Genomic DNA, 72089 nt, shown 5'->3' with positions numbered 1-72089 from the left:
ATTACCGGGTAGCCGTGAGGTAGAATCGCTCATGTCGGTCATATGCATTTCTTAACAAGTCTAATTTCTCCGTTTACTATTTCTAACAAGACGTGGGGAATTTTGTGAAAGAAGACATCATAATCATCACCAGCGGACAGGGCATATAAAAAAACAAGAAAAGTTTTGAAAACCTTTCATGTAAAAAAAGGAATGGCACAAGAAGGGATCATTGAGGGACACCACAAAGTGGTTGATTAAAATGTATTAATACCCTTGACATGCTTGATAGAAACGAATAGTGTTCTGCTATTCAGACAACTTCTGAAGCATTCCAAGGCACATCCACCTATACAGAGAGAGTTTATGCAGCAATATTTGATGATCGAAAATGGGTCATGGAGAGGTAAAAATGTCAAAATATCAATCGCAAGTCCAAAATGCGCGCAGTTGATTGGTTGAAAACACTTTCAACGGGCCCATGGTTCATCTGGTTCGTAGAACCCACCATTAAATCAGAGCCAGCCACTCCTGTATATACATGTACATTGAATCCTGATATCCATCCCATCAGCCAATCACATACAGCCACCTTATAATCCATTCTTTTAATCAATTAGTCATCGAATCACACGATCTAGCACATTTACGTCATCAAACATGATTACATCTAAAAATCATTCATCCGAGTGAACATTAAAGATAAGTACTTCGCCGAAAAAATACTAATATTCATTAATCGGCTGATGATTGATTGATTTATTTCTAAGACTAAATCATAAGTCAACCAACCCGTCGTCAACAATTCACACTGATAATAAATCATGCAGAAAAAGGACAAGGTATTTGATTTCAACAAACATCTCATTTAATAAATTACTTAACAGCACAGTGAATGGAACATTTGATTTTAGAATTATTTAACCAGAATGCCAGTTAACCGTTCAAATACGCACCCAATAGAATAACTAAATGCAGAAAATAAAATATTAATAACATGAAAAATAACATAAGCGCTATTTCTTTTCATTAGTTTGATATTTAGGCTTTGCGTTTGTTTTTACATTATCTGCTCTATAAACATCTTATTAAACACCATGGTACACATAAGTTAGACTTGGCCATTCATAGTATTCAAACCTTGTTGCAGTTTTGCAATACAGGTTGTTCAAATAATAGTAGATCGTCTAATTTTCAGATTTGACTAAAACCGTTAATACTCACATGGTCTACTTTAAATTTGGTCCAGTCATAAATTCGTCCAACCGTCACTGACTAATACTCGCCTAATATGCAAGTGGCTTTAACCTCACGGCCTAATAATTCCCACTTCGCGTATATGTTATTTTGCACTTTATTTGGTGTGTGCGTGGGATTGCCCTTGCTATTCTTTACGCGTGGTTCTGAGATATTCTGAGATATTGAGGTTTTTCGATTCAAAATGCCAACGACCAATGAAGATCATTGTTCCATCACAGGCCCACTTTTTTTTCAAAATACTGGACTATGTCAAATTAGGCTGGATCTTACATACTTCCAATTCATCACATTTATGGTGCAAAACAAACATGATAAAGTACAAAATGCTATGCATGGTGAACTTAAGAAGGGCTTTACCTAACGGCGACATATCAAACATGTGATCGTTCAGTAGACTGTAACGAGACTAACGTAACTCATCAGAAGTAAAGCATGTTATATATGTTTAACTAGGCAAAATGAGAATGGAAAGGAATATGAGTTTAGTCGAATTTACGGAAAGACTCTAGCTTTATAATGACATTAAAAACACCATCACTCAGACACAGATGAACAAATCTAAAAAGGCAATGAACTAAAACACAGACAATTATTTATAACAAATGTCAGGCCATACGGCGAATAAAATTAAAAATTAGTTCTGATTCGCTAACATTGACTATACAGATTAATTTCCACGACCCTTGCACTGTTTCAGACTTAAAGAAAAATACCTACAGATTCTCCATTAGTAAAGAAAAAAGGGGTGGGTGATAAAGTGGTGTCTTCTTTGTGGTATGACTTATAACCATGGTTCTTCAATTGACAATGGAGTATACCGCACTATTTATTTTGAATTGCCCCTTACGCGCAGCACCTTTCCAGGGGAATGGTTCTATTTGATTAAGAATATTTTGGGACCAACTAGATGGCTCCTGCTTTAAGACTAACACAAAGCAAAGGTGCTTAATTTTCTAAAATAATGAGGGCAGAAAAAAATGGTGAGATGTACTCTTAAAGGATATATATAAGAAAGTGGTAACAAGAACAAAATAAGTACAGGTTAAAACTAGTAATTCCTTCCACATAGTACTTAAATCATAATCCCACTAGTAGTAAGTAGTTGACAAAAGTTCGATTTGGGCGGAATTCAATTATTGCACGTCCTAAAGGCTAAAGTGTTAGCTTTTTAGTTATCACTTCTGATTACTTAGGGATGTTTCACATATATGGTTGTTTTTTACTTCTAAATTGATTTTGTCATCTTTCATCCTTGATTTCGTTTTCGCCTTCATGCCTTCGATGTACATGATGAAGGTATACAGGAAGGGATTGATTGATGAATTGATAGGGACGATGAGAATCACTGTCCAAGCATAGAGCGAAGGATCAAGGGTGACTGCTCCTGTCTGCGAAAGGATTCCCATGAAGACGACTGGCATCCAACATACGAGGTCAGTAGCAACGATCATCGCCATACGAACAGCTAATTTAGTTTCTTGGTTCATGGATTTGCTGTTGCGAATATTCTTTGAAGCTCTTGTAGATTTGACGAATATCATAATATAACAGATCAATATAAAAGTGAAGGAAACAAGGTTGAACCCAATTAATATAATGATGGAAAACAACCACGGAGGCCTGGACCTGCTTTCGTCTATCCTGTAATCCACGCGATATTCGAAGAAAAATTCTCCTATGATTTCTAATACGCCAGTATCCTTTGCCTCCACATGCAGTGGTAGACCAAGACAGACGTCAGAAAGTCCGTACACGTCAGGTCTGTATGATGTAACAATAACCAGTCCAAAACTTAACAATACAGTGAACGCCCAGACAGCAGCAACTAGAATCATCGACCCCTTGTGTCGAATCTTAAGCTCTGGCCTAAATGGAAACATAATGCTTATGAACCTATCAACTGTTATCAACGTCAGCGTTAGGACCGATGCCTCACTGGATAGAAACCCTAGAAAACCAGCAACCCGACACACGTGTGAATCCCGCCACTGAGGGGCCCTCAGGTAAAATTCATTTCCAAACTTCAGATCGGCAGACGTGATAAATATCATGTAAAGCCCCATTAGGATATCAGCCACGGCTAAGCTAATTATCATAGTGTTCTGGACTTTATTTGGCACTTTGTTTATATCCCGAAGCCGAATAAAGAGAACACCGCCGTTGCCAGCTATAGCCAATAAACCCATGACCCATCCTGCGATCCTCAAGGCCAAGTTTGGGTATAACCTGCTACAGGTGTCCAAGGGACTGGTCGGGGATGTCCTCGCACAAGTGGTGTTTTCCGGTAGAAGGCAACACAGGCGATTGTCAGAGGTAGACCTAGATAGAAATATAACATAATTTAATAAACCTAAGTTATTAATATCATAGATATGATCTCAAGCCATCCCCTTGTGCTGCAGGGATACTGTGGAGTGTTCATATCCAATACTGGAGAATGAAGATCAACGAAAGTTTGAGGAAAATCAGACAATGAGAATGATATGAGCATTTGAATATTGCAATCACTAATGCTATGGAGATCCTCACATTGACAATGCGACAAAGAATGTGTGGTGTCACTTGTGAACAACTCTCCCCATTGGTTTATTATATGTTTCACCAAAATTGCCTCTTTTATCACATCTATCACTAGAACATGTATTTTTCCTATAGGAGGGCATGCAATACAGATTTTAAAGAATGAATCATGGATAAAGTTTTGGTATCACCATAAGAAAAAGAAAAACGAGACATTTTGGGGGTATTTTACAGTCCATCGGAGGTAAAGTTGTTCACATGTGACATCACACATCCTTGTCGCATTGCCAATGTGAGGATCTCCATAGCATTAGTGATTGCAGTATTCAAATGATCATAACTTTCTCATGGTTTGTCAGATTTATCTCAAACTTTTGTTGATCTGTTTCTTTGATTTTCTGTTTCGACACAAGCCTACTTATTTCAAAAGGTTTCATTCCCTTTTAAACATGAGTGAATAAGCGTTTGAAAACAACAAAAGTTTACTTACATTTTCTCCAATGATGTCAGTCCAGTTAGTGCATTAGGATCTACAGCTCCCAATTCAGTACCGAGGAAAAACCTAATAACAAAGTGAATACATAGTGGTAATATCATCCTTTGTTACTGTTGATGTATTACTGTACCTTTACAATTACTACGTCTATGAACACCAACTGTTAATTCCTACTGCTACCACAGCCACCATCACAATCAAGGTTAGCAGTTCTAATACTACTACTACATCTACCACCGCTACTACTACTACTTATAACACTACATGTATTTAACTACTGTCACTACTGCTGCTACATATACATTTAACAGGCCCCTACTTGTTTTTGTTATTCCGAGGGTAAATCAACTAAGGTCTGAATTTTATACATACATCATGTTAGGGATCCCAGGTTCTGTTCTATTTCAATGCATGATGCCATGAAATATGCTGTCAATCGAAATTTTATCAGTGCTATCAAAGGTGATTACATTTTTTCTACTTAATAAAATATCAATTCAGGGCTAAAGCCAGAGCAGCGTCCTCACACTGGGAACCCGCATCCACTCTTTTTTCATGGGCTAGCATTTCACTTCTCCAGACAAAACGGTATAAAATGCGAGAAAATACTATGAAAATATGCTTGGTGCCAGAATAAATTCTGCCAGCAGACAGAACAAGGCGTAATAGGGTCGTCATGAACTGATTCAATGATGATTATAATGATATTGATGATGATGATAATAATTATATAGTAATAATAGTAATGTCAATAATACTTGTGTATAGTTGCTTACATATACTGGAGTTCCGACAGGGATTCAAAGGCGTGTCCTTCGATAACATAGATGTTGTTGTTAGTTAAGAATCTGAGGGGAGAAAAAAAATGTACTCAAGAATTAATATCAAATGGACATGCACACATAATAGGTAAGTACCAATTGCTACAATGCTACATGACTAAAGAAAGTAAAGAAGTGATCTTAGGGAAACGTGATGCTATTCACAGACTTCCACCGTGAGCGGTGATTTCTGAGATTTGTTAGTTCTTCATAGGGAGGGGGACCCTCCCACATACTAGGCTGATGTAAAATATTATGTATTCGAGGGGAAGGGTGGGGGTCACCCAGGCACCCCTCCCCCTCGGATAGCCGCCTTTAGCAAGTACAATCATGACAATGAAACAAAAATTGAATAAAATGAAAAAAAGATAATTTAAGTCACTGGTTAATCGATGCTCATGTTGTATGGGCATATCACAGAATGTTCTTGTTGGAGGAGGGTATCCCAGAACTTTTCCATAAAAGGATAAATAGGGATGAAGAGTCGTATTAATCTCCGATTTAATTTTTATTTTTCTTTTCCAAACCTTCATAACATCGTTCAATGTATTACATGTATTATAATGACAGTTCAACAACATATTCATTTTAAGTTCTTAAAATTGGCAACAATATTCAACTTACAGATACTGGAGAGATCGCAGTCCTGTGAATACTCCCCTTTTCAGATGGCTAATGGAATTCGATGCCAAATTCCTAGGTGCAAGGGAAAATATGTTCAATTAATAAGAGAACAAATTCTGTGATATCTTTCAAGCACTGCATGCTATCATGGCTATTAAAAGTTATTCTTAAAATATACATTTTTAGAAAACATTGCAAAAACACCAGTGTTTAATTCAACACCAGCTAGGTATCTATTTGGAAAACACAAGGAAACGGCTGAACCAAAATCAATTAAAATGAAATCGATATTGGTAATAACATGAAAAATATAAGTGGGTATTTATTAAGCGCATAATTCTCTATGCGCTTTACAGATATTACCAATAAACGTAATATGCATGTAAATATACAAAATACAAGTAAAATAGTGATTCAGAAATTTGATTTCAATTGTATTATAAACAATAATACCTTAACGAGCTTTCTTCCTCGAATAGAAAAAAAAACCTGAAACGAGAGGACCAAAGGTTCATAAAGTAACTTACAAGATTCTTAGGTTTCCTAGATCAGAAAATGCTCCGACTTGGATGTCGCTAATGTTATTTGACTGGAGATACCTAGATTTGATGAAAAGCAAAACTTTATAATTTCACTCACATTTTCTTCCCTTAGGTATAAATGCCTATACTGCGTTTTTTGGAAGCCTGGTAAAATTAAAAATATTTGCTTATACTTATCAGAAGTGTCCACAAAATGTTACTGAAATATTTAAAATATTTCTACTGGGCTGTTTTCAAAATTCAGTTGCGTATATGTGCCAACAAAGTTAAGGGGCCAAACATGACAAGAGGGACCAAATGTTAAAAAGAAAATGCATATTCAGAAAAAAAAAATATTTGTACTTTTCTTTTCCGACTTTTCGCTGTTAAAATCTCAGGGTGGTCCATGCCCCAAATTGAACAAATCCCAACCCGTGTTTGAACGCCACCCGGCTGTTACTTGCCGAGCCACCATAGAGGCGATCGCCCGGATATTTGCGTATTCATTTTGCATGAATTGGAAGTCTAATACCTATGCATATCCATTTACAAATGAAATTGTAAACTGACATGTCCCCCATCCCCTCCATCTCTTCACCCATACATACATTCAAACACACATTTCCATTTTAAGAACTACTTCTTTCCCTTTTTCCTATCCAGTGGTAATGCTGTCAACTTGCACGACAATAATTTTGTGTTAACAAAAACATACGAATGTATATACATATATATAAATGGGCAATTATTATTATTATGATATGGTAAAGCATTTTTGATCTTTTTATGGTAATCCGTCAAAGGATAGATTAGTAATGTGTTTTTAAAACCTTGATATTTTGATATCAAGCAGCACACATATCACATACAAGTAGCTCGTCTATATAAATCCCCCATCGCGTGAATGCCATGTTCACAAAACTTGAAAGTGATTATGTGTGCTGTAGAGATATCATCAGACACATATTTCATAACCTATTATAATGAAAAACAAAGTATTTGTATTCCACATATGCCATGAATAAAATGGTATAAACGGTATTTATTTGATAATTTAAAACACGTAAAAAGAAGTATCAACTCATTAACATGTATAATCTTTAAAGGATCCTACTTACAAGAATTGCAATTCCTCCAGGTCGTCGAAAACTCCTTTATCAATCCTTCGAATTTCATTGTTGAAGAGAGCCCTGGACATTGGCAAGAGTATCAGTAAGTGACTTTGAATTATATCATACATACGAAGAGTTTGTTTGGACCATTCCGAAAAAAACATATTTTTTCTATTCCCACTTATTGCAACATTCTTATGACAAAATAAATTGTCATGATGTATTTACCCTATCATTTGAACATAAAATTTGGTATAAAAGAAATTTTCCTGTCTTCATTTTTTTCTATATATTAAAAAAATATATCATTGTTGACCTAACCCCTTTGGCAAGCAAACTAAAATGAATATAATCTTTCGATAACAAAAGTTATTTTTCTTTGCCACTTTTATTTACGTTTTCATTTCAATTTCAAATTTTATTTGGCATCCTCAGTGCGACTAAAAATCTAGAAGGTTTTGAGACAGAAAACAACATAATTTATGATAAATGGACATGACCCCTTTTGACAAATGAGCTCTTCAGAAAAGTTTGGTTGCCAAACGGGGTTAGGTCCACTCCAAAAAATCATTTCTAAATTCTACCATATTGCAATATTCTTATGCGAAACTAAATTGTCATGATACCCTACCATCATGACCATGAGAACATAATATTTGGTATAAAAGAAATATACCTGTCTTCATATTTTTTTGATATTCTTTTTAAAAAAAATGTGTGGACCTATCCCCTTTTGCAACCAAACTGAAATTGACCTGACCACTTTTGGAAAAAAAAAGATTTTTTTCGTTGCCATTTTAGTTCTTTTCTTGGTTATTATCTTATAGAGCTACTAAAATTTATACATTGAGAAACAAATTGATGAAAAATGGACTTAACCCCTTTTGCGAGTAAGCCCTTTATATGTTTTTTTTCATTTTGACAGTAGACTTTGTGCAATGGCCTTGTAAAAGTGTAATCACTTTTACAGTAATCAGTTTCTTTTGGAAATCAGTATACAAAGGCTTTGGGCATACTGGTAAAATGCATGTGTATGAAGGTAGGATGTGTATTGGAACTTCATTCTGTGCAGAGTGCTAGATCTTTAAAGGAAACCAAACCCCGAGAAGCAATCTTATTGGAAAGAGTCAAATTAGAGGAACAATTTAAAAAAAAAGTTTCATCAAAATCGGTTACGAAATAAGCAAGTTATGGGATTTTGAAAACTATTGTTGTACTTTCTATGGGCATCCTCAAATTGGCAAACCTGCTTCAAAATGGCTGATTTTGTAGACAACTCTCCATTTGTTTTGTACACATATTTTCAGATTTCCCCCTTTATTTTACATATTTCACATTATCTCCTCCTGACCTTGACATATATGGTGTGGATTATATTTTCCCATGACATATGATGTGCTCAGGAGGCAAGATGAAATTTGAAAGATGAGGAAAATATGAAAATTTGTGTACAAAACAAATGGAGAGTTGTCCACAAAATTAGCCATTTTGAAGCACGCCGGTTTGCCAATTTGAGGATGCCCATAGAAAGTACAACAAGAGTTTTCGAATTCCCATAACTTGCTTATTTCAAAACAGATTTTGATAAAACTTATTTTTTAATTGTTCCTCTCATTTTACTCATTCCAATCAGATTGCTTTTCTTCTTGAATATTGGTTTCCTTTAATACTCACAGAGCTCGAAGGTTTACCAATCCAGAAAATACACCCGGCTGCAGGTAGGAGAGAGAGTTATCATTCAGTTCCCTAAAAAACATAGATAAGAGGCATTCCTTTTATAAAATTTATAAATTTTTTATTACGACAATGCTGGAAATGCCCAACTGCCATTTAAAAAGGAAAGGGATTGATAAATCTGAATAAATTTCTCCAAGTAAAACGCTGGAAAATTAAAAAGAATGTGAGAACAAAAACGAAGCTGTGGAATTTTCAAAATTTAGCAATATTTTAGGAAAACAGTCGTATACACGCAGCTATTAATATTTTCATACTGGAAAAAAATTCACATTGACAAAACTAGTAACTTTCCCAGATTGAAACGAGAGGTTAATTATGATATTTCATTATTAATTATAATGTTAATTATAATGATAATAGTTAATCATAATGATAGTTAATTATAATGATATTATGATAGCGGAGCGTTGTGGCCCAGTGGATTAGTCTCCGGACTTCGAAACAGAGGGTCGTGGGTTCGAATCCCAGCCATGGCGTAATTTCCTTCAGCAAGAAATTTATCCACATTGTGCTGCACTCGACCCAGGTGAGGTGAATGGGTACCCGGTAGGATTCAATCCTTGAACGCTTTAGCGCCTATTAATATGGCGGCTCAGCTACATCCGGGGTAATAATATGATACCAAGTATCAAAGCGCAGTTGAGTATATGCACATAGTAACTGCGCTATATAAATGGACATATTATTATTATATTTCGAAACAAAAAGGCCTGTTTATTGTGCAGCATCAAAATAATATTTCTCACGTGCACATAGCTGTTCTCTAAATAAAAAATATGATACATCCCCCAAAACAAGAAAATTTACCATTACTTTATTATTGGACACCCGATTCTGATCCCCCTTTTTTAACTGCGTGATGCACTTTTGATCTATATGATGTAATAATTTGATCTAATTAGCCTTAAACCTGAAAATGTATACTTACAAGAAGAAAAGATTACTGAGATGTGCGAACGTACCACTTTCAATCGAAGATATCTCGTTAAATCGAAGATTCCTAAGCAGAAAACGTTAAAGGGAATGCTATGGCAAAAATTTTGAATATTGAGTATCGCTCTACACTTTCATAAACAAATAATCAAGAAAATGGCTTGAATGTCAATGGAAATTCGATATCCGTGATTACAATTTCTATGCTACTCGTCAGTCTCAATGTCTGTAGTTAGTAGCACACATCACTTGTGTATTTCAATCACCTGAGTATAACTAAGAACATCATGCTGGCAATACGACGGATTATTCTGTGTATTTTCTACTGCTACTACTACTGCTACTACTACTACTACTACTACTACTACTACTACTACTACTACTACTACTACTACTATTACTACTACTACCACTACTATTACTACTACTACTACTATTACTACTACTACTACTACTATTACTACTACTACTACTACTACTACTACTACTACTACTACTATTACTACTACTACTACTACTACTACTACTATTATTACTACTACTACTACTACTACTACTACTACTTTTGCTAACAATAATGCTAAGAAGAATAATAGCAGTGGTAATAACAAAACTGAATAAATTTGATTGTTTGATTATTTTAATAATTACGGTTTGAATTCATATACACCATCAACACATGTTTTATAAAAAGGAAAGTGCTTTCTTTAATGGGTTAATTGTTACACTTCTCTAAGATAGGACCCTACCTTTCCCATCTCCAACTAAAATTCATAACTTACAGATACTGTATACACATTATGATAATAATGAAAAAAAAACAAGCATACGTTAATCATATCCGGCGGTATATGTAGCTACTACTAGTAGTAGTAGTAGTAGTAGCAGTAGCAGTAGTAGTAGTAGTAGTAGTAGTAGTAGTAGTAGTAGCAGCAGCAGTAGTAGTAGTAGTAGTAGTACCACTACTACTTCTACTATTGCAACTAACAATAATGCTATCAAGAGTAATAACAGCACTGAGTAATAACAAAATTGAATAATTTTGATGATTTGATTATTACGATTTCACATACTGTACACCCCCCCCCCTCACTCACACACCTTATAAAACAACGTGCTTTGTTAATGGGTTAATCGTATGTTCTTACACCTGTCTAACATAGGACCCTACCTTTCCCGTCTCCAACTAAAATTCATAACTTACAGATACTGTAGCTGCTGCAGACCTGTGAAGGCAGTATTTCTGATCTCCCGAATCTTGTTGACCCCCAAGATTCTAAACAAAATAAAAATTATCGTCATAAAATTGTTATTGCTTCTTCTTCTCTTCTAGTATATTTTACTTTGAATGCCTTAGTAATTAAATGATATATTCACTAACATATACCTGGATTGTTATTAATGTTCAATCGAGCTGAAAGATATGAAAAAGACATAAATGGGAAGTCAACCTTAATCAAAACTCGCTGATAATAAAAGAGCAAATATTGAAAAAAATATAGGTTTAAGATTTCATGAAAATTCACAAAAAATAGTGAAGTCATTATTTTGTTTTTATTCAATGACGTCATACACGAGTAGGTCCTCCGTTTGTCTTTCAATATAAATTCCAATAAAATTCGATTTTCTAATAAGAAATGATGATCCCATTCCGCGACGGTGAACAGTTGTAAGCGGCCATTACATTTACTTCATTGCATGACGATTCGCGTTTATGAATATTCATGATGTCAAATCTTTGACGATTCTGACGCCTCGAAGAAAATTTATGAGTAAAAAAATCCCCTCCAAGACATCCTTTTCACTTTTGGGAGAGCACTTGGTTCCGATTAATTTATGTAAGGCTTCTTTTATTTTTTATTTATCAGATGGCCGGCACCATGATGCGAATAATTTACTAACACTTAATAAGTTTTGAGGCCAATAGCCCCCCCCCCAAAAAAAAAAAATAGCTAATCTCGTCTTTAATCACACTCCTCTCAGTATTTATTACTTTTGAGAGTGAATCTTAGCTGATTCTGGATTGAACAGTGTATATTTTTAGACATTTTTACTCCAGAAAGAGATGTAATGCACCCTCAAATGTTTAAATTCCACTCCAAAACGACTGGTCTTCCGTCTCAAGCCGAGAGGAGTGCGATCAGGGAACAGCTTGGCTCTTTTGCATTTATATTGTAGAAATGTGCATACTTTAAAGATTTTAACACGTAAATCAAACGAACGATTTACTGAGGCATACATGATTGACAACAACTCACAGTGTTATAATGCTTGGAAATCCACTGAAGGCGTTGTCGTCAATCGAGACTAAATTCATCTCATACAGGAATCTATATAAAAAAGAAATTATTAAAATTTCATTGAAAGTCCCCTGGGTTGATTTAAACATGGACATAGCATGGAATTTTCCCAACCTCGAGGATGGTTCATTTGCGGTTCACAATGCTAACAGCGGAAATTCGATATTGAAATGAAAATTGATTTTTTTATATATTGGAAGCTCACATAAGAAATCAAATTTTTGATGCTTTTGGATGTTAAAATGGCTTATGCCTGAATCTTGAAAGCACTGTACGCCGCTGAGCTAAAACTCGCTATTACACAGACTTGAACTTAACCCCAATGTATATATATATGTTGGTTGATTTCATTCGTCAATGCAACGTATGGGGAGGGGGTACTACATAATAACGAATGCAAACCGAAAGGCTCATTTCCAGTAGGGTCCTATACATGACCCTGGGAAGCGGGGTGCTCTGAAGCACCCCCCCCCCCCGAGCACCCCCAAATTTAGTTGTGAAAGGGGGTGCTGCTCGTATTAATCTCCATAGGCAGCACCCCTGGAAATCTGAACGATATTTTAGATCGCAGAAGTTTAATCTAAATCATCCCAATTGTGTTCCCACCTCCCATCTTTTTGTTTGACTTGTCATTTTTTTTCTGGAACAAAACGACCTAGATTTTTGTAGTCAAAATCCTTTTTCACCCTGCTTGTCAAATTTAAGCCCACCAATCGTTACCAGGGCCATGGTCCTAAAAATCGGCCAATGGTTTTATTAACCAACCCTCGGTTGTAATATCGTAAATGTATGTAAATGCTTTGAAGAGGGGTAAACTTACAAAAGTGTAACCTGTCTTTTCCGGCTCAATATGTGCTCGGGGTGAAGTTCTAAGTTGTTAAGTTGAGCGTATAGGAACAGGCCGGCGAGATTCTTAAGACCCATTTCGAAATCTTCGTCTATTTCCGGTGTGGTATGGGCGAGTTCATCCAACCTACTACCCAATGCACCTACTACTTCGAAAGGAGACAGAGTAGTCCTGGTTCGTTCAGTAGACACATTCCTTCACCAGGCAACAGGATGAAAGAAAAAAAATGAAAATTTAATAAAATATTGATGATATTTCAGGTAAAATGATGCAAATCGTAAATAACTTGTTAATACATCAGAAGGACACGTCTATAATGAAAACAAAAATATTCAAAGCAAACATGCTTGGATTATCCCCACCACATGGTGTGTTTTTTTGTCCCAGTAGTCAACGGGTTAACCCGGAGACTCCCGGAAGTTTGGTTGCTGTACAAAACGTATGGGAATTTGTAGTGTTGAAGGTATTGTTTAACTTTGTGAACAGCCAATTTAAAAAAATCTCAAACCAAGATGAAACATGTGTACAAGTGCATGTATTAGAACTAATAAACCCTGAAAACAACCATTATTTGGAATGAAAAGCTAAAACTACAAGGCAAACCCCAATTTTGTAAATGGGCGTCTTATAGACACCTAAATAGTACACATAAGTGTATGGGATGAAATCAAGATGGTTTTTCCGGTCACTTTATATTTAAATTTTTGAAGCACTTAATATTTTCGAAAGGAATTTTTTCTGGGCATCATTTTTATAACATATCACAGATACAGGTGACAAGTGTGACCTTCTAGCTCAGATTTTTTAAAAGTCAAAGCAATGTTAACCAATCACTTTAATTTGGACATGAGTTAAGACAACCAAAGCGTATTCTTTCAGCAATGATAAGAAGAACAAAATGTATAACTCAGTGGTTGCGCTTACTTACATACACCGTACAGATGATGGGGTTGGTGCAATCGGTGTTGGTACACACACGATTCCTGTAATCGGGTAATATTTTTTTAAGGACAAATGAAAAATATTAGAAGGTGATGATACTCTTTAAGAACTGAAAAACTAACAATCTAATGCATAGACCTTCTCTTTTAGAAACGAAACAAATTGTATCACCACCAGGCAGTTGATTTTGGTCCATGAAATTTCATCATTTACCGACTTGTATATGATTATGCACTATAGTATTCCGTTATCATTACATATTTGTTTCTTTCCAACTTGTCTTCCCGACGTCATAATAAGGTTTATTTATTCAGACTATACACCATCTGATGTTAATCTGCATATGGTCACCCCCACAAATTGTATCACCACCAGGCAGTTGATTTTGGTCCATGAAATTTCATCATTTACCGACTTGTATATGATTATGCACTATAGTATTCCGTTATCATTACATATTTGTTTCTTTCCAACTTGTCTTCCCGACGTCATAATAAGGTTTATTTATTCAGACTATACACCATCTGATGTTAATCTGCATATGGTCACCCCCTAAATACTACTACTACTACTACTACCACCACCATTACTACTACTACTACTACTACTGCTGCTACTGCTACTACTACTACTACTACTACTACTACTACTACTTCTACTACTACCACCACCATCATTACTACTACTACTAATAATAATGATAATAAAAAAAAATTTCTGCGGCCTAGCTTTCATCGGATTTTGTTCGGACTCTCTTAAGTGCCAGTTGGGCTTTTTCACCACAGATGGACACAGAGGCAAAAAAAAGTTATGTTGATATTCATGTCAAATGCTTTATATTTTGTAATAATACAAGACCTGAAGTTTCTGAGACAAAATAAATCAGCTCTGGCAGTCAATTTTATTTCAAAATGGCTGCCAAAATATGGATACAAATTAGTGCTGAAAATAGTATATTGAAACATATTTTGATTTGACAGATTTTTAAAGAACAGGTTTAATCATGATGTTTTCGCCTGTAATTTAGCTTGCTATTCTAACCCTTTTTAAAATCCCACAGAAAGAAACACCAGTAGTTCATTCATCTGATAAAAAAACATTAATGATGTATGTGATATGGTATGTAATGTCAGTTACCGAATTTTTTTTTCTCATTTCCTGGAAAAGAAGATATATTATATGAAACTTGGTAGATTTCCTCTCTAGGTAACACCCCTCCCTTCTACACCAAAAATAAAGATTACCAATTAAAAAGGAAGCCATAGGGTACAAATAAATATATGTAATGTCAGTTACCTACATGTAATGTCAGTTACCATGATAAAACGTTGGTTACCAATATTGAAATGCAAATATGTGGTCAATTTTATGGTGCAGGAATATTGCATAATTGTTATTTAAGTCTTTCACTTTAAAAGTCATACCAGAATGAGCTTGCTATTGACTTTTAAAAGGTATAGTTCACAAGGAATACTATATGAAATTGTGAAAGAAGTTGTATTCCCATCGTAAAAAAAATATGAAATTGTTTTTTACATGCACTTACCAAGTACCTAATTGTTTGTATCTGACAATTTGTTTGGTCTTCGGGGGGGGGGGGGTAGGGGGTACCTTTCCCAACCTATTGCCTAAATCTGCATCATTTTCTAAGCTTAACATTGTGATGAAAGGGATTTCCAGGGTCCCTTTTTTAGTTTCTAGGATTCTTTTGAGCATTGCCTCGCTAAAAGTAAATTCCTGGTTTTATGCCTGTTAGTAGTGCGGATGTGTGATGAATTTTTGTTTTTGGTTTACAAGTATAGATGAAAAGTGAAATTTGACAGTTCTAATCAATGTTGCATGGATTCACTAAAACCGTGGGAACTTTTTTTTAGTTTAAAAATAGTTCAGTTTTAGTTTAGAAGCTGGAGTTTATTTTGTGTTGACAGCTTAAAAAAATTAGCAAAGAAAAATATTAAACAAATTATGAAGAGAATACATATCCGACAGATATGAACAAGGACTGCTTGCACTGACCAGAATAGAAATCAATAAAACTACATGGCTGCATGAGATTCGGGGGAGGGGTACGTGTAGCCTAGGGGAGGAGACCCTTATTTTGCCTTTCTTGAGGAGAGGGGGAAGTTGGAGAAGAGGGTTAAGAGGTCAATATAAAACTAATAAATATATCATGGGTGAGAGTCAGAAAAATCCATGTGTAAAGTCAATGCAATATTGAATTACTATGGGAAAACATGTAGCTGCTATGACCCCCCCCCCCCTCCTTTTGATAATTAAAAATGTAAAGCATTATGGCACTTTTATGATTTAAAAAAACCTTACATATAAGTACCAAAAAATTATGCCTTTGAAAATCACATAGCACTGGTTAATGTGTATTGTCAGTTACCGACAAGTTATGATAAAAATGTTCAAATTAAAGAAAGGAATTAAGAAAAAGAAAAAAAGTTTCTTTTCATTGAAATGTTCCGAGAAACTCGGGTATACTTCCACATTAAGCTCACTTTCATGTTAAGCCCTGCACCGAAGATGCAATGCAATGATTTCACACATTTGACTTCCATGTGTTATCTCTATGGCAAATTAAGTGTAATGTCAGTTACCATCATGGTTGTGGAAAAATTATCATAACCCCCAAAGACAAAAACGAATTGTTAAATATTTTGACACATCTTAACCCAGTAACGGAGGTATATTTAAATATTCAAATTATTACTCTAACTACTAAGGGACACGAGATATTTCGATTTTAATGAACACCCTGAAATTGCATATGTGCTTTTGCGTAATGTCAGTTACCGACACATTTTTTGCTTGCTGATGCGTAAAATTGTGGTTACATAGGTAAACTTAGTATCAGAGTATACAGAAAGGTTCACTTTAATAATTCTATCAAAAGCAAACTCCCATCATTTGGTATTTTAGAGATACACACAATGAAAGGTGTGAAAACATTGTGCCGTGTAATGTCAGTTACCGTGAAAATGCCCAGTTGTGGTATACGATCTCAAAATGAGTCCGAACATAATCCCACGAAATTAGTGTTTCTATGTATAGAATAATGTATTTATATATATAGAAGAAAATGTGTAATTGCTGAGAAATGAGCAAAATAAGCACGAAATTCCATCAAAGGTCAGGTATTTTTCGAAGCAATAGTAGTACTCTGTCCCAAATATGCATCTTTTCTGTGTTAGTGATCATCAGAATTATCAATTTTGAGCTAAGATTTCATGATGTTTACAATGATAAGTTTACATTAATGTACCAGATCTAGATGTATGATTACCTTGATTTAAAAGACTTTCTTAAAAAAGAAATGTTGCCACTACTGTATTTCACCTTTAAGATCGTCGCTATAATTTGCAATGCGACCTATTATGACAAAAGAAAACAATGATGGATGGATGTGGGATTAAAAGAAACAAGTTGAACAGTCTCTGCTTACCTTGGTACCATCCCACGGTCACACAGATATCAACGGCTGGTATGCACTTATAGTCTGTTCGGGAGTTGGACAAAAAGGATATATGGTTACGATAATGATGATGGTGCCCCCCCCCCCCCTTCGTCACATTTTTCTATGGAATGGTATACGTTGTACAATTTACAATCGTCCATAAACAGGTGTCGCAGTCTAGTAATTCTGACTCTCGCCTTTCAAACAGAGGGTCGTGGTTTCGAATCCTAGCCATCGCGTGTTTTCCTTCAGCAAGAAATGTATCCAAACTGTGCTGCACTCGACCCAGGTGAGGTAAATGGGTACCTGCAGGAAGTAATTCCTCAAATAGCTGTGTGCACCAGAATCGGTAGACTAGCTCATCCGGGAAAATATAGGAGCGCCTTGAGCACCTAGCAAGGTGAATACGTGCGCTATACAAATCCTATATTATTATTGTATTATTACCCTTCCCGTATTTTGTTTAATTTCGATACAAGTTTGTGGTGAGACCACTGGCGTAAATAACTGCGTCACTCTTTTTGTTCAGGATGGAGCGATATACACTTCCTAAACCATATAAGTGTGACGCAAGGATTTACGCCAGTGGGCGAGACTGTTAAGTGCCTATATAACACCATCCATAAAAAAATAAAACCACGTCAAAGCTTTCGCGAGTCTGGTCGGGTAACTCTTTCCTCGCACAACCTTCGATAATACTACCGCTTTTCTCATCATTATGCTACAATAATATAAATACATGTATATTTTTTCTAGACTATTGGAGTGAATTCTTACCATTGTTTGAGTCGAGAAAGCAATGTCCCGTTACACACGTTTCCTCTGTCGGGGTTTGTGATGCAGAATCTGTACAGGCATCAATTGAAATTGCAAATTAATTACTTTCAGGTAATGACAGATTTCACTATTTTTTCCCATTAACCCTAACCCATATGATAAGCTCTTTTAAGTTCAATAAAAATCTTTGGAAAATATTTTGGGTAACTTATTGTTGGTTGTCACAATGCGACTGTAAGTCTATTTAGTGTTAACCCCTAGTAACCATTCAGCTTGTATATAATAAAAGGAATTTGGGTGGTTGACTCTTGTCATAGTCCCAGAGTCAATCAACTGTATCTTTAAGTAAGTGATCAAACCCGCTGGGGTGTAAGGATTAGAATTTTACTTTGACTTCTTGACAAGCTTAGGTCATGAGCATTGGGTCATTTAACTTGATATATTTTGTTAAGTTCAATGGGTCTCTAAAATTCTATAGATGTTTGTTTTTATGTATGAGAGGAAAAGATTGTTGAGAATGTTTGAGATGGGAGTTTTGAATAGGTGAAATTAAAGCTTGGATAGTTAAGTAGTTTTAATTGGATATGTTCAGCGTGGAAGAGTAAAGCAGAGGAATATTGAGAATGTTAATGACTTTGTCTTTGTGAGAGTCAAGATGGAGTGGTGTTTGAGTAAAAGCAAATCAGAAATCGTTTGATTCTCGGGAGAGGAAGACCCTTCCACATTTGGTCTTAACACGGAGTGTGAGGGTGTGGTTCTCGTAGGCCATTACTTTGGGTGTATGTTGCAGGCTGTGTAGTGCAGGCACAGCGGAGTCTTAATCCCCATCGTTGGCAGGCTGGATCCAGGCAGCACAGGCCAGGTAAAGCCACCACATCTGCCCTCATCTCACCAGGCACGACTGTTCCAAAGAACTGTAAGTTCACTATTTTATTGGTATAATTATTGTAATTAAAAGCAAAACTCAGTGTTTTCAAAGAAAACAGAAATTCAGTAATTATTTTGCTTATGATTAATGTTGGAGTATTGAACACTAAAGTGCAAAGAATATTAAATGCTTTGTTGTATTGTATAGTAAATTATATTTCATAAATGAAAACTTTGTGAAATCAAACCAAGGAGAAACCAACTAAACATGAAGTAATGATATAAAGATGAAGTAATTAAATGTTATTAAAGTAGACATTTTATTATGGAAGAATTGTTGGTTTATACGCTCAATGACAATGACGATTCCCATATATTTTAAACTGATAGTTATGTGATATATGGCTTGTGAACTGAACAAGAGTAATAGCCAGGATCAGTGTATTGATGTTGTATATGATATAGTTGATGTAAATATTCATTGAACTGAGAAGTTATACTTCTATGAGAAGAGAGATTTCCTTTTGCTATTTAGGGATAAAAGATACCGTAGTTTGTTTTTACATTATTTTCCGTAAGTAGCTCAGTGAATTCAAGCTAGTATATCTTAACTGACTTGTGAACATTTATAGTGTTATTACTGGACCTTGTCTATTAGGAGATGGTTATTTATTTACTCTCTTTAGGGACGAGCTGGGCTCGTACTTCATCCTTGAACTCAGAGTTCGTGACTTGTGATTCATCGTAGCAATCTTCGTACTGTGGCTCTCAGCCCTCATCATTTCGTCCGCGAATCTGGACTGGCTTTTCGTCGAGAGTTCGCTCGCTTTACTTCGCGTCGTCGAAGCCACCGCAGTTCGCTCTTAGACGACTATATTCATCGGACCAACGATAGTCATTGATGATGTCGAAGGGGTCCTTATTCTGAACTATTTAAATTATAACCAGATTAGATATACTACGGTCCAGTGTAGGTATTCATCCAAGTATAAACCCTCTTTTGATGAAACTTAATTGGTGGAATTAATAACCAAGAATATTGTCACGTTTGGATGCCGAATTATTAGGCCTTGATTAAATATAAATAAATCACTCTCATTAGATACCTATTGCAACATATTCAGTATAGGTTAATTCATGCTGATGTTAACTGCTGAATACAGTTTGATGTTATGTTGATATGCATGTGATTCATGATTTAATTCTGATTATTCAATTTCTTTAACTATATGTACATTTATAGAGCTGGTCGCTCTGAATTAAATTTATGTTACATATAGATATTGAATGATTGTGTGATTATTGCAAGTGGTAACTACTTTCGTTTCAAACAGAACCAAATCTATTACCAGACTGGGAATTTCAGTCCCAAGATCTGACATTGGTTTTGCGGCGATATATGTAGGTCCAATCTGAGAAATTAGGCCATTTAACGTGGTGGTTGGCGTGCAAGGTTGAATTCACATATAGGGACATTGGCAAATGTTGGACGGAGAAAGTTCAGGGGGTGTTTTATGAAAGTTGTCAGCACTGACTACATTGTTGGTGCTGACAATTCCAGTGAAATCTTTGGTTTTGATTGGCTGAAAGGCACTTGCCTCTGACTGTTACTATGGTAACTGTAGGAACAAGCCAAATTGCCAGTGCTGACAACTTTCATGAAACGCATCCCAGGTCCTCTCTTTATCGGCATCCCTCAAACAGGAGCGGATCTGGGATATTTCCAGGAGGAGGGGCATATTTGACAAGCCCGCCCCCCCCGAACGTTTTCCACTATCAAATCGGTTCTCACTTGCATGGCGATTATTTTCCTGAAAATATTTGTATGCCTCTCAGGGAGGAGAAGGGAATGAGCCGGTAATGCCTCTATATTGATCAACAACCGCTTCCACCTCTTATTGAGTATGAACTGACATACTTTAACCATGTTTTTTTTTACTTGGAGGTTAGTATAAATAGAGTACGATATCGGACAATCCGTGTCACTTGATAAAGAGTTGCAGCGGCACTCGAAAGCTCGTGAACTTGTAAGCTAGTGAACACTTTTTGCGAGAGTGATCACGAATTTCCTAGAAAGCCAGTGAACACTTTTTGCGAGAGTGATCACGAATTTCCTTGTTGACCATAGTAGATTGCGAGACAAATGAATACCCTCTAGCGATCATGTTTTTTATTCGTTTTTGTTTAAAGCAACTTATATATTCCGCATGTTATCTTTACAGTCACGACTACTATGACTACCAGCAGAAAGCATACGTTTACCTACCTAAAGAAAGACGTTAAACGAGTTCAGGGGAATAAAAAGTAACAGTAAGACGGTTAAGTAATGAGGTGTTACACAATTATCGGTATTGGTTTTCATAGTCATGATATAGAGCATTTTTTCCGAACCCGAAGGGAACTCAAATTGAAATCGAATTCTCAAAGGTTTATTACCAATTTGTCTAATGCCAGTTCGTCCAATTGTCATCGTGTCTACTAGCGTATGGTCTACCATCAGCTCGTCCACTCACCACATGATCTACTTTCATTTTGTCTAATACCATTCCGTCTGATAGCCAGTTGGTCCAATAGTCATATAGTCCATATAACACTTGGTTTAATTGGACTAAGTGCTAAATTGTGCAAAATGAATGAAAATGAAATGGATATTAGACCAACTGGTTGTGAGACGAAATGTGTGTGTGTATTTGAGTTTTGTCAGATGTGTGTCAATCAGATATGAATAATTACGTCTGGGACCGACCTTTAACGTCACCATCCGAAAGACGTGACCAGGGCTCGAACATCTGCCATGTCTGAATCATTGTGTACCTTCGATCTCCACATAGCTTGAATTACAGGCGCACGCCACAACGCCCAGTTGTAGTCATAGTCATAGACGAAATGGTGACAAAACGAGGTGAGGATTTGATAAAATGGTTAATGGACCAAATGGTTGTTAGTCGAAAGGGTGATGGCATCAGACTAAATGAAAGTAGACTATGGGGCGAGTGGACGGGTTGGCATTAGACGAATTGGCAATTTACCTTCTCAAATATTCCCATCCCAATGAGATCACGTCGAAAACCAGTGTGCAGACTACTGCGGCATTTTGTTCACATGTCTATTAATACTTCGATGAGTCTTGAGAATATCATACTCACCATTTATGCTAAGCAGGGTGCACTGGTCACAACTGCTCTGGCAGACATGTAAGATCTCTCCCGGGTAAGATTCACAAGCCCCCTGGCTGGCCCATTCTTCACATCTAGGATTTACATCCCGGCAGTCTAGGGTCAGAAGGATGATCGGGTTAAAATAAAAAGTGTCACAACAGATCCCCCTTTTTTCCATTTTTTTAAACTATACTCAACCCAGATACAACTTCAATTTGACTTGACAAAGTGGCTATCAACAAAAAAAGGTCGATTATAATGGATAATGATATCTGATACGCCAAATCCATTCTGTACAGCGCTTTTATACCAATGAGAATGTGTGAGTCTTTGTCCTGGCTAACTTTCCACCTAAGATTTGAAAAGATACATACTTCCAAATCGCCTCAGAATGAGGTTTTATCTTGTCACCTTTACAAATAGTAATTTATTTGCTTCATTATTTCTATGAGAATAATTTCATCACTATCATAACAATAGTCATCGATATCAACGACCATATAAAGTGTTTTCATTTTCATATGTAGTTTTTGCCTACCTGAGCATCTTACGCCGGCCTCATTATACGAGCCGCATCCTTCTGGCAGGTGATCTAGATTACTTTTTGGACATTCTGAAAGAGTGGTTTCTTTCCCGTTGCACCGAAGATCGATCGGGTGGATTGTTAAAGTACTCGGTCCAAACTCCGAAAGTGACGTGGTACCAAGTGCACCAGTGAAGCCCAGGCTACGACAAACCACATGGGCGTCGTTGATGCCAAAGCTGCTGTCGCAGAGTGTACCCCAAGTTCCATTGATGCGAACCTCCACTCTGCCCTCTCTTGGGGTAAGTCCATTCTGTAGTCTAACATCTTGGAAATATTTGTGACAGAAGTATAAAACAATTATCACGATAACATACGAAAGTAGTGGAGAGCCTCGATGCAAAATATATCATCAATGATAATGTCGTGTTCAAGTTTATGCAAAAACATATCTGGCTTATACCGAGTAAGCCTAAGATAATTGTTTATCAAATGCACACTTTAAATGATATCAATTTATGTAACGCAGTTACTACATGAACATGAGGAATGTGCATAATAATCGATTGCGCTTTGATGATTGGTTTGACTAATTTTCTCTTGAAATCTGATTTTTGCCGAGGATTCTTGCCATTTTTTGTGACTGGAGCACTGGTGTTAATACGTGCCGTCATATTGTTCAAGTGGGGGATGAAAAAATAGATACCCCCCCCCCTTGAACAGTAGATACACAACACAAATCGACACTCATTTGACTGGAGGGTATATTCACAAACATATCTGCCTCAATAAATGCCTCAAATAATTTTTTGAGTATCATTTACCTGATTCTACCCTTATCAACGTCTTTTCACGTTGTGTACGCTCTACAAATCAACACTATAATGTTTCCATTATTTTCAACATTGTACGAACGTGAACGAGTTTTCAACACCGATATGGTCATCGAATTAAGCTCTGTTTAGGCCTTGTACCTTAAACCCATTCAAAACATGCGAGTGAAGTTAATACAACGCGCTGTACAGTTTAAGAAATTAATATAAACATTACACAAAGCAAATAAATTACAAGAATGCCAACCTAGAGGATAGCAGTTACTAATAAAGGATTAAATTATTAAGCCAAAACAATTTAACAAAAGCAAAGCATTACACATTAATTAATACTATGCAAACATTTATTTTGTATATGCGAAATCGCATCAAACTAGCTATATACGCTTATATTTCCCCATTGCTTTATAAATAAAGTGTAAATGTTTGATGAACCTACTTGATTCTTGGCAGAATGCTATTCTTGTGAAGACCCATATGGTGATGAGTCGATACAGAACGTCGGCCATGCCACCCATTCGGTGTACGATTATATGGACCATACCAAGCGTGCTGCTCTTCTTGTCCTCTTAAAAAAAGTAGCATTTACCTCGGCAGCCGACACAGTTCGAAACAAGGGAGCAATTAACACATCGAGCCCGCTTCTAAGAACTTAGAGACTTTGAATAACCCTTTTAGATGTCAATCACTGGAGCAAATCAGACGGGTATTAATTACAAATAATCATCAAGGTGGTCAACGAAAAAATGCGGAACGTCAAATGCTTTTGCGGGTAGTTAGCGATAATCCAAATCTCATTTCAATCAAGAAACTACAAAGACGATGCTAGAAAGCCATTCATAGTCAAGGCTCTGGCCGAAATGTTAATATTGTAATGCAAATAACAATCAGGGGAGCGTAACTCAAAGATCAGCGATCAATCGCTAAATGAACTGACCAATCAAGATCATTGCTACACGCGCATTAGGCTCAAAATACTGACCAGTAACCAATCAGAAACGTTCTTTCATATTTGCTATTCATGGCAAAGTTTTGTGTTACGGAGCACATGTCTACTGAAAGTAATGTATGCAAAGATGAATTCGACTTTAGATCGCTGTAAAGAAATGCTGCAATAACTGTCTTCCTAGGAAGAAAGAATATAACAAAAACACTCTCAATTTGTTACGTAATGAACCAGATTCGTTGCTATGTCAGTGTTTGGATTTGCTTTTGTTAGACATACTTAAAGTTCCAAAGTTAGGAAATAGAATAGACAACAGTTGATGATAGACAACAGGTGATAATACGCATGCCTCAATAGTAAACTGATGCAGGTGTCGGAGGCGGCTCGACTATGTGTATCATTTTTTTTTCTTAAAGGGATGATCCGGGCTGAAAGTATTTATAGTGAAGTAAACAGAGTAGAATTCACTGAGGAAAGTTCCATCAAAATCGGATAACAAATAACCAAGTTATTGAATTTTAAAGTTTAGCAATATTTTGTGAATATTCATGAATATTCAATAAGTATGCTGCTGCTGTCACATCCCCACTTGTTATTTTGTATTTTATCATATGAAATTAGGTTTATTCAATCTTTTTTCCTCCAAGAAGTAGAAAAATTGGATTTACAACTGATTTCGTACGTTATATATTTATTGCTGCAATATATTTCATTATAAGGGAGACATATTTTTCACACAAGTATGAAATAATGAAAAAAAAATTATGTAATAACATAACAGAACGGAATGTGGGGATGTGACATCATCAGCCCACCAAATGAATATTCATGACGACTGTTTTCACAAAATATTGCTGAACTTTAAACTTCAATAACTTCATTATTGGTTATCCGATTTTGATGAAATCTTCTGCATTTTCCTAAGTGAATTTTCAACCCGGACCATCCCTCTAAAAGCCGGACTGACGCCGGCACGAACCGAGTTCAATGCTGGATGAGGTATAAACGTTGAAAGAAGCGCCAATTCCGCCATAATCTCTGCAGTAATTGGGAAATTGGTACGCATGTCACAAGCCACCAGGCGCGTATTTAGAATTTTGCACCTCGGGGTCCCGATCTATAATTTTGGCCCATATTGTAGTGTGACCGAGTGTTCTAACAGGTCTACCTCACAAATCAGAAACAAGCAAACTCATATTGAACTTAACTCAAAAATAGAGATGTTGACCAAAATGAAGTCTAGTAGTGCTCTGATTTATTGGTCTGCAATGCAGACCTCACTAGGTATTGTCTTCACACATAATACATTCAAATTATATTCAAAAAATAATGTCACATGATAAATTCAGCCAATAGAGAAACGGAGAATGGAAGAACCCAGAAAAGTGGAAGAACCAAGGGTGAAAGGTGAACCTATGAGGATGAGGTAAGATGATATGAAGAAGAACGTTCTGAAAATGAAAATGAGAAAATAACAATAGAAACATGTGAAGCTGTATGGAGTTGGAATTCTAATAGTCCAGGATAGGCCCCATAGAAAATTGACCAAACCTTGTTTTTTATATATACAATATTTTTTGATGGTTTCTTGTCAATTCAAGGGTGCTGATTACGAATCTGAATGATGCCACTCGTGTAACCTTGAGCATTTTCCGCAAATTGGCAAAATCCAATATGGCCGCCAAAATATGCAAATTACCCATGAAACTCATAAAATTGTCCGCACATTGGCTGTGAAATGCATGAAATTGTGTGGCAGGAGTGAAATACAATCTTAAAAATAATTTTGGACAAAATATTTATCTTCCTGATATTCAAAATGGCCGCCATAGGCCATTGTATACACTATCATGTACAATATGAATAGGGAAAACTAATTTTCACAAAAATGAGCACTAAACTGCAAAAATCGCGATGTACGAACGAAGTAATACATGCAAATCATCATGAGATATATTATTCATTGTGTCAAATATGGGAACATTGCTGTATTTCGATATCTAAAATAGCCGCCACTGGCCCAAACAGTATTGCGTACAATGGCAATGGCCGGGGCCGAAAAAATGAGAAGATTGACCATTAAAATGCATATTATTAAGATAAACGAGTAGAATGATGACTTAAACATAATTGTAAATATGCCATTTATGTGGTAAATGCTGTATTTTGAAATTCAAAATGGCCGCCATAGCCCCTATATTCATCATGTACAATGCGAATAAAGGCTAATTTTCACACGAGTAAGAAACGTAAAATGCATGTAATTGTGATCTATGAGTAAAATATTGTCTGACAACATGTTTTACAGCAAAACATATCATTTCTTTTGTCATGCATGAGATAAATACTGTATTATGAAATTCAAAATGGCCCCTATATGCCCTAACAGTATTATCTACAATTTGAATTGGGACATATAATTTGTAAGAATTTTGATTTGCTTGACTATGACATCCATATAATCCTGTTGTATGAGTAAAACGTTTGAAAACATTTTTTTTTAATCATCGCATTTCTTCTTTCATATAGATGTTAAAAATACTGTATTTTGACATTCAAATTAATCTCTACAAGCCCTAACTAAATTATGTAACATGCGAAAAGGGAAACTAATTTTCACAAGATCATAAAATGCATATAACTGTGATGTACGGGTAAAGATATTGTCTTAAACATTATTTCTAACTAAATACATCACATATGGGTCGTGGACATGGTGGAGGTAATAAATGATGTACTTTGAAATTCAAAATGGCTGCCATAGGTCCTAAAAGTATTGTGTACATTGTAACATGGGACATATAATTTTGACAGAATTTGGCTTTGCTTGACTCTAAATATCGCATATAATTGTGAATTGTGATGTAAAGGTGAATTATTGTCTGAAACCATGGTTTCTAACAAGATATATCATAATGTTGTGTAATTAAGGTGATAAATGCTGCATTTTCAAATAGAAAATGGCCACCATAGGCACTTATCGTATAATATACAATTTGGGTGGAGACAAAATAATGATGTTCACAAAAAGAGCATATGGCAGCCATTTTGAATGTTGAAATACAGTATTTATCACCTAAATTACATAAGATATGATATATTTTGTTATAAATCATGTTTTCAGACAACATTCCACTCATACATCACCATTTGACCAAGCAAAGCCAAATTCTGTTCAAATGATTTGGGTTCCCATTCATATTGTGTATAATATCGTAAGGGACTGTAGCGGCCATTTTGACTTAAAAATAACCGTATTTATCACCTAACTGGCAGAATAAAATGATATATCTTAATAGAAATGATGCTTTCAGACAATATTTTACTCATAGATCACTATTACGTGCATTTATGGTGCTCGCTCCTGTGAATATTAGTTTCCCACTTTGCATTGTACATGATACGGTTAATGTCGATGGCGGCCATTTTGAAAGTCGAAATACAGTATTTAACACAAACTTGAAACCTGAATGACATATTTCGTTGGAAAATACGTTTTTAGACAGTATCCAATTAATTTATCACATATATATGCATTTTAGCGCTTACTCTTGTGATTTCTTTTCTCCCATTTCTCATTGTGTATAATACTTTTAGGGCCTTTGGCAGCCATTTTGAATATCAGAATACAACATTCACCACATACATGGCATATTAACAATATATTTCGCTAATAATTATGTTTATAGTCAGTATTCCAACTGTTTAATCTTCATAATAAGCATTTTAGTGATCACTCTTGAGATTTTTTTGGCCCCCATTGCCATTGTAAGCAATACTGTTTGGGCCAGTGGCGGCTATTATAGATATCAAAATACTGCAATTTTCCCATATATGGCATTACAATGATATATCTCGTTAGTAATGGTGATTTGCATATATTACTTCGTTCATACATCGCGATTTTTTGCAGTTTAGTGCTCATTTCTGTGAAAATTAGTTTTCCCTATTCATATTGTACATGATAGTGTATACAATGGCATATGGCTGCCATTTTGAATATCAGGACAATAATTTTTTTGTCAAAAAATATTTTGTAAGATTGTATTTCACTCCTGCCTCACAATTTCATGTATTTCACAGCCAGTGTGCGGACAATTTTATGATTTTCATGGGTAATTTGCATATTTTGGCGGCCATATTGGATTTTGCCAATTTGCGGAAAATGCTCAAGGTTACACGAGTGGCATCGTTCAGATTCGTAATCAGCACCCTCGAATTGACACGAAACCATCAAAAAATATTGTATATATAAAAAACAAGGTTATGCCTCTTCTATCCTGGACTATAATGGAATGATGTGATGAAGAAACTAAGGAATGAGAGAAACAGGTGTGTGTCAGAGGCATAGAAATGATAGGGAAGAGAAGTATGGAAAGCAAGGTGTGAAATAAACAATTATATTAAATGTACTTTTAAGTGTACTTTTCGAAAAAAGATGGCGACCCCTCCTCGTCAGGCAAACAGGTGCCTTAAATGTATGTTGAATTATCTTCTTTCATAATCACATGAGAAAGAGCAACTGCTGACCACTTTCTTATACTGATGACTTTATAAAAAGCAAACTATCCATGAATATGATGTAATACCACTTTTTTAAGAACAAACATGACCAGGGAGCACAGATATTGCCCTTTCACCAGCGGCTAACTTGGGTAGAATATGACCTTATTATCATTATTATTATTATTGGTATTACTATTATTATTATCATGGGGAGTAAAATGCTGGTTTTTGTTGTTTCCTAGGGTGTAGTTCTTACTTAAGACTAACGCGTTTATTAACATCTTAACTTTATTCATACAAACAAGTTAACATGGTTAAGTGAGATTTATTTTATAAGTCAAAATGAATAATGCGAACGCGAATTTCGATAGCTTGTGTATAGACCTGAAAATACAATATTCTTATAAGTTTTGTAAGCATGAGCAGGATGAATATTTATCTGTCAGGGCGAGCTGAAAATTGTTTATATTCCAAAATGAACAAAGTTTGGAAATTCCAAGCATTATTTGTAATAATGAACAGGATGGGCACTTAAAGTTTATTCAATGCGAGCGCGAATCACCCGAAAGATCGAATTTACCTCCCCCTTTCTTGGTCGAACATTACTGATCGTATGATATTCAGATCGGTGTAAAAAATTAATTTGGCACCCCCCTCCTTCCTAGGATGAACATCAATTTGATGATTCCGCACTTTTATTACCCCCCCCCCCCTTTCTCCTATTCTCTTCTCTCCTTTTCCCTTCTTCTTGTTTCCTTCTCTCTTTTTTTCCTATTCTCTTCCGCTTCTTTCCCCCTCCTTATTTATCTCCATTTTCTTACCCTTTCTTCCCTCCCTCCTTTTGGCGCCCCCTTTTTGCCTACCCAAGGGCCCGGACCCCGAAAGCCCACCCCTCCCTCCTGCCCAGAATATGTAATTGGGCATGGTGCGAAACTTTGAATACTTTCTGAAACGAAATGTCTAATGTAAAACATCAGGATGAGCGTGACAAACAATTCATGGTATACTCAATGTATAGTTTACCTGCGGCCGCCGTGAGGGCGCCTTACGGCTACCTCGCGTCTGCCGTAGTATTTGTCAAAAACCTACGGTCAGCGCAGGGTCGCCCTAGGGCGATCGTACGTCATGATTTCAAGGACATACGTCAGCCGCAAATTTTTTTCTCCATAAATTAAAAAATACGCCGTTCGGCGACCGTAACATAAGTGATCGCTAGAGTAAGTGGCCGTGGAAATTCTGAGGCGACCGTAGAATTACTACCTGCCGTAGAAATTTTAAAATCTACGGCAGCCGTAGCAAATGTGACCAAGGTCTTATTAGTCTTATTATTTTATTTGTTCGCTTCAAAATAATTTAATTTCGACTCGCCGTACGGCCGCCGCACAGTGGGCCAGGATGAGTTGAAAGTGCGCCAAAATACTATTCCTTGTTATATATATTTTTTATTTTAACAAGTTGATTAAGGGTAATATTGGGCGTAGAATCGACTGAACATAAGTTAAAGCCAATATGATGTCACTTTGATACCAAATTTTGATTTGCAACTTAAGACCTATCTGTGAACGATGTGCAGTATAAAAACTTTGTATTATGTGTTACTTTAAGATTGACCAGAGTGAATGATGGTTTGTGCTTCTCACATGCCTAAAAGTGTGTATGAGATCCTGAAAATAATTTTGTGGCATCAAAATTATCATTAGATTTTTTGAAATTCTTAAAAATCTGAAAAGAAATATTAACCGTGCGTTATCACGCGTTGCATTCTTGGGTAAAACACAGAGTTATAACACCACGAAGGTTTTACGACGATGAGGAGGGGTTTTTTTTGCTGAAATGATTCTACAAGTAATCTTTATCTCCGGAAGAGGGGTGGGTATCCCTTATATGCGTTATAAACCTTAATTTTGTTTTGATTATACCCGGAATTCATGTAATTTTCATGGAAGGGAAGAGGAATCGTCCTCGCCGTGCAGAAATGAACGGCAATGTACACCCGACGCGGTGCACTGCGATGACTGCGCGGTAGAAAAAAGATCGTTTCTTAACAGGTTTTGGGGTATTGTATCAGGTAAAATCGGCTCTAACATGAAAACGGGCAAAAACGGGCAGCTAAATATGGTATTAACTTAAAGCTTAGACATCTGGCAAAATGTTGATGATAGAATTTAAACGGAAATTTAAACGTTTCTAATGTAAATGTAAAAAACATGGAATATCAGCCTATTTCGAAGAATAATTATCCTATAGACCTCATGAAATGTGTCTTTTTATCTACTTTGAACCCTTCAACACGATAACAGAATATATTCAAATTATGTGGTTGCCATTTCAGCTTTCTACATGAAAAACTTCATGTGAAATGGCATGTTTTCCAACGAAGTTGTCATATACATGTACGCGGCATTTCGCAAAATGTCACATTTTACAATTTGAGGTAGGAAATTAACAGCCTTTGTGCAGATTCTTGACTGAAATATCTTTTATGAAGTATTCTTCAAAGTGTTGTCTTTCATCTGGGCATGACAAAAAAATTAAAATCTGAAATTGCCCAAAATGACTTTTGACGCACTTTTGTTTCGCCCCGGCCGTCTGTGCGTTGTAAAGCAAATGTGACTGAGGTATTGCGGATACACCGCAATTGTTTCACCGGTCATTTTATCGGTACCAATAGCTTCCTTTCGTGACTAAAGGCCTGGTCACACCGCCCGAGCGTTGTTGGAGCGGTCGTGGAACGGTAGGGAGAGAGGGTCGAATTTCGCTCAAAAAATTGGGGAAAAATCGAAAACAAAAAAATCGAAGTCGAAAATGGTGAACGGTAGCGAGCGGTGATGATTCTTTTCTCTCCGCTCCACGACCGCTCCAACAAAGCTCGGGCGGTGTGACCAGGCCTTTAGGGTAATTCCGTTTGGGCGGAAACTTACAAAGATCTGACAGAGGAAAGAATATCTGAATAAAAATTGATTTGTGACAATCAAAGCGGTGCCACATCCAGGAGAGAATTTGATTTTCTCTTAGCATTGTATAGAATTGTAGAAAGTAAATTAGAGGGGAAATGTTCAATAATATTCCATCGATAGTGCATAGCTCATCATCTATTCAAAAACAATAACATCATCAATCAAACATTTGATCATGTAATCATTAAAACAATTTACCACTTAACAGTCAAATAGCACACTCGATTGTTAAAATGAATAACATCATCATTAAAATTTAGAAGGAAAATGAGGGAAACGTGCCAGTAATAGGTGAGTTATAACGTTTGTTTTATTGAACGAAATTGTCCGAAATCGAATCCCAGAAAAAAGCCGATGACATATCATTCTTAATAGAGCCTCATTAAAATATATTAAGATACGTTTATTTCGGTTGGTACATGTATATCAGTTATCTATCTATCAAGAAACTCAGTACATCAATACTAATACTGATACTAATAATAATAATGGACGATTCCATGTTAGGAAAATCAGCCATTTTCACAACATTCATCAACCTGCTGTCCAAGAACTTCGAGTTGCTTTGTGGTAATATAAAAGTACTACTTGGCATACATGCAATAAACTGACAACCAACAAAAAAAATGTCGTCCATAGGTGAATTAGAGCTTAAAATGTTGCGGTTCGTACGGGACATTTCTGCGTCCCGTACGACACACAACATTTTCCCCTATAATTTACCCATAATCAATTTTCTGTGTTGGTTACTAATTTTTCACATGGATACCCCCTCTAGTTTTATCGCTGACAAAAAAATATTTCGATCTTACAAGGCGAGAGTCAGAACCGCTTTACCACGGGCGCTTCCATGCCGAAGAATGTGGTAGACCGGGGGAGCGTTTCACGAAAGGACTTGTCGGACGTTTCATCCGACAAGTCCCATTTTATCCGCCAGTTACCATAGGAACAGTGCCTCTCAGCCAATCAAAATCATGGAAAGATGTCAGATCTGACGACTTGTCGGATGAAAATATTGATGAAACGCTCCCCAGGACGTAATGAATTACAACAGTCCACTTGCAATGTGACAACGACATGGGTGAGTTTTGCAGCATTTTCCTGGCTTAGCTCCATGCTATGTGACCTCCTTACTAGAACAATTTGGTCGATTAAAAAAGCCTTCAATAAACACGTTGTTATCGATGTCGATCTTTTGATAAAAAAATAACGAACACAAAGAGCTAGATGATATAATTAATATAGCTTTTTGGACTGTGTATAAATCAATTTTGCTACGTAATTACAGGAAAGTAGACAATAGACCATCAAATCTAACGTTTTTATTTAAATCAGAATTGCGTAGGAGACTAGAAATGAACAAAAACTGTACTGGTAAATCTCTGTATCGTCTTCCGAATGTATTATTAAAAACCAAAGTGATGCACATTGCTCGGAAGAGGAAACATGATGAATATCCAGACTACACTCTCAATGATGTTCCATTGGCAGAGACATCCTCTTACAAGTATCTTGGGGTAACCATATCATCAAATCTCCGATGGAGTCTACACATTGATCAGTTGATTCAATCGTATCTCGTGCCAATCGACCTCTTGGGTTTATTCGCACCATTGCACGTGGGGCTTCGACCCAAGCAATATTTTTCTTGTATCGATCGTTGGTACTCCCAATTTTGGAGTATGGAATTCCCGCCTGGCATCCGCATACTGCTGCCCAGGAACACAAACTCGAACAGATACAGCGAACTGCTACAAGAGTTGCGCTTCATCAACGGAGATGTGAGATGCCGTACGAGGAACGTCTCTCTCGTCTACATTGGACATCTCTACGTTCCCGAAGGGACTATGCTCTATGTGCTTATGTCATGAAGTGTTTGTCTGGAACAATCAGATGTGAATCACTGTCAGAAAATCTGAAAGTCAACAGTAGGCACCCTGACCACCTCACGTTTGTTCATCTCCCATCAAGAACCCAGGTCTTATTCATGTCCCCTACCCGTAGATTCCCAAGAATTTGGAATAATTTACCATACTCAATCAGGGATGCAGCTGTCCTTGTCTCACTACCCTCTTTTCTTAATCAGCTAAAATCTCAATTTGAATAAATATGCACAGACATCTGACAAAACCATGTTTAAAACATAACTTATGCTGATTCATAATTTTATTCATTCATTTTGTATGATATATAATTTGAATTAGATTGAATATAAACATTTCCTCATTTTTGTTTTGCATATCACATACTTTAAACTTGCCGTTTGACTCGCATTGGATTCTTTTCCCTCAAACTCAACTTTCATATAATACCGGTTCAATTATCCGCTATTTATTTTCATCTGCTATATTATTGACATATACATCAGTGACATATGGATGGATATTCATATTTATTTTGCAGATCATTGACAATGAACATAGAACTTGCTATTTATCTATTTTTTTTCTATTGAATTATATGTTTGTAAGAGATATCCCTCGCTGCCTTACCTGGAGTTGGAAGAAATGACTTGTGGGTTACAGGAATTTCATTTTTTTTTTCTTCCAGGCAACTCCAGGACTGCAGCGGGGGAGTCCTTTTTAAAATTTTGTCATACTTTGTAATGTCATCTTTCGATGGTCTTGTCTGAAATGCCGAATAAATAATAATAATAATTATGTTTAATGTATATTGATGTACATGTGAAATGTAGAAACAGATGATTAAATAAATGCTATTGAAAGAAAAAAAGCACACAATATTAGTATACATGAATAATACATGAAACATAATAATCGTAATTATTACCAGGTGATAATACAAAAAGGTAAGGTTTGTACACATATTTCGAATTGTAATTCTCAGATATATCGTTTTAGACGATAATACTTTTTTATATTTTTTTTAGATAGGAAAATAGGTTGACGATACAATACCAGTTCATTTAACTGCTATGCTTCAAGCATATATTTAATACATAGTTTGCCTGAACATGTACATTTTTTCTATATTGTGTTTATGTCTTTCTCCAGTCAAGAAGATTGTCACAAGGTAATGCGATTTATGTCATATTATGATTATGTGGCACGCATTGAAAATTTGTTTTGCATATAATTCTAATAAATGCAGAAAATCCTGCAAAAGAAAATAAGATTCAAGGCGGTTTTTAATTCCTCGCACCAATGTATTTGACATCAGTTTTAAAATGACTCAGCTGGGATTGGTTCGGTTTGGGAAAAGAAATCAGCTATTACAAAACTATGTTTCAGATACTTTGGTAGTGCTAGTGATGGAAGAAGACTGTTTCCCACCGCGCTCGTTTTTCACATCTTTTAAGTTGATTTTCTTGTCTTTATCAGTTGTCTTCCTTTTCGCCTTCATGCCATCTATATAAACGATGAATGTATATAGGAACGGATTAATTGATGAATTGATAGGGACGATGAGAATCACTGTCCAAGCATAGAGAGAAGGATCGAGGGTGACTGCACCGGTCTGAGAAAGGATTCCCATGATGATCACTGGCATCCAACAAGCGAGGTCAGTAGCAACGATCATCGCCATCCTAACAGCTAGTCTTGTTTCTTGCTTGATGGATTTGCTGTTGCGGACTTTCTTTGAAGCACTTGTAGATTTGATGAAGATCATGATATAGCAGATTAAGATGAAAGTGAAAGAAACAAGATTGAACCCAATGAAAATTATGATGGAGAACAACCATGGAGGCCTGGACCGACTCTCGACGATTTTGTAATTGACCTGATACTCAAAGAAGAATTCTCCACTGATTTCCAAGACTCCAGTGTCTTTCGCCTCAACATGAAGTGGTAGACCAAGGCATACGTCAGAAAGTCCATACACGTCAGGTCTGTATGATGTAACAATGACCAGGGCAAGACTTAACAATACAGTGAACGACCAGGCTGCACCAACGAGAATCAAAGACCCCTTGTGGCGAATCTTAAACTCCGGCTTGAAAGGAAACATAATGCATATCAACCTATCAATGGATATCAAAGTCAGGGTCAGAACCGATGCCTCGCTGGATAGAAACCCGAGAAATCCAGCAAACCGACACAAGTTGGAATTGCGCCATTGAGGGGCGCTGAGGTAAAACTTGTTGCCATATTCCAGATCTGCAGACGTAATGATAATCATGTAGAGTCCCATCAAAACATCAGCCATGGCTAAGCTGCTTATCATTGTATTCTGGACCTTATTTTTGTGTTTCTTTCTATCCCGAGTCCGAATGAAGAGAACGGCGCCGTTGCCACCTATGGCCAATAAACCCATGACCCATCCTGCAATCCTCAAGGCCAAGTTTGGATATAACCTGCTGCAGGTGTCCAAGGGACTGGTCTGGGATGTCCTTGCACAAGTTGCATTATCGGCTAAAAGACAACACAAGCGATTGTCAGAGGTCGACCTATAGATACAGAATCAATACATAGATAAATAAATTGTTAGATGAACTGGTTTCACCAACACTTTGATCTTAAACCTTCAACTTTTAAAGTTGTAACGGTGATTCCTTGTAAAATGATGGCACATTTCACATCGGACATATCAAATGCTATCGACCGGGCAATATAAACTCTTAGATGAAATTAGACGAAATTAACAAATAGCAGTTAAAAAATATTATTATTCTCCCTTAACCTTACCAGGTACCCTAAACATTCTCTGAAAAAAACATACACATATTAAACTGACACACGTCTCCTTAAAAAAATGTATACGTTTGCATCAGGTCACGTAGACATAGCTACAGGTTATATTACGTACACATTTTCCTGTGTGGTTAGCTGATGTGTACTTCGCGCTGTAAAAAAAAAAAAAGATAGCTAACAATCTGAGACCCTCGGTATCATTTTTAGAAAGTTATTCATTTTCCTCTGGAACTGAAAAACCGTGTAGGCATTATGACATTGATTTTTGACGTCTACTTCTAGTCTTGTGGTTTTCCCCTACCTTTTTATACTTGTTTCAATGATGAGATACATTTTGTTTTCATGTTTTCTTTGGATTGCTACCACAACATCGGGTCGTGTGGTCCAGTGGTTTGAGCAATGGACTCATAATCGCAAGGTTGTGAGTTCGAATCCCAACTCTGCCATTGTCTCCTCTTTGATAAAAAGGCCCAAGAGTGATGTCTGTCGTCTATTATGTCAGCCACTATGGCTGATTAACCTAGACGTAAAATGTTTCCAAGGTAATTGGTTATATACCAGCTTGGCGTTTACCAGCAAAAAATGGTGTCCTGCCGAGTTCCTACCGGAGTTACCACAAACAGAAAACAGAACATTTAAAACGATTTTTTAATTTTTGTTTTACAATAGAACGCTATTGTTGGTCTAACTTTGCGCAGTAGGTTTGGTTTCTTTGCTCCCGTCTTGGAAACCAAATTTACAGGAACACTCAGAAAAATAAATGAAGCTGTTGGACACTTACAAAAATAAACTAATTATGGTTATATGTTCTTATAAACACAAAGCCCTAATGAAAATCCAATGGAATCTACATTGGATTGGCAGTTTGAAGTACACGAAAGTATAAAACAGTAAGACAAGATACTACCTTTTCCCAACCCAAAATATATGGATATACTCTCACATTAGTTAACCAATTGCTAATCCACTGCATCAATCGTCTTTAAAAAGGATTGGTGATTGAGGGAATATTATCTGATTTAGCGACATTCTACAGAGGCAAAACGAGATTACAAAAACACTCGCACGACGTCTTATATGTGCTTATTTCTTCGGTTTTGAGTATATTTGAATTAATACCAAAGTCTACTTACATTTTCTGCAAATATGTGAGACCAGTGAGTGCATCAGAGTCTATAGCTCCCAATTCAGTACCAAGAAAGAACCTATGGTAACACATAAAGTCAATACAAAACACATTTTCGAATGATTATACTGATGCTTATATCACAGTGAAAATTAGTTTTTCAATCACGGGGGTTAATCTTAAAATCGGAGTGTACAATGTTCTCTTGGAAGATCATAGACGCAAGCCGTGGCCGTACAAATTATTTGTTAGTATTTTTTTTCGATTTGAGGCTATAAATAAGCAAACATTCATCGTCAAAAGAGCAAAACAATGGAGATGATTATGATTTTGCCCTATAAAATACAAAATGGAATAACTTAATTTAGACAAAAAACCCGCGCCCTCAGCTAACGGCAATATTGAAAGCCAGCATATTATATACAGTATGTATGTACTACAGTGCGTATAAAAAGACGGGACAGTATTGAAAAGTCTATGAAACAAATTTGTTTCAAATAAAGATGTCTATTTTTTATATTGATAGATGCTCTGAAATCTTATCTTTGAAATGCAATTTAAAAAAAAAAATTCATGCTTGAGCGAACATGGGACGTTTTTGGTCGAGGGTTCAAAAAGAGGCTTGCGACAGAATGGCAGAATATGAGTAATATGGTGATCAGACTTCTTGCTAATCAGCAGACTTCCTTTTAACCTTTTCATTAGCTGTGCCATAATTTGAAATTATGCTGTCAAATTTTATTTACAAATTTATTTATGTACTTGCATTATTTTTTTTTCATTTCATTATTCTTTTACCATGGATTTTTCTTCATAAATAAGAAAAGAAGACTTTTTGTCAACCCAAGCGAGAAGATTTGCTTTATTAATTGGGAAAACTTATAATTATTCAAATCCTTTTATTATTTGAAACAAACTATGTAATGGTATCTTTAAAAGTTACGATTCCATTTTCAAGGGGTAATTGATTGATTGATTTTATTTGTCAGGTAACTGTGAACAAGTACATGAAAAATATGAACAGTAGTGTATACCTTGACAGGATTGCCCATGAAAGCCGAGATGGCTTATTTCCAATGGGGTCCTTACATCAGTAATTGACAACAATGTACATATATATGAAAAACACCTATAGAAATCTACAAACTACATCAATTAAGTCTAGACCACTGAAATTACACGAAGAATTGTAAAACTTAATATATGAAAAGACAAAACAAATAAGTTTGCCATGAAAACCATTTACGCAAAATATGATTAAAATAATTGTAAAACAGGTTGAGTAAACGATCATTACTTCTAGGTTACATATGAAAATTATACTATAATCAGTTTTTAAATAGCGCTAAATGCATCGTAACTAATACAAGATTCATGAATCGTAAAACCTAAGATATGAAAAAGTACAAATAAGTTTGACATCAAACTTTCACGCAAACAACAAAAGATGATGATAAAATGTAAAACAAGTTGATTATTAAAATAAATCATAACTAAATAGTTATATATAAGACTACATGATACACATGAAATTAGAAAGAATATTTAACATTACAGAGTGGGGACATTTTTAAGTGTTGTTTCAATACTCTTTTAAATTGTGTAAAAGTCTTAACCGATTTAACATGATTAGGGAGGGAATTCCAAAAATGTATACCATTATAATAAAACGTGTTGCCAATTTGACCTTTTCTCATAGGTACAACAAAGTTAAACAGACTATTTCTTGTTTCATGCTCGTGAATATTAGATGACCGTGTAAAGTTTTTTGAGATGTAATGATATTCGTTTGAATAGAAAATTTTATGAACATGGTGAAGTATAAGTTGTTGCGACCTCAAGTCTATGCGAAGAAGGCCAGCTTTTTCGATTTCATTCTTCCCAACATGTGTTCTTGGGTGTAAGCAAGTAATAAATCTAACAATCTTATTTTGAATAATTCTAAACTTTTTTTGATCAACCTTTCCAAGACTGCAGTACCATGCTGCATTAGCATAATCAAATAAACACTGTATTAATGAAAAGCTTAATTGATTCCTTGACCAAGTTGACAGGACAAACAGAAAGGAATTCATGTTTTTCAATGACAATGGTGTATTAAGTCAATTTTGAAGGAACTAGATATGGCAGATCCGGTAAAATGTATTAAACAGTTGTGAGTAACCGAAGCGAGCATGCAAATATCACCCTTTTCATTACAATATTATAGTTTTTGATAGATTTTGACATAATCTTCAGAAAATAATATCATATTTTACTTTCTATCTTTCCTTTTATTTCCTTTCCCCTTTTTTTTCTTGGTTATGCTTTTATTATTGAAGGGGGAGGGGGGAATTCCAGAGCTCCCGCCTATCTTTATGGCACTGTTCAAAAGGCACCAAAACCTTTTCAGCACACAATGAAAGGATTTGAAAAAGAAATACACGCTCTCCCAGACTTCGGTTGAAAAATGTTTCTTTGCTGAAGAAGGAATATTCAAAGCTATCGAGAACACATCATACAGAAACAACAGAAGACTTGGACAAATAAATAGATTTGAAAATGAAATTTGACCGCATCATTCGAAAATTATGGCAAAGATAATGAAAAGGTTAAGAGTCTGTTGATTTGCAAGAAGTCAAATCATCATATTCTTCACATTATGCCATTTTGGCGCAAACCTCCTTTTATTCCCAGACAAAATCATGACCGTGTTCGCTAAAGCATGAACGAAACTATTTTTTTAATGGCATTTGAAAGATAAGACTTTGGAGCACATATTAACACTAAAATATAGACATCATAATTTGAAACAAAAAATTTAAAGATTTGTCAAATCTGTCTGTTTTTGATACGCACTGTATATATTCTTAAACAAATATACTGTCGGTATTTTTTTCCCAATACAATTGATTTCCTTAATGCATTAATTTCATGTTTGGTGCATATGAATAGCAGTGTTGTAGTGCCTTGATGCTCGGCCTTGGCCTTAAGGCGCCTTAAGGCCTACTTTTTCAAAGCCTTGGACTTGAACATTCAAGCCTTGGCCTTGAGAGGGCCTTGGCCTTGAGGATTTTGAGCCTTGAAATTTCAATGCATTTTCAAGGCATTTTGTATTTTGTACTTTTATTTGCTTTTATAAAAGTAATTATAAATGTTTCAATTGTTCTGTATATCCAATGACACATATGGTCAATACTAACAGTCAGCAGTAGTAGCAGCTGTAGTAGTAAATGTACTACCAAAGCCATCAATTGTGATTATCACCATTATCAAGAATTATCATCACATAATTAAATAACAAAGAGAAGAGACGAAAATAACGTTATTTATTGGTAATATCATGACTAATGATGACAATGACAATATCAATAAAAATGATTATGATAAAGATAGTGATTTTATGACAGGAATAATTGTAACAGATCTGACTGTAATTTCGACAATAATTTAAAAATTGCTAACTCTAAATGATGATAACAAGGTTGATTCCTATTCCATTAGGATTTTCATTGTATTATTTTATTTGACCAACAAGAATGTTTTAAGTCTTAATGTTTATCTGAAAAGATTGGGTAAACTTGAACACAATCTTCAATTTTGTCATTTCAAAATGGGCTATGTCAATGGCATGATGAGCCAAAGTTTTTAGGGGCTAAGCATGGCATCTAGAGCAAAAATTCTGCCCCCCAAAAAAGTTGAAAGCGATTGAAGTGAGCACAATTTGTCACCCTTATACTATTAGAAAAGCTAATTTTGTGATATATTTTGACAATATGTTCAGAAAATGATATCAATTTCCTTTTATACTTTTATTTTTGGTGGTGGAACTTCTTGTCTCGCTCTTTTTTTTCTAAAGGGGGGGGGGGTGTTCCTGATATTTATTAAACAGACGAGAAAGAGGAATGGGAAGAGAGATGGAGAGAAGGGGGAGGCTGGTTTGGCAGAAAATACTGCAAAATCAGTTAATATGTTGATTGGCAGTACATCTAATTGAATTGTATATATTTTGTTTTGGGTCTAGTGTCTCAGATTGACAAAACAAAATGATAAAAAAGCTACTTATTTTCAATCATATGATTTGACAGTGAATTTCATTTCACTAGTTTCAAGGAAATAGACAAACAAAACTGACAAGAGTCCTAAAAATGACTCATTTAAAGGTCAGCATTTGAAGATTTCAACTTGCGCTTTGTGCTCTCTTGCCCCCCCCCCCGAAAAATTCTCTTTAGGAAAAAAAATATCCGTTTTCCAAAATCAAAAATACCCTTTTTCCCAAATTAAATATGAAAGAAATACCTTTTTTATAGTAAAACATGATACATTTTAGGTTCCAAAATCACCAAATTTTGGATCGCGCTCGCATAAATTATTGTTAAGTAAGGTTCTCTTTCTGTTCCCATTCACACAAAAAAAATGCTTAGAATGTCGGTTGGAATCATCAATATCACAAATTTTGGAGCTCGCACTTTGCGCTCGCATAAAAAAAAATGCTTAGAATGTCGGTTGGAATCATCAATATCACAAATTTTGGAGCTCGCACTTTGCGCTCGCATAAGTTTAGTGGTGAAATAAGTATCATATTTATGAGTCAATGAGTGCAGTCAAGAACTGCTTCCTTTCTGGTCAGTAAAAATTTCAGCTTGCGCTTAATTCTTAAGTAAGATGCACATCTTTTTCATGATTACAATTACAGCTCGGAATATTTCATTTTCATTTCTTATTTCACGAAATGTCCAGAAGTTTGAGCTTGTGATTTGTGCTGGCAACATCTCGCAAGTCTGCCCTTTTAACAGTGATTAGCGCCTTAATTGACCATAAATCGAGTTTTACAACTTCAGAATTGATTTGTTTTTTTTTCAAAACCGCTTGCTCGCTATGCTTTCTTGCAGAAAAGTAAAGCCTAAGTCAAAATATCTGTCCTATTAATTAGAAATCACCTAATAAGCTTTGCTGAACTGAAATTCTACAAAACACACAACTTCTTCAGTTGTTAATCTCATTTGAAAATATATGTTTGCACCAAATGCTATTTTTTTAGATTTGACCCCCCCCCAAAAAAAAAAAATGCCAGGATCACATCACCTTGGTAATAATAATCATTGCATTGTGGAGCATTGTGGCCCAGTGGATTAGTCTCCGGACTGTGAAACAGAGGGTCGTGGGTACGAATCCCAGCCATGGCGTAATTTCCTTCAGCAAGAAATTGATCCACAACGTGCTGCACTCAACGCAGGTGAGGGAAATGGCTACCTGGCAGGAATTTATTCCTTGAAACGCAGCGCGCTTAACAGCTGCACTGCTAAGGCCAGGGTAATTGTGCTGCATATATTGTAGAGCGCTTAGAGACTTCTGACAAAGTAAGTATTAAGCGCTATATAAGCAAGTATAACCATTAATGTAAATCGCCTAGAAAAAAATAACTATCATTATTTTACTAGTATATGTCTAAATCTATCATGAAAACCTTTTATACACTTTGTCTTGTGCGTCATGTCTGCCGCCTAAGAATTGTTGTCTCATTGTTACATATATTGAAAGTTTGAAAATACCTTGGCCTTGGCCTTGGGTTTCCATGCCTTGTCCTCAGCCTTGGTTATTGAAGCCTTAGCCTTGGGTATTAAAGCCTTGGCCTTGGAGGTTTGAGCCTTGACTACAACATTGATGAATAGATATGTAATAGATATGTGCGTGGTCACATATATAGAGCAACTAGAATACTCGCTTGTTTCTTGATAAATCTGGACATTACTAAAAGATCTAGATCACTCCATGGCAAAGATCCAAACTAAAATTACCAAGAAATAAATTCGGCTGTATTACAGCTGCACTCATGGGGGAAGGGGGGGGGGATTCGAACGGAATACCAACATCTTGTGAAACGCAACTGCCCATCTACCCGGAGGCGAAATTATTTTTTCCCACCACAAATCCGGACCCCCAATTGCGCGAGTGCGTGCTCTTATTCCGATATTGCGGTCCAGAACTGCGGAAAGAAAAATAATTTCGCTACGCGGAGGGTGGAAGAGGGGGGGGGGGGGGGGGCTGGAACAGTGAGTGCAGTATCAATGAAAATATTTTATATCTCAATAATACTCACAGATACTCGAGTTTCGTTAGTGAGTCAAAGGCATGACCTTCGATGACATGAATATGGTTGTTGGTTAAGAGACTGAGGGGCGAAAGAGAAAGGAAACGTACATCGGAAAGAGTAAGTAATATCACGTACAAGAAATGTTAAAAAGCTTTGAACATTTGAAAAATTTGTTTAAAAAAAAAATGAGTAATGCAAGGTCAGTATATCTTAAATTAAATTGAGAAAATAGTTGAAAGGGGGTAGGGGGAGGGGGGCAGATGCCCTTTTATTCGCAGCGGCGTTATGCCGTATCACATCAATGTCATTACAGCACTCCTGAGTATATAACAAGACAAAAATATATTTTGTTTAATCCTCAGATTTATGCAAGATCTTTTATATATATATGTATATATATATATATATCTTTAAGTTACGAATGTCTTCGTTCACACCTTTGCGCACGAAGGTTGATCCCTTATTGTAATAATGATAACTTTCTTTTTTAGTCTTATATAGCGCTTTTCATGAGACCTAAATGCAAAAATGCAATCGCATTACAATGTAGAAAAATTAAAATCTACAAACAAAATCAATTAGAAATATTATAGAATATTGGAAATAGTGAGGTCACTGTTACTGGAGCTATAGTAAATATGTTTTTTTTCATGAGATAAGTCTTTGTGCTTGATTGTATTGTAAGTGACTGACTGACTATAGTCAACGACCTGACGCCGCGCGAAACTCAACGAACAGAACTTAACTTACAGATACTGAAGAGACCAAAGTCCTGTGAATACTTCACTTCGTAAAGTGTTTATCAAATTTGACGACAAATTCCTACGGGGGAGAAATCAGAATAGAATAGAAGATAGTGTTATCGACGTGAAATGACGTTTGAATGATAAATATACACAAACTGAATTTGAGGCCGATGGGAAGGAGAGGATCTAAAGATAAAGAACGATGAAAAATTCTAGCCTATGCTACAGACACTCCCGAAGAAGTCTCGAACAGCCATAGTGTATACACACAGCGCAGTGGCGCCACCAGGATTTTTAAGCTAGGAGGGCATTTGAGGAGCAAAATATGGGGGTGGGGGAGGTCACACGCGTCGGACCCACAAAAAGACAGAATTAACAAATAAAAATGAAACAAATAGGAACTTACAATATTTTAAGGTTTTCAAGATCAGAAAACGCTCCGACTTGAATATCGCTAATGTTATTTGACTGCAGATACCTGAATGAGATGAAAGACGAAGAAGGGGAAAGATTCAATCATTGTATCTTATCTGCTGTACGTCTACACACCAGTGAAGATGTCACCTAACTATCCATGAGAAGACAGACATTGAATACATATATATATGTGTGTGGATACAGTGCGTACTACAAAAACGAAATATGGTGTTTCCATTTTTTTTTCCTTCGGCATGGCCAAACGATTCACGGTCTTTCATTCAACTCATCATAAAATGCAACCTGTCCTTTTCATGTTGGTACTAAATATAACATAGGTAGTGTATTCAAGGATAAGCCAAAAGAGATCGAACATGAAATGTCAACACAAGGTTGCGTAGGAAAATGGCGCATTAGCATAATGTTTGCTTTTTCATTAAAGTTCATTTAACTCAAAATAACAGTGGATGCGGATTCACGCGCGGGTTTCTGCGCAACTGCCTCCCGTGAGTCCCTTCCTTGATAGGGATTCGAAACTCGGATTTTGCATGACTCCTCAGAAGCATAAACCATTACTGGGGCGCATTGTATATCTTGAAAATCACGTGGAAAAATGGGTTCAATTTGTAAATCTGAGGTATTGAATAATTAAGTTAAATGAAAGGCAAAATATTAGAATACCACTTTACTTACAGAAATTGCAATTCATGCAGGCCGTCGAAAACTCCCTTATCGATGCCGGTAATCTCATTCTTGAATAGAGCCCTGTTATTGACATTAATTAGACGGTGGAATGAAATACATTTATAAATACTAAATGTGATTTTGAAAATACATATCAAATCGCTGTCAATATAATAAACCATTAACTTTATTTGTATATCGATGCAAGTGTTGCTAATTTTACTATTGGTGAAAGCCTTTTTCCCTAATACATTTTTATTCGTTTTCATATGATAAAAGTTCGCTTTAAGAATTTCTCTATTAAATGTTCTTGCCACCCTTCAAAATGTAGTATCATTTGATGTAGTCCTAAACAATTAAAGTCTACAAAAATTTAGAACACCGGTGCAATATAAAAAGTGCCTTTTCCATTGTTCGGTCTCTGATACCGACAACTGTAATTTCTTTTCTTTTTTTATTCAGGAAAATTTCTTCTAGATAAACAAATTCGTTATTAAAAACTGTAATAAATAGGTATTCTCCAAAAGTTTATTTTCACCATATTACGAGGAAAAAGTGTAAAAGGCATCCGATTCGAATACAAATTTACATATTTCTCGCTTAAAATGACAAAACTAATTTATTATACCCATGGCTTTAAGCTCAATGACATTTTTTTTTCTTCCAACGCATATTTTGAAAAGTTCATGTTTGGATATTCACACTGAGAATATAAAAACTAGCGCTTCATAATTAAGTAGGAAGAACTTTACCTCATTTGATATTGTGCATTACAGGAGCAATACAGAAAGGCAGTGATCAGACAAATATTTGCTGGGGCAATTAAGGCAATTGAGTTTAAAAAATGCATACCTCCCCCCCTAAAAAAAGGAAAAAAAATCTGAGCCCTGTAACTCATAGGCTTGCGATGCCATTTCGTATGCCATACAAGGGTTTTGATTGGTTCTAGGTGGTCGGTGTTATGAACGAATAGAACACATGAAAATAATCATGATGCTGATTGAAAACCAGGATTTAGTTATTGGTGGCATATCTTTATAAGAGTACGTTGACAACATTACGCAAAATAGTTGGGACAGTCGCAGAAAGTGTTTTATATTTAGGGTGCTATTTACAGTAGAATAACAAATGCAAGTCCCAACCGTTTGATATTGATGGGTAGAGCGGTTGCAACCCTTTCTTCAAACTAACCTCCGTCTCTTATACTCACAGTGCCCGAAGGTTGTTCAATCCAGAGAATACACCCGGCTGAAGATGGACTAGTTCGTTGTTGTTCATTTCCCTTGAGAATGAAATATAAACAAAAGTCCTTGCATATAACTAAAGACTTTGCCATTAAAATGTGAGCCATGTCAACAAAACCATCAGCCAATCAGAATCAACCATTTTGTAAAATTCATTCTTAAAATAATGAAAAGTTTTATCCACCAGGAAACACAGACAAAACAAGTCTAAGTAAATAGGTTGACTAGGAAACTGGTGTAGCATAGAGCATCAGAGACCTAATGGTTCTTTTTTAAATGATAAAAAAATCGTTTAATGTGATTCATATTGATATCAGATATAGACGTATTGAATTTTATCAGTTGTATTCAAAGTTGATGCAAATCACCGTGTCATTCATCATTAAAAAAAAATGTTTAAATACGTTTGCGCTTGCTCAAGAAAATCAATATCCAAAATCTCAGTACATAATGACTTAGAAACTATGTAGATGCACGTCTAGAATAGGAAAGGCTACAAGAATGGGCGTTATGGAGCGAATAAAGAAATGTAAGGTTATAAAGCTCAAAATAGTTGAAATATGAGGGCAATTCCAAGCAAAAGCGGATATTTCCCAGAGAATACATTGGCTCTAATTCAAATCCGTTATACCTGATATATTTAACTTTTTAGAGTGGACATGACATCTAAAGATTTCAACCAGGCGTCCTTCTTAAAATAATCAATAATACCTAATGTACAAGTTGCCTTATTTTTGGAAACCTTTCGGTGTCCTGTAGATGGCGCCAAATAATGCTCAATACGATATGTACATTTATCATGATTCTATACTCACAAGAAGAACAGATTGTTCAAATGTGTGAACGTGTCATTCTCAATGGAAGATATATCGTTATGTCGAAGATTCCTGGACATGAACAGGGGAAAAAATTATAAATAAGTATTGGTAAAAGAATATTGATACCGGCATAGGGCTTCAAACTGTCATATGGGAGAGTGTCCCATAATCAAATGGGTTATTTTCGTTGAAGGTAATTCGAAATTCAAAATCAACAAATCTAGGTTGCATACCATTTTCACTATCGAGGTTTCTACGAATAGTGCTAGTATTACAGTCGCAATGAAAATGAATACATGAATAATAGCGAACATTAACAACAATATTGTTGATAACTACTAAAGAACAATGATGATAAAGATAATAGTACTGATAGTAGTTGTAACACCAATGATATCAAAGGAACCATTCATTCATTAAAATGACCTAGATCCGAATGATTAAATTTCTCTTTACACACACACACACACCCACACACACACGAACACCCACTCATCCATAGTATTTATGTATATTAGTGTGAATACTTATAAATGAACAGCAACATTGGCAAACCCTCTTTCACTTACAAACAACACACTCCCACGATCGCATACACCAACACACACATGAACTATTAACCCGCCCCCTAAAACATAACCTTAAAAAAGGGGAAATGGAACAAATGAATACTAGCTTATGTCGTTTCCAACCCAAACAAATTTCCCACCCGCTGTTCATTTCTGTTTAAATTATAACTTACAGATATTGCAATTGTTCTAAACCAGTGAACGCTGTATTTCTTATCTCCCGTATATTGTTGGTCCCCAGGATTCTGTAATAAAATACATGCATGGTAATATAATATTTAAAATTCACTCCAATATTTTGGGCGAAAAGGAATGTGGAATTGTCCTTAAGTTGAAAACTATATGAAAATTGTGGAACTTGAAATTTGGGTTAAACAAATATCTAGTTCAGCCATAATGCCTAACAATTATAATTATATCATAAATATGTTTAAACATTTTCGTATAGATATAGATGCCATGCAAAACAAACGGACTGCAAAATTACTAATTGGTTGAATTGGTTGTTTATGCAATCGCATCGGTCATTGTTAATCATTGAATGTGTAGTTCCTGAATTTCATTTCCTAAGATCAAAAGAAGTACATTTCTGAATTTGTAAGACGATTAACGAACATGTTTGCCGTAGAACGAAATCAAAAGCACATAATATTGAAATGATCAAATTTGGATTATACTTGAATATTAATTCATGTGCATGATTATATAGAATATTTAAATTAATAACATTGTCTGATTTAAGATTTTGAATGACCGATACCTCCTGGAAAACGATAACGCGTTGATTAGAATGCACATTAATAAATTGAAATGACTTCAGTGTGAATTTGTACGAGGAAAAATATTAATAGAATGATATCGGTATCAGCCTATAATCGTAAGTATTGATTGGGGAAGGAAATATAAATAACCCTATTATCAATTAGCTTTATTTCAACATTGCATATGGACGGTGATAAATGAATCATTGTTGTGGACTATCTTGTCACTGATTTTACGAACCGGCTCAAAATCTGATTTATGGTCAAATTTTCGAAATCATTTTCCTTTTTGCATGGATTTTGCATGCATTTAAACAAATAAGGACATATTTCATTCTTTTTACGAACCGGCTCAACCATCTCCCACGATTTTACGAGCTGGCTCAAACCACTTTTTGGGTACCATACGGTTTCTGGAATGGGGCGCACAGGTCAAAGACCAGTATGTGGACAGGTCAAAGACCAGTATGCAGACAGGCCAAAGACCAGTATGCGGACAGGTCAAAGAGCAGTATGCGGTGAACAAGCTGGTTTGCGGAGGATTTGTGCCTCTAAAAATCATGCGCGTGGCATGAATGATTTTACGCACTGGCTCTAACCGCGGTTTGTGCCGCTAAAAACAGTGCATATGGTGCGCGTGATTTTTACGAACTGGCTATACCCCCTGCTTTGTTTTAAAACTAGCAGCTTCTGAAATGCATCCATGCGAAGCATTTTAAATATTGACAGAATGAATACGAATTGCAGACAAAATTTTGTTTATTACCAAAAAAAAAAAGAATGTATCCTTTTTAATTGGTGTGAATAATTGATCTGGTTTCTTTCAAAGCGCGAACTTGTGAGCGTCTGAACAACATCCAAACTTTGAGCGAGATTATATCGCAATCATGATTTAGAGACCAGCCGAGGTTTGAGCCTGTTCGTAAAATCACTGGCGGTGTAAGGTCTAACGTCATTTTCATTTATATTAATCATTTTCTCTGTTACCAATATTCAAATAACTATCAACTTGTTACCCCTCATTTTCGTACGCTTTATCAGCTGTGAAATCAGGGGGGGGGGGGGAAGAGGAAACTTATTTCAGAGTTGTCTGAAAATATATCCGCTTTTGAAGAGACGGGACATGCTTCAGCTAGACCTGTAGACAAGGGAAAGGGGTTTACTGAAGTGATAAACACAAACTCACAGTGTTTGAAGCCTTGGAAATCCAATGAAAGCATTGTCTTCAATTGACAGTAAATTCATATCAAATAGGAATCTGTACATCAGAAAGAAATTATTAAATGTATACACATACACAACCGGTTAGATTATTTTCATCATCTTAAAGCAGCACTTACACTGGGAGGAGAAGTGGAATAAGAAGAAGGTAAAGTCGAAGAAGAAGAAGAAAAAGAAGGAGGAGGAGAAGAAGAAAAAAAAACAGAAGAAGAAGAAAAAGAAGATAATGATGAAGAAGAAAAGTTCCTAGCAAATTGGAATGTTATTATCAATCAGGATTAAAGAACAATCGTATAGAGGTTTTTTATGTACGATCAAATGCCAAACAGTAAAGTGGGGTCCACCCCGTTCTATTCAGTCATTATGGATGTATATATATATATATATATATATATATATATAACTAAAAATTAACATTAACTTACAGATCAGTATTTAGACGAAGCAAGCAAACAGTCGTTAACGTTTCCTGATATATGTTTATTACTTTCATGAAGAATATATATATATTCGATTTCTTTGGCATTTTCTTCGTCTACATGTTTCACTTTCAGTTTTTAGTTTTATTTATTTTACATCTCTCGTAAAAACATTCTTATAGTATCCCGTAATTAGTAACCATCTGGAATAAAATTATTGGAAATGGTTTTTTGACTGATTTGAGTAGGTATGGGTGTCAACATTTACCAAAAAAAAGTTAGGAGGAATACGGGTTGGGGAAAGTGCTTTTTTTCAAGGTCAAAGGTCAATGACCTTTTCATATATACTGTATAATGGTATCTCTGAGATGGAAAGGGGCAGGTTGGTGATAATGGTGTCAAAATACGCAAATTCTTACCAGAATATCAAATAAAATAAAATTAAGTACCTAGAATGCACATTAAAAAAAACTTTCAAGGTCAAAGCCTTTCAAAGGTCAATGACCTTTTTAACATTATGTACCATATACGGTACAATGGTATCTCTGAGATGAAAAGGCGCAGGTTGGTGATCTTGGTGTCAAAATGCACAGATTCTTACAAGAAGAGAAAATAAAATAAAATCAAGTGCATACAATGCTCATTCACCAATGAAATTCAAGGCCAAAGCATTTCAAAGGTCATTGACCTTTTTTACATGATATACCATCATACAGTATAATGGTATCTCTTGAGATTAAAAGCGCAGGTTGGTGATCTTGGTGTCAAAATGGACAGATTCTTACAAGAAGATCAAATGAAATAAAATCGAGTACATTTAATGTTGATTCACCAATGCAATTCAAGGTCAAAGCGTTTCAAAGGTCAATTACCTTTTTTACATTATATACCATATACGGTACAATGATATCTCTGAGATGAAAATGCGCGGGTTAGTGATCTTGGTGTCAAAATGCAGAGATTCTTACAGAAAGATTTTTTTAAATGAAATTAAGTACACAGAATGCATATTAATCCATAAAGTTGAAGGTCAAAGGTCAATGACCTTAATAGGCTATATATCGTATAATGGTATCTCTGAGATAAAACGCATGTTGGTGTCAAAAAGCAATTTTTGCAAGAAGATAAAAAGGCACAAAATAATAATAAAGAATTATCCTTCGCCTTTAAAATCCAAAGTCAAAGGTCAAAAGTTAATAAATATTCATATATCCATGCAAGATCCCCCCAAGAAATTAATCCATCATATTCACATTTTATTTGTGAATAGTAGAAAGAAAGATAGCTATTTGTAATGAAAACTTGCTTGTTTAATAATTTTTACTCTGAAATATTAAAGGATAAATAATGGCCATGAAAAATATATTTAGGGGTTATAGGTCAATCAACTTTGTCAATAATGACAGGGCATTTAAGCAAAAAGGTCGATAACTTGACTGTGGCATGTAGATATATAGTGATTCTGATGGGAAAAAGACTGACCTGCTTGGAAAATTAACAGAAATTTAATAGCGGATTCCTTGACCAATGATGATGTTAAAATACAAGTTCGAGATGAAATTGAGATCAAATAGAACTTTTTAATATATTTTGTAGTAATGCATTGCCAAAAGTGTAAAAAAAAAATCATGTTTGATATAATTTGAAATGGTGAAGTTTTCTAAAGTAGCAGCATTTAGATATGCATTTTATAAATCTAAATCAAGGTACTAATTTCTCTGTAGCAATAGGTCACTATTAAACCTTGAAATGCTAGAATAAATTCTATAACTTAATCTGTAAATGGAAAGGATAGGCCTAACCCTAATGGCATGCATCATCCAAGAACATTTTCATATAGCCAGGGACAATGATGAAGAATTATAATAAGGCAATCATTATAGCTGCAGCTTTGGTCATAGTAAATGAAGTTAAGTGTCTCAATTTCGGCAAAGAGTAATCAAACTCTTGAAAACCTTCTGAGATTTTCAGGACTTTGATCTGGCCCATTCAATGAAAGCCTTATGTTCTGTCAAGGGATATCAGACCAGGTTCTATATTACTGATACGTTGCACAGCTTGATCCTCAAGAACTGGAAGTGGTGCTGTAGGAGTTTTGTTTATAGGTCGACGGATGTCTACTTGTAAGCTATTATCTCCTTTTGAATTTTATTATTATATGCCTAATTTGTGCATGGTAACAATCAGTTGTTCTGGACCAAATACATGATCCTTGTAGAAATTGATACCTAGTAGAAATAGCATCGTGGGTGACGTACGGCAGCTAGAGAGCAGATATGAAGTTTTGTCCTGCAGCTTTACAGCATCTCAAGAGATTCTGGCAGCTCGCAATGAGAGGTAATTAATAATAATACGGGAATTCATCTTTGTTGAAGTTGAGATACGTGCTATTTACTATGAAAAATTGCAGTTCTAAGTATGGCCTTCATTTCATCTTCATCGTCATCCCTCTGCTGATTGGAAATGCTCTCAGATGATGCTAGCTGCAACATGAGAGTTAGACCTATCCTATTCATAAGATTAAGCTAATAGTTTATAGTATTTATTATAGCATTGAGGTGAGTGGAATATCGCTGGAGAGAAAAAGACACGACCACCTTGATTTAGATATTATGATGCATTAAATGCTGCTACTTAAGATAAATATCATTTTAAATTATATACTCGATTTCATTTATTTTTGTTCATTGTTTTTGGCAATGCGTAACAGTATATGAAGAAGCGTTATTTGGTTATCAACTTTTTTTACTTAATTTTCACTGATATTTTGGAAAGAGTTCATTGACCTCTGACCGCTAAATATATTCTCCATGACCTTCATTACTTCAGACTGAATTTATGAAACCTCAATGTTTTCATTACAAATTAGCCATTTTTATTTACATTATCACAAATAAATTAGAATAAATGTTTGTTATTTTTATGTCATACAGATATATATAATATTTCATTTGATCTTGGAATTCAAGGTTGAAACTTTATTCTTTATACTGATTTTGGTGTTGTTTAATCTACATGTACAATATTAATCTTTGCATTTTGGCACCAAGATCACCAACCTGTGGTGTTTTATCTCAGAGATACCATTATATAATATGGTATATGTATAAAAGGTAATTGACCTTTGGCCTTAAATTTTATGGGTGAATGTACATTCTAGATACTTATTTTTTTCTTCATTTGATCTTCTGGTAAGAATCAGTGCATTTTGACACCATTATCACCAACCTGCGCCTTTCCATCTCAGAGATACCATTATACAATATGGTATATATAATGTAAAAAGGTCATTGAACTTTGATAAGCGTTGACCTTGAATTTTATTGGTGAATGTCCATTTTAAGTACTTGAATTCATTCTATTTTCTTCTTGTAAGAATCAGTGCATTTTGACACCATTATCAACAACCTGCGCCTTTTCATCTCAGAGATACCATTATACAATATGGTATATATAATGTAAAAAGGTCATTGACCTTAAGCGTTGACCTTGAATTTTATTGGTGAATGTTCATTCTAAGTAATTGAATTCATTCTATTTTATCTTCTTGTAAGAATCTGTACATTTTGACACCATGATCGCCAGCCTGTACCTTATCTCATAGATACCATTATACAGTATGGTATATAATGTAAAAAAGGTCATTGACCTTTGAAAGGCTTTGACCTTGAATTTTATCGGTGAATGTGCATTCTAGGTACTTAATTTTATTTTATTTGATATTCTGGTAAGAATTTGTGTATTTTGACACCATTATCACCAACCTGCGCCTTTCCATCTCAGAGATACCATTATACAGTACATATGAAAAGGTCATTGACCTTTGACCCTGATAAAAAGCACTTTCCCCAACCCGCATTCCTCCTAACTTTTTTTTGGTAAATGTTGACACCCATACCTACTCAAATCAGTTGAAAAACCATTTCCAATAATTTTATTCCAGATTGGTTACTTTGGGGTCTAATTTAGGGATACTAAAATAACATATACAGTATAAAAACATATTTATACAAATACCTTTGAATATATGTATTTTAAATTGATGCGTCGTTATTTTCAGCTAATTTGAATAAAGTTGGATTTTTATTGAAGTCGAAGGAGGGGGGGGGGGGGGCAAACTTACAAGAGAGTAGCCTGACTCTGTCGGCTCAATATGTGTTCGGGAAAGAGCTCTAGATTGTGAAGCTGAATGTATGTGTAGAGACCGGCAAGCTTGTTTAGAGCCTTCTCTATATCTTGATCTACTGCCATTGTTGTATGGGCGAGTCCCTTCAATCTGTCTCTCAATGTTTCCGTCAGGCCGAAAGCAGATAGCGAGGTTCTGGTGCGTTCATTGGACAAACTCCTTCGTCAGGCATGTTTGGAGAGTACAGAAAGGATAAAGAAAATGACAAAACGATAGTATATATGAGCAAATCTATTGGCCGCTCTGTGAGGAGACTATAGGGGCACGTTTTATAAAGAGTTATGTTGTAACGTTGTCATTATGACAACTACCAAGGTAACCTTGATTATGATTGGCTGCTGAGCCCTGTTACCATGGTAGTTGCCATTATGCCAAAAATACAACAGATGCAAGTCCTTTATGAAACAGGTCCCAGCTTTGGCGGAGGAGCAAAAGATCTTAAAAAAAGAAGATATCGAGTTAAGTGATTTAAAACTCAAATTCTTGCAAGGATCTTATTATACGAAAAAATATGATATGTAAATATTTCCATTTTCTTTCATGTTCCTTTTTTTCACCGTTGTAGAACTTTTCTAAGAGGCTATGGTTCTTGCTCCCACCCACTCTTATTTTCAGCTGGGTGAGCTAACTTACATACATCGCACAGATGATGGAGTTGGTGCAGTTGGAGTAGGCACACACAGCACTCCTGCAATTGGATGATAAAAGTATAGTAATGTTTTGATGAGTTTAGCGAGCATTAAGGTTAATTTTTAATGGTCAGATCTTAAACATGGAGAACATCGCTTCTTTGCTTAGAAATAAAGTTCACATTTTGCAATTTACTTTATAATGTATTCCATTGGCTAAAAGGGTCAATGAAAAGTTTTCTGACCAAGGATATAAGGGAAGCATGATGTTAGAAAACGCCTTTCCCCCTTTTTCTGACTGATGCAACCGATTGATGTACATGCAAATGCATGAGCTGAGGAGAAAGACTACAATATGTAACTTATAACTAAGAACTTTGCTTAGGGGATATATATGCATAAATCATTCCTAAAAAACATAAACAATAATCTAAGAGTGCTAAGCATTACAGTATCAGATAATTATTCATTTCAGGCTTATCATCTAAAAGATTTTAACAATTGCACATTGAATCTTCCATGTTAAACGGTGTATATTGCAATTTGCACTGAACTGGTCAAGTCTAGTTAAATCTGAAGTCTAAAAATGAAAACAAATAAAAATATCCATGGGATGTTGCAACTACACTGCAAACACTGACAGGTATCTATATCTGTCCACACAAGAGAGATGTTGAAACAACATCAGTTAAGAATCAAACCGACATTTTTTAATGGTCACGTTTTGCTAAAATGCCCTTTGGTGTTAGCCTAAGGGCCCCCACACCTAACCGAATTGCCTAAAAGCCCCCTCACACCTGACCGAATGTAGGCGGGCGAAGAGTGACGAATGGGAAAAATGCACGAAATGCACGCGAATCCAACGAATTCAAATAAAAGTTTCCGTCAAATCATGCGACCAGTAACTATTGTCAAATCTTATCAACGAACGGTAAGCTAAGGATAAATATGACATGGGAAGGATATAGATTTTTTGGTTCACCTCTTTGAGTAAATTGCAGCCGAAGGCGAGCAAAGGGTTGATATAACCTAATAAGACGAACAAACGGTAAGCAATGGTTTCATATGGCGTGTGATTAGAAACGAAGACGAGGGAATAGATCCTGCGTTCATGTACGTTTGTGTCATCGTGTTGCTTTGTTAACATGGTGAAGAATTCTTTCGAGATCGGTCTAGTTTGGCAAAAGCGCGATGAGGGACTATGCGCGACAATAACACACGAGCGATAAACATGATAAACGAAAGATAACCGCACATTAAATAAGAAATGTGAACTCAAACAGATGACCAAGGATTTTCAATTCGTCGTGAAATTTTAAACGTGTTCAAAATTTCCGCGCGAATATGAATAATCGCAGCTGTTAGTTCAGGTGTACGAACCCAAGCACGAAGGGTAAATATGATTTAATATCAGTTACCATTGAAAACGATTTTGTAAAAAAAAATGCATTTCGCTAGGCATCACAAGGCATGCTTCAGGCAATTGGCTGCCTAAAGGCATTTTTTTTTACATTTTTTTATCAATGGTTACTGATGAAGAATCATATTTACCCTTAGTGTTTGGGTTCTTTCACCTTCTAAACTAACGACTGCGATTATTTAAATGCGCGTAGAAATTTTGAACACGTTTAATATTTCCCGACGAATTGAAAAATCGTTGGTCATCTGTTTATTGAGTCTGCGGTAATCGTTCGTTTTTTTGGTAGGTCCACGGTTTATCGTTCGTGTGTTATTGTCGCCCATAGTCCCTTATCGCGCTATTGGTAAAGTGGACCGATCTCGAAAGAACCCTTAACGAAGCAACACGGTGAGACAAACGTACAAGAACCGCGTCTGATCTATTCCCTCGTCTTCGTTTCTAATCGCACGCAATATTAAACCATTGCTCACTGTTCGTTCGTCTTATTGGGTTATATCAACCCTTCACTCGCCTTTGGCTGAAATTTACTGAAAGAGGTGAACCGAAAAATCGATATCCTTTGCACGTCATATTTATCCTTCGCTTAGCGTTCGTTGATAAAAATTGGCAATAGTTACTGTTCGCACGATTTGACGGAAATTGTAATTGAATTCGTTGAATTGCGCACATTTTTTTTTCTTCCCTTACATTCGGTCAGGTGTAAGGGGGCTTTAACGCCAAGTCGGTGTTGTTACAGCGCCCCTCTGGTGTGTACCGATATAGATACTTGTCACGACACGACACATGATTTTGGCGTTATATTTACCAATTCCAGCCTAGCCCACATTTCCTCATGAAAGCACACATTTCCTTGTTTGGTGCTAGTTAACACTTGTACGACTGTGTACGCCTTAGTTACAGTAAACACGTTCGTTTTTTTTCCATGTCCGGGAATCATACATCGATCGTTATCCGATCTCCGTTTTATTTCGTAGTCGTAGTCTGTTCTACAGACTTAACAAAGCACATTTACATATATACCCGTCACAAACAGGCTGGTGTTAAACTAACACCGGCGTTTTTTGGTGAGTGTAATAAATAATAATATAATAACAGTCAGTTAAATCGCACTGTTTAATATGTCTTTCCCTCACAAAAAAATAAAAGTAAATCAATCAATCAATAAAAATAAATACAATTAAACTAGATAAGGAAATAAATGAATAAATAATAAATATAATACATAAATCAAAACACACTTAACTGGGAATAAAGTTGAAGTAATCTAAAATATTCCCATTTTCGGAAGCTAATCAAACTTATTTTGAGATCGCTATCTCAAGTGGATTTCGGTGTGTACACAAACGCACAGTGAGACAAATGTGTTTGATATAAAATGAGGTGAGTCGAACATTTTTGTTTCTAGTTACCTTGATACCATCCCGCAGTCACGCAGATATCAACAACTGGTATGCACTTAGTTTCTGTGTTGTTGTTTGAAAAAAAAAGAAAACGAAAACATGCATTACTCATCATGATCATAACGGCGATAATGGCAAGCGACACTTCTTCTTCTACTACTACTACTACTACTACTACTACTACTACTACTACTACTACTACTACTACTACTACTACTACTACTACTACTCAGTATTATTTGTAATGATCTCAACCCTTTGATATTTTATAGTTTTAGACATACATTTATAACTGAAACTGAATGCCATTGTTTCAATTGATTTTCTATAATGCCATAATTATTTCACTGTTCAGTGTTTTTATTAGTGAATAAATTTTACAATTAGTAGTTTTGTAATAAGTAACTGTTCCCTTTTGATAACTTAAAATATTTTAATTTGATTCATATTATCATTTAAGTAACAAAATTTGTTTATTTACGTTACAAAGTATTGTTATCTTTGACCTAGATTTTGACTTTATTTTCATGTATTGTATGATGATTTATGTTGTTGTTTATGTTTTCATCAGGTCGTTGATGAGAAACAGTTTTATGCTGATCTTTTGTACCTGAATAAATATGTTCTAATAAATAAATAAATAAATGCTACTACTACTACTACTACTAATACTACTACTACTACTACCACCACCACCACCACTACTGCTATTTGTCTTGCTGTTGCTGCTGCTACCAGGTACTCCATCGGCTAATACTTCTACTTCTACTACTACTACTACTACTACTACTACTACTACTACTACTACTACTACTACTACTACTACTACCACCACCACTACCACCACTACCACTACTAATACTACTACTACTACTACCACCACCACTACCACCACTACTAATACTAATACTAATACTACTACTACTACTACTCTACTACTACTACTACTACTACTCTACTACTACTACTACTATTACTCTACTACTATTACTACCACCACTACTTCTACTGCCACTACTACCAATACTACTACTACTCCTAATACTACTACTCTACTAATAATAAACTCCTATCACTACCGCTACAACTACAACTACCACTGCTGCTAACACAACCTCTAGTACTATCACCACCATTATACTACAACTACTTCTACCACAACTCATACTTCTATGAAAGGAAGAATCAATTTGACCACACCTTATAGGGGGTACATCTGAGTATAGTGTCGGTAAGGGCTGTAAAATGAAAGTATTCATTCAAGGGTCTCTAAAAGTAAGGTTTCGCACTAGAAAAAAGGAAATCCTCTCCCTCACCCGCGTATAAAATAACAAAGTAGAGGAAGCTAGGCATACTTTAAAATCCAAAAACATATCTATATGCCATCCAATTTTCATGAAATTTTACAGTAGCGTAGTGCCCCAATAATTTTAAATGATCTAGGTAAAGCAGATCCGGCAAAATTTCGATATTTTTGTTAGAAATATCACATTTTGTCATAGATTTTGATATAACATTCAGAATAGTTAACAATATTGCATTCGATTCTTCTCTCTTTCCTTTTCGTTTCTTCTTATTCTCGATCGTGATGTTTTAATTCAGTTTTTGAAGGGGGGGGGGGCGCCCCAAGCCTCTCCCCATCTGGACGCCACTTAGATTTTGACATGGTTTGCATCCATAACATGATGAGAAGTAACTCTGCCATTAATGCCGGTTTCTTTAGTAATCATTTGGACTTCTCTTACTCTTGTAATATGAAATGTTCACTACTAAATTAGTATTTAGCTTTGATTAATACGATGGATCTTAGATAAAAAAATTTATTAAGTTCTTGGTGTCTGTATAGACAACAATAATAAATAAAATGACAATTTAAAAAAAATGGTAAGTAGGGGTGAAATACCCACTTTAATCAACACGTAACCGCAATGTCGGCTATCAAAAGCAAACGTTACAAGTTCTTGAACAACGATATACCGTACTTCATTGTTAAGAAGAATAGTGCCGCATAGGCATATATTTCGTGGAAATATCCTTCATTTGGTTTTCCATTTAGATTATCGCCTATGTAATATCTGACACTAAATCAAATCAAGAGAAAGTTCTATCAAAGAAAACCACTTTAAGCATAGCAGTTTTTTAGGGAATTTTTTTTCGCGGAAGCGCAAGGTTAGTGCATTGCTCTTATTCGTTGGATCAGGATGTGACCATCAAGTCATTAGAAAAAAAAATCTGCCTTACAGGAAGGAAATAAGCCGTTAAACTGAAAATGAATATACCAGAATCCTATTTAGTGGGATGTTGTTCGGAATTTCTCTACCTTAAAAAGAGACAATGGCTTGGTAAGGATAGTGAACCACTCCAAAGATTGTAATGTGGAAAGGGGTTTTTATTGATTTTAGCAGGCATTTCCCTTGACAATGTTTTTTTTCTTAATGCGTTCTCATTATCACCTAAGAGAATGAAAAGGGAAAGTGTAACATTAAGACATTAAATAATTAAAAAGAAGCGGACTTTGCAGGTTGCCTTGATTGACACCACCGAAGACCAATCTCGCATGTTTTTAACGTGCGATATTAACGTGGAATACTTTTGTCAAGCTGACCATTGTCGCGATGCATTATTATGATGAGGAATGAAAATTTGTGTTCAATTTTTTCTAGTATTTGAAATTCACGAAAAAGAGTTTAAGTAGCATATAAAAATCATAACAGCATACAACTTAAAATGTAGAATCGGATGTAAAATAAGACAGCTGTAACATTTCACAAAATGCTTATAAAACATAACACAGTTATATGTATTACGTTGTGATATGCAAATAAGAGTGGACGGTGTATCCTCTTTACCATTCCTTTATATGTTATTGTTTAATTAAACAATATTTTATTTGTACACTTTTACTTATGCTAAGATGTTACTCTAATTCAATCAAATTAACTTTATTCCATCAGGAGCACTAAATCCACTTTTGCATTTTTCTGTAAATTTCTTTAATTTTATTCACTTTCCCTGATCCACCGCTTTATTTTCTTCAAATCTTTATATACATCGTAGTGCTCTCAATGTAAAAAAAAAATAAATAAATCAAAAGCAGTTTTTAAGAATTTTTGAAAAAAATACTTTTCATGAATTAAGCCTCTTTTAAAACAAATCATTCGTAGATTATCAGATTATGTCAATGGAAACATGTTTAATATATGAAATTGAACACGAAACACATAAGCATTGCTAGCAGAGTATATTTCATATCTTCTATGACGTTTATTCATGAAAAAAATTACCATAAAGATATTTTTTAACTATTCTAAGGAGGCTGCTATTTTAATATCTGATAAAAAAAAGTTAAATAAAAAAATATTCGGAAAAATTAATGAATCTGGCTTATTGTCATAAAAAAGGCACTGATTATTAGAAGTTGTATCAACAATCATATCAATAATTTGCACATATTTTATAGGTAAAGTAGCAAAACTAACCAATTTTGAATATATATCGTTGATTCAGTTTCTTTGGGAATTAAAACTGTTTTTGGATTTAGCTCCTTTTGAAATAAAAATAAAATTTGCATAATTTGTTTTACCAACCCCCCTTGTTGCACCCACAAATGTAATAACGCCCACAAATGTAATTTCACTTTACCCACAAATGTAATAGCGCCCACAGATGTAATAACACTTTAACCACAAATGTAATAATGCACTTTACCCACAAATATAATAATTTTTGATCGCCCACAAATGTAATCATGACTTTACCCACAAATGTGATTAATTTGATGGGATTTTGGGCGGATCCGTTCTAAACTAAAATCCTATATATAATAATGCGTGCATATAGCACAAAGTGCAAAGTCTTTGTTCGAGATAAGTCCAAAGTCTTTTTACCAGACCCGGTTGTTTCAAAAAAATATTACATAAGTCCAAAGTCTTTTTTCCAGACCCAGTTGTTAAACAAATTATACGATATGTCCAAAGTCTTTTTTCAGACCCGGGTATTTCAAAAATTATAATATATGTCCAAACTAAGATACGATAATGATATTCCAGTGGAATAAAAATGAGAATCAAGCTTAGTCTTTTTTCCAGACCCAGTTAATGAAGACTGGTGGAACTAATGTCTGTAGTTGTGAATATATGCGCTAAGACTAAATTAAGAATCAAGCGTAATCTTGACCTGGTTACTTAAAACTAAAAACTAAACCCTATAGGAAGCATTCATGTAGCACAAAAATGCAAAGTCTTTTCTCTCGACCCGGTTACTTAAAACTAAAAACTAAACCCTATACTAATGCATTCATATAGCGCAAAGACATTTCTCCGGGTCATTTAAAACATTCATCAAATCTTTTAAAAAAGACCACACAATCTATTGATGTTATTGACATTCATCCAGACCAGATTATTTCAAAATAAGAAATGATTGAAAAAAAAGATCCTCCACTCTCGGTAATGATGAATTCAATGATAATATAGCATAGTCTTTCCTCCAAACCCAGTTATTCAAAATTATGAATTACATGTACATTTTCAAAACAGTATAAAGACCCCATAATCTTATTAATGCTGGATAACATGGACATATTCATGGAGCGTAGTCTTTCAGCCCGACCCAGTTTTATTTTTCAAAATTACGCTAATAGTAATAATAAAAAAATCAAAATCTAAGATCAAACAATCCTTTTACCTAAGAAATGTTTTAAAAAGAAGTTTAGAGCGTTGTCTTTAGTCCAGACCTAATCATTAAAACAAATACGCAAAAAAATCTTCTAACATAAGACCCTATCATATTCTTATTCTTGTGGAATAAGGCGAGTTTTAAAACGTACTCTTTTTTCAGACCCGGCTATTTAAAAAATGAATTTACAAAACTTCAAATCTAAGACCAATCTTCCAAAGTTACACCCAGTAAAGAAATATGTCTTTACCCCACACCCAGTTTTTTCAATAATACTAAGACCCCAACAAAACATTGCAATAATGCATGGGTAAAGCAAACATCCTTCTTCCAGACTTGTTTATTATTTGAAAAAAAATGAAATAGTTTTTACGAATATTCTAAAACGAAGACCCAATAATCTGATTACTGTGCAATAACACTAAGACCAATCGTCGAAGATCGACTTTCCTCCAGACACAATTATTTCAAGAATAAAAAAATCATTAAAACCCAACCCCAAACAACGAATCTAAGAACCAACAATCCTCCAAATTAAGACCATGTATGTAGAAAAGCACATGTTTAGTGCGTTGCCTTTATTCCAGACCCAGTCATTTAAAAATGATTTAAACAATCTTAAAAACATAAGACTTTGTCATATTCTTATTCTTGTGGAATAAGACAAGTATTATGCTTAGTCTTTCTTCAAGACCCGGTAATTTAAAAGATAAACAAATATTGAAAAAAATCACAGCTTCAAAATTAAACCCAGTATAAATGCTTGGGTTTAGAGTAATGTCTTTACCCCTCACCCAGTTCTCTTAAAAATACAAATTAAGCGAAACATTAATCTTAAAACTTAGACCCCAACATCTTCCAAACTATAAAACCCTTGTGATAACGCATACTTAATTTGACCAGACCAGCTTATCAAAAAAAAAACAGAACAACAAAACAAACATTTAAAATTTAACCCTCTTCCAGCCTAAGATCCTGTAATATATAATGTATTTAAACATTCACTTTTTCTTCCAGGCAAAGAAATTTATAATTAATAAAAACCATCAAAACTTAGAGACCGGGGAGCATTTCATGAAAGGAGTTGTCTGACGTTTAATCCGACAAGTCCCATTTGATCCAACACTAACCATGGAAGCACTGCATCTTAGCCAATCAACATCAAGGTCGGACATAAATGTTGATGAAATACTCCCACAATTATCTTATTCATGTTGAACAGGCACGAGAATAAGATTGAGTCTTAGTTATGAAGATTTCATTTATCTTATATTTGAAAATGACAAGGTCTGGAATAAAGAAAACTCTCTAAACTTTTATTTATTGAAGGTTATTAGTTTGAAGGATAGTTGGGTTTCAGATTCTGTTGTTCTTTTTAAAAATAATTTTTGTCATTTTGAAATAATTGGGTCTGGAGAAAGACTACACCATATTTCCATGCTATTCAATTTTGATAAGATTACAGGGTCTTTGTTTTGTTGTTGGTTGTTGTTGTGTTTCTTATGATTTTTATAACTGGGTCTGGAGGAAAGACCACGCTATATTTCCATGTTACTCAACATAAATAGGATCGTGGGTCTTTGTTTGCTTTTCTTTCTTTTATTATTACTAATTTATTATTATTATTCATCATGTGTTATTTGAAAGATCTGGGTCTGGATGAAAGACTATGCTATATTTCCATGTTATTAAACATTAATAAGAGGGTTGGGTTACTTTTTGCCTGATTCCACTAGTTTTAAATAACTGGGTCTGGAGAAAAGACTATGCTCGATTCTCAATTTTATTCCACTAGAATATCATTTTCGTATGTTAGTTTGGACCTATATTATAATTTTTGAAATAAACAGGTCTGGAAAAAAGACTTTGGACTTATATAATATTTTTTTAATTAACTGGGTCTGGAAAAAAGACTTTGGACTGATATTGTAATTTTTTTATTAACTGGGTCTGGAAAAAAGACTTTGGACTTATATAATAATTTTTGAAACAACCAGGTATGGAAAAAAGACTTTGGACTGATATAATAATTTTGGATTAACCGGGTCTGGAAAAAAGACTTTGGACTTATACAATATTTTTTATATTTAACTGGGTCTGGAAACAAGACTTTGAACTGATATTATGATTTTTTAATTAACTGGGTCTGGAAAAAAGACTTTGGACTTATATACTAGTTTTTTAAACAACCGGGTCTGGAAAAAAGACTTTGGACTTATCCCCAAGAAAGACTGTGCACTTTTGTGCTATATGAATGCATTCCTATGAGGATTTTAGTTTAGAACGGATTCGTAAAAAATCCCTTCAAATTTATTACATTTGTGGGTAAAGTCATTATTACATTTGTGGGCGATCAAAAATTATTACATTTGTGGGTAAAGTGCATTATTACATTTGTGGGCGAAATTACTACATTTGTGGGTAAAGTATTATTACATTTGTGGGCGTTATTACATTTGTGGGCGATTATTACATTTGTGGGTGTAACACCCCTTCCCCCGAAAAAGGGATATGATGAACTTGTTTTCCACGTGTAAGATACTTCTATTGATATACTAAAAAAAATATTGATTTGAATTCTTACCATCATTGGAATCAAGAAAGCAATGTCCTGTTACACACGTTTCCTCTTCAGGAAGCAATGGTAATGAATCTGTAAAGACATTGATTTAAAACATGTTCATGCTTTTTTTAGTATAACTTATTTCCTTCTTCAAAATGGTTTCAATTGTGTGTTTTTAGGTGTGCATTTCCATCAGCCAATCTCGCTCACACCCCTCTCTGTATTTCTTTATTTCTTTCTTTCCTTTCCTTTCCTTTCCTTTTTTTTTTTCTTTCTTTCTTTCTTTCTTTCTTTCTTCCTTTCTTTCTTTCTTCTTTCTTTCTTTCTTTCTTTCTTTCTTTCTTTCTTTCTTTCTTCTCTTTCTTTCTTTCTTTCTTTCTTTCTTTCTTTCTTTCTTTCTTTCTTTCTTTCTTTCTTTCTTTCTTTCTTTCTTTCTTTCTTTCCTTTCTTTCTTTCTTTCTTTCTTTCTTTCCTTTCCTTTAGATGTTTAGATGTCATCAGCACAAGTGGTTTACATAAAAGATTTTACTTCGTGATTATATTATAGTTGAGGTCTAAACACTTCGAGCAAGGCCGGTACAAGATCTACATCATAGCCTTAAAGCTTTGAGTCTATAATCTTCATCTGAATCGTATGTAGAAAGAAATTTGTTTGCTGGCTGGGTTGAAGGAGGGGGGGGGGGATGCACACACAACGACGTTCAATCCAGGGCCCAGTCTTACAAAGAGCTACGATTAATCCGATCAATCGTAACTCTATGGAAATCGATCAGTGTAATATTTTTTTTCTACGAAACATCTGCACAATGTCCTTTCTATGCAAAGAGAATAGCAGTGAATTTTCAAGAAAACAATGAATGCATGAACATACATCATAACTAGAAAATATTGTGAACGATCATGCGTAATAGATGTTGACGTTGCTGGCCGTCCATAGTTGCGATTGATATGGTCAATCGTAACTCTTTGTAAGACGGCGCCCAGGTGTGGCTGACGATGAGGGCTTCAGCGCAGGCGCGTGCGAGGTGATCTGCGTCTGGTTGGTAGAAAAAAAATAAAAAAAGAAGAAAGAATACAACTATTTGAAAATTTATGATTGACGGTTCATTGTTTTATATGAAATTAACTAACACACACATTTGCATCTAAGGCAAGATATATTATCTTCGGGAAGAAGCCTAACTTTGGTATTCGTCCGATATGTACACCCATGCGCAATCGTGCAACGCGGGTCGTGTCAGGAAGCTACAAGAGTACAGGTATTGCATCAGCATTCTCCTACTTACCATTTATGCTGAGAAGGGTACACTGCTCGCAACTATTCTGACAGACAGGTAATATTTCTCCTGGGTAAGATTCGCAAGCCCCTTGACTGGCCCATTCTTCGCAATTAGGATTGACGTCTTGGCAATCTGGGTGTAAAAAGGAGGGTCGATCATACTGATTGGAAAACAATATACCATAGTTGCAATCATCTTCAATCCTGAACCAATATACATGTTTACATCACAATGCCTGATGGGACCTATGGGGTTTAAGACTCGGCCAATGTTTCCTTGCCCCCCCCAAAAAAAAAAAAAATCGATAAATAAATAAATAAATGAAAAATAAAAAATAAATAAATAAATAAATGAAAAATAAAAAATAAATAAATAAATAAATGAAAAATAAAAAATAAATAAATAAATAAATAAAAAAATAAATAAAAAAATAGAAATAAAATCAAAATAAAAATAAAAATAAAAAAATATATAAACAAATGAAATAAAAAAACGGTTCCTGATTTGTACATTGCAGGTCTATGCACTCTAAAAACACTGAATATTTTTTTTTTCGCAATATTGGGTAGAAAGGGAACATGCATATTTGCTGGGTATTTTTATTACTCTATATTGGGCTATTTCAACGGAACACTGCGTAAAATGTACCAAACCAACATGCATGTTGTCTTTTTACCCGATATTGAGTAAACCTTTTTTTTCTTCGGAGTGATGATGATACCAAGAATTACTTTTCTTTAAGTCAGCCCAAGGAATAGTTTCTTTAGTTACAGTTTCAGGTTGACTTATTTATGATATATCTCATAAAAAAAACACATTAATGATGAAAAAGTGCAATACAATAATTAAATATACATAGAACTATGGTAATAGTATTTGCAAATGAAGATTATAGACTCACATAGAAAAGTCTAGAAGTTAAAGGAGAAAACTATTCAACATCAGAGCTTGTATTTTAAAGTTTCTCTATTAATAATTGATCATATGTATTCAAATAGAAATTAAAGAGAGAGAGGGAGAGAGGAGAAAAGAGAAGTAAATGCACTGAACAGAGATAGGGGAAAAGGAGATATAAGAGATGAGGTTGGATTGGTGATGTTTGAACAGGAACTTTTAGGGGACTGTTGGGTAATTATTTCGGTATGAGTTTAGGAAACAAATTTTGAAGTTGCGTTTAAATCAGTACATTAAACTGGAAGGTGTTAAAACGAGGTTGTCAAATATTATCGTGATCGTTGTATGATGTGAATAAGCAGTTCTTTAGCATTCATTTATACAGAAGGGTTAACAAATTTGCTTCGGAAATAATAGCATGTCATATGAATTTCACGTTTTAATATGTGAATTATTTTTTAGTTAGTTATAGTTATCCTCCTTATCATCATCATCATCATCATCACCACCATCTTTATTAACAACAGTAACAAGCATGCCATCTTTATCGTTATAATAATCATAATGACATGGAATAAAATGATTTCAACGTCTTGGCAAAATGTCAAGTGTTTCCAACGTACCTGAGCATCTAACACCAGCCTCATTAAGATTAGAGCCGCACCCCACTGTCTGGAGCTCTAAGATACCCATGGGACATTCCAACAAGTTAGATTCACCCCCGTTACACTGCAGCTCTAGTGGGTGGACCTTTAAAGAACTCGGCCCAAACTCCGAAAGTGACGTGGTACCAAGTGCCCCAGTGAAACCCAGGCTCCTGCAGATGACATGGGCGTCGTTGATGTCGAAGCTGTTGTCACAGAGTGTACCCCAAGTTCCATTAATGCGAACTTCTACTCTTCCCTCTCTTGGGGTAACTCCATTCTTTAGTCCGACATCTTGAAAATAATTGAGACAACAATTTCATGCGTGATTTTTATTACATTTTTTTTACATTACAATTTTTATCACATGAAACGATGATTGGTCATTTTTCCTCCAAGAACTAAATAAATGTATCGACAACTAATTTCATGAATTCATTGTTTATTTCTACATCTTATTAAATAACACCAACGGAGACATATAATTTACATCTAAAAAATTAAAGTTATAATTTCATGAAATGGCATGATAAAATGTGTGGATGTGCCATCATCACACCATCTGCTAAATGTTCATGATTACGTGCATTATAATATTGTCAAAGTGTAAAATTTCGTCAGTCGTTGTCAGATTTAGATGAAATTTTTAGCATTTTACTCGGTGAATTAAACTTTATTCAATTATAAACAATACTAGACGTATTAATTCGCTCAATATAATATATTCAAGTACCGTCACTGCAAGAATGCCGGTTTAAGAAAAAAAACAGCCAGATATAAATATATATATATGTGCGTGCGTGTGTTTGTGTGTCCACACTAGGGAGGTGTTAAAACATCGGTTTTGTGTTAGACTAACATTAATTAGTGCTAAACCAATGCTGGTTCGTTTCTTAAATTGTGTTGTTTCAACACTTCTTTGGTGTTTTCTGATATGTAGATACCCGGCTGGTGTTAAATCAACACCGTTGTTTTTGCAGTGCTTAAGCTTTAAATTTATCGATAAAATAGTGATGTCGAGGTGTACATCCTTAAATGGTAACTCGTCGGTCGAGGTCTTTCCATACCAGCACAAATAAAGCCAGACGCGTCATGAAAATCACACCAGTATCATTATTCTTGTTTGTCATTATTATCCCCTGACAATCAATTCAAAAAATCTATGTTTTAAATTGCCCTAAATGGACCGGACTGACTAAAACAATGACATTGTGCAATACGACTTGATTAAGTTATTAATTCATAAATGTAACACAGATATTTAGAACTATAACAGAGTTTTGAAATGTTGATTTCAAGTTGCCCTGGTTTTTTTCAAAGCGCAAAGTTATGAGCGTCTGAAAAAAAAGCATCCAAACTTGGATGGCGATCATCTCGAAACCGTGTTTTGGAGACCAGCCGTGGCCTGGCTGGATTGTAAAATGACGGTATATATGGAACCAGAATTTAAAATGAATCAACTTTCAAAACTTTGATACAATTCTACATAAGTTATATCTGCTCTACATTTGCAATAACTTCACTAAATCAAATCGTATTGCATAACGACTCGTTTTAAGTCTTGCTAGTCTTTTTAGGGTAATTTGAAACATCATTTTTATTCTTCTCTTATAGCGGGCTTAATTTAGTGGATCCCCTCATTTCCATATACGCTCATACAAGCGTTTGTTATATAATTATGCTAAGTTAAAAATTATTTTGTATTCGTACTTTGATTTGTATTTGCATTCGATTTATATTTGTTTTGGAAATGAAATAAATTTCTTGAATCTTGAAAAAAAAAAAAAATTAATTTCTGAGAATGGTGATGATAAATATTCTGTTGCTTTAAAATTCCATTTGCTTATTCCACAATTTGATAACTGCATTGATACTGTACGTACAATTTAGACGCAATAACAATTATTTCTAGGATTCGCCGTAGAAAATACGTTATGTAGGCGTACGAATAAAATCTGCACAACGGTAATCAGTATTTTTTTGTTAAGAATGGCCAGTATTTTAATTAACTAACCAGGGAAATAGTGTAGCCGTGCTATACCTGAAATAAGAAAATGAACGAATCCTGAGAAGGTAGAGTTGGTGATTCATTAAGTGTATTAATCGGACTCTTTCACCCTCCACTGGCTTGACCCCCCTCCTAAACTAAAACGTTTATTTTTTTACGGTTCAGAAATAGAACTCCCGTATAGAAGCAATGCGCAAGAAACATGCAATTTAGTTTCTTTCAGAGGGTTAAATGATATTCTTAGCCGCAAACAAAAAAAATAAAGGTAATATAACGTAACATTCATTTCCCTTAAGAAATGTTTGCACTATAATTTTAGATAATTTGCTATATTAGGGATATGTTATATTGCATCGAGTTTTGCAGTGTATAGACACAAACGCATAAAATCTTGACCCCATTGGTACTCTCAGTGTTTCATTAAACTTGTTAATTACAAACATAATTTCAATGAAGGAAGATTTTCAATCAGCTGTTTTTAGGAAACTGTGCTTTCCAGTAGGTTCCTTTTTCTTTCATTTCGTATCAGATTTTATTTAATATTGCAATAGTTTTTTTTTATGTTGACAAAGAAACAAATCAATCAAATGACCATACTTGCTGCTTGGCTGAATACTATTCTTGTAAAGATCCAGACGGAGATTAACCGATGCGGAACATTGACCTTGGCCATGATGGTTGTCCTGTTTATATTCAATAAATCCGGCCTTTCTACTACGACCTACATAGATACCAAGACTTGACGGAAACTTTAATTGATGCCTATCCACTCAATGACTGTCATCGAATACCATATGAACATGTATGTTCAGAGTAGTCATCGAACGTAAGCGGATGATACTGGTAGTTGCATTTATTACGGATGTTCAAGTTCACGGAAGAGGTGGTTAAAATGACCCAGTTTTTTTCAATAAAATGTTCTTAAAGCTCAATCCATAAATATGTGTTGTATGTGTGTGTGTGTATGTGTATGTGTGTACATACATGTATATATAACGAGAGAGGCGTGAATATTTGTACAAATTGCTCCGATCATGGTTTATAATATAAGTGTGAAGAGTATAATCGAGGAAGAAGGAAGTATACACTATGTTGTAAAGCTTTTGGCTCAGGCCTACTTCAGTTTTAATTTGCTAACCAATAGTAGAACGAACATAACGGTAAACAATAGTAAATTTAAGCACAACCAAAACTAATATGGTAAATTTTATGGTAATTACAAGGAATACCAAAGGATCATATCCAGCAGAAATGAAAAGTAAAGGAAAAAAGTACCTGAAATGTGTCATGGCAAATTCTTCTGAAGTATCGTTGTGTTGTCTATAGTGAATGTGTTATTAACAGAGCAAAATGTATTAACAGCGAGCAAAGATGGCTTACAGAAAAATAAAGTAATATGAATACATTTCAGCAGACCTGATAAACAATACAATGTAGAAGACAATGGCTTAACGTAGGGTAAATATGATAAATGGATGATTATATATATATATATATATATATATTGTCACGAAATGGGTTTTATTGCGTCTTAGCAAA

General features: G+C 35.1%; 3 protein-coding genes across 3 annotated transcripts; all 3 read right to left on the bottom strand.

Moving 5' to 3' along the window:
• Positions 1-1937: 1937 nt before the first annotated feature.
• LOC121421377 (G-protein coupled receptor GRL101-like) lies at positions 1938-18393 on the bottom strand. Its single transcript, XM_041616074.1, has 13 exons — positions 18330-18393; positions 17541-17594; positions 14079-14133; positions 13124-13345; positions 12262-12333; positions 11208-11279; positions 9008-9079; positions 7340-7411; positions 6228-6299; positions 5701-5772; positions 5032-5103; positions 4250-4321; positions 1938-3558 (listed from the first exon to the last, which is right to left on the bottom strand). Coding segments are annotated over exons 3-13 (1944 nt in total). The 5' UTR covers positions 14081-14133; positions 17541-17594; positions 18330-18393; the 3' UTR covers positions 1938-2414.
• A 3884-nt stretch (positions 18394-22277) lies between these two features.
• Positions 22278-24478, bottom strand: LOC121421187 (scavenger receptor cysteine-rich type 1 protein M130-like). Its single transcript, XM_041615849.1, has 3 exons — positions 24150-24478; positions 22893-23204; positions 22278-22468 (listed from the first exon to the last, which is right to left on the bottom strand). Exons 1-3 carry the CDS (start codon positions 24250-24252, stop codon positions 22278-22280), a joined length of 606 nt encoding a protein of 201 aa, XP_041471783.1. The 5' UTR covers positions 24253-24478.
• A 10800-nt stretch (positions 24479-35278) lies between these two features.
• LOC121421781 (relaxin receptor 2-like) lies at positions 35279-71380 on the bottom strand. Its single transcript, XM_041616581.1, has 17 exons — positions 71148-71380; positions 68522-68836; positions 67011-67136; positions 65746-65814; positions 58494-58547; positions 55669-55723; positions 54973-55194; positions 50396-50467; positions 48622-48693; positions 47877-47948; positions 47028-47099; positions 45827-45898; positions 45123-45194; positions 44721-44792; positions 43977-44048; positions 37905-37976; positions 35279-36527 (listed from the first exon to the last, which is right to left on the bottom strand). The coding sequence occupies exons 1-17, from the start codon at positions 71221-71223 to the stop codon at positions 35360-35362; spliced, it is 2733 nt and encodes a 910-aa protein (XP_041472515.1). The 5' UTR covers positions 71224-71380; the 3' UTR covers positions 35279-35359.
• Between the last annotated feature and the right edge of the window lie 709 nt (positions 71381-72089).

This window comes from Lytechinus variegatus, chromosome 9 (assembly GCF_018143015.1).
Source record: "Lytechinus variegatus isolate NC3 chromosome 9, Lvar_3.0, whole genome shotgun sequence".
In the NCBI taxonomy this organism is placed as follows: domain Eukaryota; kingdom Metazoa; phylum Echinodermata; class Echinoidea; order Temnopleuroida; family Toxopneustidae; genus Lytechinus; species Lytechinus variegatus.
Note: the sequence above shows the minus strand (reverse complement) of the source record. Positions and strands in the feature narration are given on the sequence as shown.

Bases quoted from the DNA above. Each gene is read 5' to 3' on its own strand.
- LOC121421377 (XM_041616074.1), bottom strand. The intron at 5,104-5,700 runs GTAAGTTGAATA...TTCTCCCCTCAG, and splicing joins CTGCGATCTCTCCAGTATCT to ATTCTTAACTAACAACAACA. The intron at 4,322-5,031 runs GTAAGCAACTAT...CTTTGTTATTAG, and splicing joins CTGTCGGAACTCCAGTATAT to GTTTTTCCTCGGTACTGAAT.
- LOC121421187 (XM_041615849.1), bottom strand. From the start codon at position 24,252: ATGGTCCATATAATCGTACACCGAATGGGTGGCATGGCCGACGTTCTG. The intron at 23,205-24,149 runs GTAGGTTCATCA...AATATTTCCAAG, and splicing joins AGCATTCTGCCAAGAATCAA to ATGTTAGACTACAGAATGGA. The intron at 22,469-22,892 runs GTAGGCAAAAAC...TTCTGACCCTAG, and splicing joins GGCCGGCGTAAGATGCTCAG to ACTGCCGGGATGTAAATCCT.
- LOC121421781 (XM_041616581.1), bottom strand. From the start codon at position 71,223: ATGGCCAAGGTCAATGTTCCGCATCGGTTAATCTCCGTCTGGATCTTT. The intron at 68,837-71,147 runs GTATGGTCATTT...ATTATTTTCAAG, and splicing joins AGTATTCAGCCAAGCAGCAA to ATGTCGGACTAAAGAATGGA. The intron at 44,049-44,720 runs GTAAGTTAAGTT...TTCGCCCCTCAG, and splicing joins CTTTGGTCTCTTCAGTATCT to TCTCTTAACCAACAACCATA.